General features: G+C 43.6%; 4 protein-coding genes across 7 annotated transcripts; all 4 read right to left on the bottom strand.

The window, feature by feature from the left end:
• Positions 1-26,359: 26,359 nt before the first annotated feature.
• Positions 26,360-34,107, bottom strand: LOC118686459 (3'-5' exoribonuclease 1-like). Its single transcript, XM_036382686.2, is given in 7 exon segments — positions 26,360-27,258; positions 28,453-28,567; positions 29,636-29,745; positions 30,408-30,467; positions 30,469-30,492; positions 31,935-31,958; positions 34,081-34,107. Coding segments are annotated over 7 exon segments (603 nt in total). The 3' UTR covers positions 26,360-27,015.
• A 438-nt stretch (positions 34,108-34,545) lies between these two features.
• On the bottom strand, positions 34,546-38,646 carry LOC118686087 (alcohol dehydrogenase 1-like). Its single transcript, XM_036382054.1, has 9 exons — positions 38,561-38,646; positions 37,542-37,640; positions 37,197-37,338; positions 36,793-36,880; positions 36,464-36,683; positions 36,073-36,333; positions 35,648-35,783; positions 35,191-35,329; positions 34,546-34,793 (listed from the first exon to the last, which is right to left on the bottom strand). The coding sequence occupies exons 1-9, from the start codon at positions 38,576-38,578 to the stop codon at positions 34,769-34,771; spliced, it is 1,128 nt and encodes a 375-aa protein (XP_036237947.1). The 5' UTR covers positions 38,579-38,646; the 3' UTR covers positions 34,546-34,768.
• A 3,316-nt stretch (positions 38,647-41,962) lies between these two features.
• LOC118686084 (alcohol dehydrogenase 1) lies at positions 41,963-52,503 on the bottom strand. Its single transcript, XM_036382049.2, has 8 exons — positions 51,142-52,503; positions 49,797-49,935; positions 47,651-47,738; positions 47,322-47,541; positions 46,360-46,620; positions 45,722-45,857; positions 44,320-44,458; positions 41,963-42,910 (listed from the first exon to the last, which is right to left on the bottom strand). The coding sequence occupies exons 1-8, from the start codon at positions 51,316-51,318 to the stop codon at positions 42,886-42,888; spliced, it is 1,185 nt and encodes a 394-aa protein (XP_036237942.1). The 5' UTR covers positions 51,319-52,503; the 3' UTR covers positions 41,963-42,885.
• A 4,973-nt stretch (positions 52,504-57,476) lies between these two features.
• On the bottom strand, positions 57,477-69,588 carry TRMT10A (tRNA methyltransferase 10A). 4 transcript variants are annotated; one of them, XM_036382051.1, is made up of 8 exons: positions 69,554-69,588; positions 68,129-68,428; positions 66,963-67,125; positions 66,460-66,531; positions 65,957-66,031; positions 64,833-64,982; positions 64,167-64,272; positions 57,477-62,841 (listed from the first exon to the last, which is right to left on the bottom strand). In XM_036382051.1, exons 2-8 carry the CDS (start codon positions 68,347-68,349, stop codon positions 62,675-62,677), a joined length of 954 nt encoding a protein of 317 aa, XP_036237944.1. In that variant the 5' UTR covers positions 68,350-68,428; positions 69,554-69,588; the 3' UTR covers positions 57,477-62,674. The 4 variants fall into 4 exon arrangements, with proteins under 4 accessions (XP_036237944.1, XP_036237945.1, XP_036237943.1 ...); XM_036382052.2 differs by lacking the exon at positions 69,554-69,588 and adding an exon at positions 69,390-69,480; XM_036382050.2 differs by lacking the exon at positions 69,554-69,588 and adding an exon at positions 69,022-69,336.
• Between the last annotated feature and the right edge of the window lie 891 nt (positions 69,589-70,479).

Below are 70,479 nucleotides of genomic sequence, written 5' to 3'. Positions count from 1 at the left end.
AATTTATGAGCACCCCACCTTCTTGCTTCAGATGTTTGCCAGGGGGACCCATGTGGGAATGCTCTGGGGAAAACTGCCCAGAATGAGATAATATGCAGAGGGACATGTCTCTTCCAAATCATGGGAGTGTAAATGTGTCCAGGTAGTACTTTGCTGCTGGACCAAACTTTTCCTTGGTTTTAAATGTAGCTCTTTAGAGGCACTTGCAGTGGAGAGTGATGTGTGGAAGATGTGTCTGCCTTGCAACTGGCGGGCAGCATAAAAGGGGAGAAAACTAGAGCAGGTCATTTCCCAACAGCAGTCAGCTGTTCTTCAGTTTTCTCTCCACAAAGCAGCAGCAAATGAGCCTCTCTAGAGACTGGGTCTTCGGGGGAAAGTCTCTTGACCACAAGGCAAGGGATAAACGGGATAAACATGTTTCAGCATGGCCCATGGACTTCCCTGCTGCTTTGTAGTATCTCCCTTGCTTGGGCACTGCCCTTTTCCCTCTTACACACCATGATGCTGTTTCCAGTGTAGCCATCACCAGACTGAAGCATCAGCTTGATTCCACAATGTCTTCCACAAGCTCGTGTGTGGTCACAGGGGGCAGGAAGGGCACTTGTGTGTAGTGGGAGGAGGCTGTGCTGAGGACACAGCTCTCAGCAGCACCAAGAGCACCCTGTACCCCTGGGAACAGCACAGAGCTTTGCCAAAAAGCCAGAAGCATGGGGCTGGGTTGTGATGCTCCCAAACTCCCCTGGTGTTTCCACAGACTTGTTCCTATTGGGCAGTTCAGCTGGCTCTAAATTATTACAATAAACCATATATATGTCCTTGGGGTTTTTTTGATGGAACTAAGCTCCAAACCAGCTGCTCTGGCCCAGCAAGATTCTGCTGCTCTGCAGCCAGAGAAGCTGCCCAGCCTGTCTTTATCCTCCCCCTTGGAGGGGTGCCCTGCCAAACAGTTAGCTGTTTCTAAAGACTGGTTATTGACATTTACACAAGGCTTAAAGAAAGAAAAAGGGTGTCTTTGTGGAAAAATAACTGCAGTTGGCCTGTTCCTTTGGCACAGATATGTCAGACCAGTCACCAGTTTAAGTACTTTGGCTCCTGGAATGGGATTTGGGCAAGCCCTTCCAGCTGATGCATTAGTCACGGATCTCTTCTCCCCTCTGATGCTGCTATGCAGTCTCAGGAGGAGGGAAGGCTCCACTCCATAACTCAGGAGAAAAATATTTAAAAGGCATAAGAAGAGGGTGAAACATGCATAAATACTTTTATAGCTTCCACTGTTTCTGATGTGGGAATCTTGTTGAGACCATGGTGATGCCTTCTACCTAGTGAATCCTTGAGAAGCTCAAGTGGGAGGAGGTCTCTGAGATGTCTGCTCAAGCAAAACCACTCTCACAGCTAACTGTGGTCACTCAAGACCTCATCCATGTGGATGAACTCAATGATGGAGATGCCACCACATCTCTGTGCCCTGTCCCGGGGCTGCACTGCCCTCCTAGGGGAAAAGACTTCTCCTAGGTCCTCAGGAATCAAAGGACTCTGCACAATGTTGTAGTCTTGACAAAACACCTGGTTTCTTCCAGCTCCTGGCCAGATTCAGGACATATAGATGTGAGGGTACAAGATAAGCAGCCACAGGACAAAAAAATTTCAGGGCTGGCAAGTCCTCATATGTGTAGGTTGGAGCAAGGGAGCAGCTGCTATGTGCATACAGCAAGGTACTTGCCATCCTCCAAGGCATCCTGCAGTAAAAGGTAGGGCCATATTCCCTGCACTGTTGCTGGAAAACCCCTCTGTCAAGAGTCAAAGGCCTAAACTGACCTACAACCCACCTTCCAATCTAAGCAAAACAGAGCCCAGTTTCCCTCCCAACACTCAATATTTAGCAACTGGGAACTCATGATCTCCTACACCTGCTTCCCATCATTATGGCTCCTGCCAGAACAGAACTGGAGCATTATCAGCAGGAATGTAACTCCTCAGTGTTTGTGTGGTGACACTCCAGTGCTATGGAGACAGCCACTTTCATAGGGAGAAATACAATAGCTCTCTCCAGCCCACTGAGGGTTTTATGACATTCCCCTTTCACATGATGTTCCCTTGGACATCTGGCAGGTGTTGCTTCTCCTGCATTTCCCTACTTGCTGTGAGTTATTGGTATCTGAGTGGCCATCAGAAATGCAGTGTTTCTTTATCCATGAGTTTGGCAGAATGTGTCCTTGATGGTGTTGCAGGCCAGGCTTCAGGGTAGCTATAGGTGATGTGGCACCTTCTGCCCCTCGTGCCACAGCACACTTGGTCACTGGGCTAGGAGACATTGGAACAGGTCTCCCTCTTGGGCTGAGGACTGTCACAGTCCAGCTTTATTTTCTCCAAGAAGCTGTCTCTGAGCAGATCAAGTCACAAAAGGAGGCAAGCTAAACCCAAATAAATCTACCAAACCCTCTGCTTCTCGGCAGTGGCTTCGGGAGGAGAAGAATTTCACTTCAGAGGCCACAACAATTATCTCTTGAATGCTTTATAGCCATGCAAGCAATCATAGCAGACACACACTAACTTTTAAGCTGGTGGTCAACAAGATCTCTTAGACAACCAATGAATCTACACACAAATCTTTCAATGCTTCTAAATGCCCTGCAATAGCAGCCCAGTGCTGATAAACTGAGCCATAAAGCCAGCAGGGATGCACTCCTGGGGGTTCATAGCAGCATGACTGAGCACTTTAGTAAATTTTCCCTTTTTTTACAGGATAGCAATGCTGCAGCAAGGCAAGTTACAACAAACACTCAGAAATAATGCCTGGTCTGGTGGACATGCACAGGTGAATGATCCAGGCTGCAGGCCTCTCCTGGAGTGGAGAAGATGGTCTCACAATGTAGGGCCAGGGACAAGCCCCTCATGCTGGGTTACACAACCTGGCATCAGAAACACTCACTGCTCTTGCTTTCTGTGGGCTGGAAGGGCGAAATCTATCAAAGCTGCAGCTGGATACAGCTTGGGAAAATCCTGCATCACATTTGAATGTCTGGGATGAAAAGGTGTCAGCATGCTTGTGCATCATGCCAAGCTGAGCCAGCAGAGGCTCTCAGGTTTCTTCTGTCTGTGTACAACTAAGATCACGCTCAGCATTAAAGCACTGCTCGGATCCCCAGACTTTGCAGCTGCACGGCCACACTGGAGAAGGCACAGCTTCTTGGAACACCTCTAAGCCACCTGTCACCTTGAGCCATGCTTTCCAAGGAGCTGGGAATTGGCTGCAGGTCACTCCTGACCGGTCCCCTCGGTCTTCTGTGCTTCAGTGGTCTCTTAGCTGAGTGGACTCATGCTGGCATTCCAGCACAGCACACGCAGTTACTCATCTCTTCTTGCCATCAGCCAGCTCCCTACAGCAAAGCCCCCCCAGTGATGACAAGCATCTTCCCCCATCCTGGGTAGAAAGAGCAAGGGAGAAAGACAATTAACAAAATGAGAGATCTGCCAGAGTCTGGAAAAAGCGCCCATCTGACAGGATCTCGCAGCTCCACCCTCAGGGAATCTGCGTTTCTGACACTCAATCTGCCTGCTTGAGGGAATACCCTCCTAGAATCAGCCACAAGCAGGGAGACTTGTGAGCCAGTTCTGTACAACTTGGTCTAAGTAAGGGTCCTCCCAGCTCTATCTTCAGCCAAACAAAAGCAAAGGCTCTTTTTTTTCTGAAATACACAGGAGGTCATGAGCTAAACTGCAGCTAATCTGTATTTTCAGCTCTGATGTTGCTTTTCAGCTCTGCTGCTTGTGTTTGTGCTTGGCTGCTTCCTCCTTTCCAAATTCCAGAGGTGGGTTTGTTTCCTTAAGAGAGAAAGAAAAAATTTGGATATGGTCCTACAGGAAAAGATCAGATGCAGTTTATAGCATCTTGCACCAAAGGAGCACTGAGAACAGCTAGAATCATCAAACTCATCTGAGCTTCAATCAGTAGCCAGATTTTTTGAAGGTGCAGGAGACCCAGCAAGAGGAATGGGTGAGCAGTCACCAAGGCAGGTTCCCAGTTGCAGTATAGACCCTGAGAACAGAAAATTTTGAATCCTGGAGGTATCTCCATAACTCAAACTTTTCCATTGATTGGAGAGAATGATTTCTTCTCTGTTTGGCATGGAGCAGCTCTGCAGCCCAGCAGACCAAGCTGTAAACAGAGCCCCAGGGACCCAGACCACTCCAAACTGGTGCAGTTTTTGAACTGTGGGGATGAATCATCCAAATAACTTCCTTCAGGCAATACAGGGAAGAAATGTCACTAACCATGTGAAAATTGAGACCATATGCTTCTAGGATGCTTTTTGAAAGGAGTATCCTTGAGAAAGCTATTTGAGTGATCTCAAGGCTGGTTCCCAGGTCAGACCCCAGCAGATCAGTCCCTCCTCCTCTGGTGCCAGGGACTCTCTCCTGACTCTGGTCATTATTTTCACTGCAGCCAGTATCTGTCTTTTTCTGCACCACCTAGTGAAAGCCTGCAAGTCCTTCAAGGCCAAGATATAGCTTGTGTTTTGTTTGTTTGGAAAAAAATTAATGCCAGAAACAACCAAATGCCTGAGAACTGCCTCTGGCATCTCCCATCTGTGCATGAAGGCAACTCCTCCACAGCAGCAGCAGCAGCCTCTCCTTCCACTTGGCAGGTGTTGTTGGACCAGAGCCATGGGTACAGGATCTATTTTCTGTTGAGCTTGCAAAGGAGATGCGGCTGCCTGGCACAGCCTTGTATTTCAGCAGCTGATCTGATAACACAGAGGTGCTGGCCTCTGTTCTCTGTGATCATTCCCTGAAGAAGCAGGGTGATCATTACTTTTTCTTTCCATGAGGAAGCTGTTGGATATAACCTGGCACCTCAAAGAGTTTTTTTCACTGTACAATTAGGAATTTGGGTTCTTTCTCATTCTGAAAGGTGGCATTTTGCCCCTCTTGGGAGGCCTGTCCCTCATCATGCAGCTCTATGTGTGCCATTGATGCAGCCACATGTGTGTGTGTGCCAGAGCCTCCCCAGTGCTTTGACTTGGTTACCCCACCCTGAACAACCTTGGCTACAGCGCCCACATTTCCAAAGGACATGCACCAATGGCTGGGAATCTGGGAGAAGTCAAAGTGAGCCCTAATAAGGCAAGGCAGCTAGTTATTACCAAGCTGCTATTTCTACTGCAAGAAGCCCTGGAGCAGCAAAACTGCTCAGTTCATGTATGTTCATTAGCAGCATGGATAAGAGCAGCATTGATTGCAGGCTATAATTAGATCTCTGGGACCTTTTTGGACCGGCTTTCTCTGGCATTGTGCTACTTTGAAAGGACTTCCAGTTTCTTTTCTGAATGGTTGGGATGGCATTTCCCTATTCAGCAGATTTGGGACTGTTTCTGTTTTCTCCGTTGTGGCTCACAGAGCGCTCCCAACTTGGTGCCACAAGCCCCATGCCACAGAATTAGCAAAAGCTCCATTGTTTGACCACTCCTGGTCCCTTGAGTTGTAGAGTTGGCCAGACTGCAGCTCTCTTCTTAGAACTGCATGGCCAACCTGCCAGGCAGCCCTCCCTGCTTCGCTTAGCTTGCCAAGATGTAGTTTTATGAGTACCTTCCTCTGGTGATGACTCTGATTCTCCTGGAATCACTTTCTTAGCGTGCTCTGTGCAGCCAGCCTAGAGCATTCCCAAAAGGAACAGATGCCCTAAGCCAGCACTGAGCACGTACTCAGGGAATGGTGGCCTACATGGAAATTCTTACTCCTCTCTTGGAATGCTGGAAAACAGCCCCAGCATCCACTCCGTGAAAAGCAGGGGAGGAAGAGCCAAGGGAAAGATGCATAGCATGAAGGGCTGGAGTTGAGATATCAACAGCTCATGTGGCAAACGAGACCCAAGGGTGTCTCTGCTCGTGGTTTCCCCTCCCAGCGCTGGTGTGCTGGAGACAACCATTAAGCACAGCCCTGTGGTGGGCATCTTTCTTTGCCATGTTCCCAGATCCTTCCTGTATCTTCCCGGTGCACTGCCCACTCAGCAGCTGGCAGGCAGGGGCAGAGGTGCTGGAAGCCCATCTGGGATTAGGAAGCCAGAGTCAAACATGCACACACCAGATCTTGGTTGACCTGTGTACTGAGGGAGGATATCTGAGGAAGGAAGATTTTATCTCTTTTGAACCCAATACATCTGGTCCAGGTAGCTCGGTTTGCAAACTGCCGACTGAGATGCAAATTGAGCTCTGGGTGGGAGCCCAGGGAGACAAGAGGCCAGGAACTGCCAACCTTTGGGATAACAAAAGGCGCAAAGAGAGGTGGGGCCAGCCAGGTGAATGGACACTTGAGAGAAACAGCGGAGCTGAGAATTGCTGCTGACCTTTTTGATAACAAAGGAGATGAAGAGGGGTGATGCCAGCAGAGAGGGGGCTAGGAACTGGGAGGAGGAGCGACACTTGCGATTTTTGAGGGTATAAAAGCACAGGTGTTCTATTGTTGGGGGTCCTCCTCGAAGCCACCAGCTCCAGATGTTTCTGTGTTACTGTGCCATGAGTAAATGGCTTTATGGAATGGGACATCTGAGACTGCTGTGGGAAACCTGGGGTCAGACTGGTAAGGAAACCTGGTCTGACTGTGTGTGAGTGGGGTGTGCAGGGAGTCACGGGGGCACCTGTTGGGTCACTGGAGCCACTCACCATGAAAGGGCTTCCGTCCCAGCAGTCTGGCCTTGGGAGTGTGACTCTTGAGAGTCTCCTGAATGGTCAGACTGAGAGTTTTCTTTAACACCCAAGGCCAAACCAACGAGATTAAAGCATATTTCTGAGTAGCACTCTCTTTGAGGACAGAAATGCACCCAGAACTAAAGCTTTTGGAGATGAGCCTCTTTAGTCTTCCTGCCTTGTCATCAGAGACTCATGCTGATGTGTGACCTGAACCAGAAATGAGTGCCTGCCTCTTTGCAATACCTTCACACAGCAGTACAAACTCTGACCCACCCAATGCGAGTTAACCGTGCTATTTTCTGCAATGTCAACATGAATTTTATCTATTGTTTATCCTTTAAAGCTATGCAAATCATTTGAAATAACTTTATCTTCATGCCATAGCCTCCCCTTCCCTTCTCTCTCTATTCCCTGATCTTAAACTGCTGTCCTACCAGTTTAAAGCTAAAGCAGTTTAATGTTAAAGCTCTGCTCTAACAAATGACTTTGTGAAACTATTTGCTTACGTTTTAAATTTGTTCTCTGTGTGAGATCTAAGCCTGATCTGCTGAGGTTAGTGGCTCTCACAGGGGTTTATTGCCTGTTACTCCTCTGAACCCAGGAAGAACCAGTCCAGCAAAGGGAGCAGGTGTTTTATTCTGGTGGTTTTTAAATTACTTGTATCAGCTGTTCACGTGCAAACCACAGTGTCTAGCCACAAGTTCATCATTGGTAGAACATGGCTTGGCTGGGCCTGAGAAACTTTATGCAAAGGGTGCAAGGGGTGAAAAAGAAATTCCAAGCCTGAGTTTCAGAGGCCAGCGCAGGTTCTGACCCAGCTCATGCTGATTAGCAGCCAATAATTTAACCAGCAGAGGCAGAGCCTCTCTCTGCCAAGACAACCATGGGTTGGAGGAAGGGATGGCCACAACCATTTTGTTCCAAGGCATTTGACAAGGCAATGCTTAGCTTGCACTGGAGCCAAAGTCCATTAGTTTAGCAACAAAAAAACCCAGACTTTCCAATGTAACCTGATACCACTATTTAATGTCTACCGTGTCAATTATTAACAGAGTTCCACCCAATGCCTTATCACTGGGACGCTGGAAGAATTTACTTCCAAGGGCAGGTTTGATATGCTTTGCCTAACCCAGATTTTATAATTACCCCCAATACCTTAGCCTTACTTACACTTAGAAATTCTCAAGCATGATGTGGCTTACTGCCCTTCCATGAAAAATAGAATGAGGGGAAGAAGGTCACTGCTCTGTGAACAGGCTGGAAGGGAGGCAGAGAGGACAGCTCCATTTTTTATTGGTATCGTTTGCACTGAAAATGCACACGCCTAAAAAGAAATGGAATATTTAAAGGACACTCAGGCAGGGACGTGTTTACAAGGTAAACACAAATCCTTTTCTGGCCAGACAGTAACTCAGGTTGCCTCTCTCATACCATAAGATGCTCCTGGTCTCCTCTCTCTGCCTTGGTTTCTCTCTGGCAACCTACTGTTGCTAAAGGAGCACATCATGCCCCCCTCACTTCTACTGGGGCAAGGTTGCTCCTGAGATGTCCACAGCACAGTGGTACCCAACATCTGGTGCTCCTGCTCCATGCAGGCTGAGCAGCCAGCCATGCCCTGACGTGAGAAACGTGACAGCCATGCTGCTCAAGGGCCTGGCTTCTCACCCAATAATTGGCTTGAAGAAGGAGAAAAAGTAGTTTGCAAGAGTATCATGGAGAGACATCAGGACGGGGTTATTAATAACAGGCAAGACAGAACCTGCAGGCCACGTGTCACAGGGCTGCGTGGTGAGGCCATCGTGTGGGATGTGCAGCTCAAAGTGCCTCCATGGAGAGGCAAACCCAACCCTCACCCCTGTGCACCTGCACCTACTCAGCCTTTACACTAAATATCCTGCTGCTTTGGGAGCTTGTTTTAGGCTGCCTGACCCCCATATCTGCTAACTGTCAGGGAAGTCCCTCTGTCCTCAGGACTGCAGATCCAGGTGCTTTTTCCCCAGAATATACTGCATTTATTTGTGGCACCTCAAGAATTTTCCTTTCCCTGTTTTCTGGCCAACTTCCTAATTTTTCCAGGGCAACTTGGGTTATTATTTCACACCATGTTCAAAACCCTAAAAAGTTACCTGAAGTGAGTGTGCTCACTTGCCATTGAGATATGCCATCTCAAACTCCCCTTTACAGAGCCCTTACCTTTGCACACAGACCAGAGCCTTCTTTCCATGGGATCTGCACCTCACATGTCTCTGGTTATATTACAGCATTCCTCACAAATCATTCCCCCACGGAGTTCAAGTGTCTCCCTTTACTGCCAGCACTATGCTGGCTCCCACTTTACAGGAGTGAAAACAGATTTCTTAATTTCATTGTGTTACTAAAAAGTGAATTTTTTTCGCAGTATTTGCAAACTACCCTTCTTCCCAGATTTCACCATGACCAGGAAGGGGAGGAAGATGCTACTCTAGTTTCATTTACTTGAAGAAGTGCTTGGCATGCAGCTAAAGAGCAGAACATGGCACAGTTAAACAAGAAGAGGGTATATCTGTGGCCAGAAAACAAATCTACCTAGATTTGTTTGACAGCCTCTTATTTTCCATGAGGTAGCTCCCAGGGAAGGCCCAGCTGCCCATGTGGAAATCATCTTCCAGGACAGCCTCAGGGGTGACTCCATCCACATACCCACCCTGCTGAGACAAGATACCCTGTGCAGGGGCCCAGCTAAACAAACATCTACTCCTTTATGGAGAGGACATGGAAAGGGCCAGGGATCTGGGAGGGACTGGCAGGCATCCTGAGGGACAGAAAAGAGAGCCTAGGAGAGGCTGGAGAAGGATGATAAGGAAAGGATTCTCCGTGGTGGCTTTGCTCTCTCCTTGTGCCACTTCCAATATACAGTCACCAGGAGGGCAGTGGTGGGTTGGTGAGGGGGTGTTCTCGTGGGCTGGTGGAGGAGGGAGGGACCTGGAGAAGGAGCCCAAGGCCAAGAAAGCAGGTAGAGATGCCCCAGCACCATGGAATGGGAGTTATGGGAGACTAAGGCTGTAGAGAATGGCCTTTTCTGTTTCCACTGTGCCTTCACAAGTCTGAGGAAGAACAGCAAAGTTCCCCAGGCTCACCAAGGCCATCCTCCTCCACCACAGTGCTCCCCACATCAGAGGAGAGTGAGGAACTAGTGAGAGGTCACTCCTCTCCCCAAGACACAGCAGCAGCCATAGACCCAAGGGTGCCTCAAGGTGAGGCAAGCTGCACATTTCTCACCTAACCAGCAAGCAGCACTGTCCATCAGATTCCCCCAAGGAAAGGAGGAGAAAAAATGTGTGTCACACCCTGACCAGAGGGCAGCCAGCAGCTCTCAGTCACAGCAGCTGTCACAGAACTGCAAAGTAGCCCTGGGGCTCAGCTGAGCCAAACCCTTTTGCACCAAAACTACTTTAGTAAGGCATATGCAACTCTAAGTCAGAAGGTCCATGGGAAACACCCAGTGAGAGATGTAAAGTTTCCCCGAAGTTGCTTGTAGGGTGGGTTAAGAAGCCTTTCCTCAGGTGTCCATGAATAGCCCTCTAAACACAGGGAAGCAGGATCAGCTGTGGTTTTGCTGGGGCCACCTTTTGCCTTTTTGGGGGGCAAAAATTCTCCTCATGAACTAATATTAAGTCACTTAGGAGCAGGGTTTTCACGAAAAAAGTCTGGGCCAAGGAATGGGTCGGTTAAGAAGAAAATGAAGATATTTAAAAGGCCAAACATCAAGTGTTTGAAAACTGTGATGAAACGTGTGGAGAGATCCAACCCAAAATATCCTCTGAGCCTTGATTCACATTCTCTTTGACCCTCCATCCTGGTTTGGGGTGAGGAAAGAATAAAAATATTGCCATTTTTGTGGCACAGGCAAACCCCTCCCCACAAGGGTGCTTGAATTCACCACGAGAGGCCTGAAGGCTTGTAGGGAGCAATGTCTGCCTATGGCACAGCTATGGCTTTCTTCCCACTGAAACAAACCCAGGCCCTGAACTTAGAACTTTCATTCATTCTTCAGGGAGTTTTTTAACCAAAAAGAAGGATTAGCATGAAAAAAAATATTTCTGTGGGTACTGCATTGGAGTCTGGGGCTTCCTTGACTCATAGTGTTGGCAGAGCAAACCCTGGACATCAAAATTGGACCCATGCCTTGGAGTCTTTAAAATCCCATTAGAACTCGGGCCCTGCTGTCTGGAAAGGCTCCGTGCCAGGCTCTGAGCCTGCTGCTTCTTACCCAGGGCAGGGTTATTACTGCCTGCTGGCTCCAAATCTTTTCCCTGGTGAGAACAGTCATATTTTCCCCAGCTGCTGCAAGTTTCCTTTCCTCAGTTAACCCTCACACCAGAGAGAGCTGTGGACTCACAGGATACCTGTCCTCTCCCTCGGTGTGAATCCCCCAGAGGGAGATGGGGAGGAGACAGCCCTACTTCTGACTCCTTCATGGCGCAGGGGAACGTGAGCATGTGCTGCTGTTCCTCTCTCTGTGAGATAAGATGGACAGAGCCCATTGCAGACACAGATATATAGCCAGCCATCCCAGCATTCTCCTGATCCAGCAGGGTCAGATCAGTGGTGCTGGTAAAGCACTGAAGCCACTGTCTTGCATGGAAGTAACCAACAGAGATTCCCAGCTCTTCACTACGAGAACTGATCCCGAGAATTCTGGCAGCGATCAGTGCTGAGGCACAGAGATGGGAGAAGCCTGGAAAGATAGGGGAGGTGATGTTTCCCAAGAGGCAAGTAAGAAATGGCATCTTTCTTCAGTGAGGTCGTGAGGCTGAGTTGGCAGCCTGCAAAGACAGGCAAGGACACGCAGTGCTGGGCCTTGGTGTGGAGGATCTGTTCCATGACCTTGCCAGGCACAGGGCTGAGGCTGACAGGTCAGTAATTCCCAGGGTCATCCTTTCTACCCTTTCTAAAGATGGGTGCAACGTTCCCCTTTTCCAGTCACCTTCAGCTGCCCGCCATGACTCGTGGCAGGTGGATCAGGGGCCAGTGTGGCTCCAGCAGCCTTTGCACAAATGGTTTAATGCAGACAGAACGAAGGTCAGACAGGAGACAGACAAGAGGGAAACCTGGACAACTGAGGAGCAGTCTGACTGGGAGAGATCAGCCCTACAAAGCTCTAAGGAAGGCCCAGCACTGCTTCTCTGGGTTTGCTCTTGCAGCAGGGCTGTGTGACAGCCTCCCAGCCCAGCTCACGCTGAATGTGACCTCAGAGGAATGCTGCCAAGCAAAGGCATTCATAATACATGAAGGCTGTAGTGGACATTCTGGTGATGATCACCACGTTTTAAGCCTGCTGGCAACGTTTTCAGATTTGGCATTGTCCCCATGAAGTCATCTAATGAGCCTGTGCTGGAGTGAGAATCTCACCATCTTCCATATAGGGAATCAAACCTCATGTCACTCCCTGCTCCCCTGCCGCTGTGTTTCTAAATCCTGTTTAAAAACAAGATGCTTCTGAGTTCAGACTCCCTTAGTGAAAGCCATATGAACTGTTGCTATCCAAAACAGTTTGTTTGAATTGTGTACACTGAAAGACTGTAAAACTGGAATCAGAAAGCCACTCAGAAGTGGTAAAAATGGCTGCAAAACTACTCCCTCTTAATTTCTGTTGCTTTCTTAACTAGTGCCTGCTAAAGAAGACAAATGATTTTTAATTATTAATTCTCAGAGCTGCTAAGTAGACTAATGCCAAGCTAGCTGAAGTCTGACATATCTGCTTTTTAAAATATGTTTTTAAATAACCACACTACATTTCCTTCAAAAAACATCTTTGCTGTGCAAAAGAGCAAAAGCCAGCAGTCTGTGTTTAATTGAGTCCCTCTATGTTTGGCTTGTGTGCACTTTAGAAGATTGACAGAAGTATGCAAACATGGGAACAGGGCCAGCTTTTGCAAAGTTAATGAGGAAAAGAACCCACAGTCACTGCTTCTGCAGAAGCGCTGCTTCCCATGAGCTGATCCTTACACAACCAACAAAGAGAAGAGAGAAGCACACAGCACAGTCACTTGTTCTGAGCTCTCCTTCCCTTCTCCCTGCAGCAGCACAGGAACATGGGGTCTGGGTCGTTTTTTAGCCCATGATGCTGTGAGATGGTTTGTTCAACTCTCCTGGAGCTGTCTGTAGTCTTTCTGTCAGTCAGCTCTGCCTTGGTCAAACATTGCTCCTGGGGAGGTCAGAAGTCTGCAGGAAGGTGAGAACTGCTGCAGTAGGCTGTCAGTCTGCTGTAGCAGAAAACACCCATGGAACTTCTCTTCCAAGCAAAAATCAAGGCTGAGCATACCAGTAGTGGGAATTCTCCTCCAGGGACATCACACTCCATGAGACTTGGTGCAAGACCACTGGTGGTGAGAGATTCCTGTTGCTCTGGCTCCTGAGAGCAGAAAAGCCAGACTGGAAGAGCAGAGATCAAGGATGTTTGTGTTGCTCCAAACACAAACACTTGACACTTGGCAAATCCCATGGCCCATTACAACAGTTTTCAGCCCTCTCCCAGGAGGAGGGCAGGGCAGGAAGTCTCAGTGCCAAACCTGAGGTGACATGTCCAAGTGCTAGAGCCCCATAGTGACCAGAAGTGAGAACAGGCCATCAACTCCACAGCAGGCATAGCAGTGTGGGACACAGCTGGGCTGCTCTGGTCAGGCCCTTGTGCGCCCCAAGGCACCAGGGCTGCACAGGAGACCCCCGAGAAGGAGTCACTGTGCAGCTGACACTATGTCCAGGCTGTAAAACCAATCACTTGCCTCTGGCAGAATAAATGTTCTCCACTCTCATCTCTGAGCCCTTGAGCAAGGAGACCTCGCTGTGTTTCTCCCCTCAGAGACCTTTTCTGTGTTCTCTGAGGGTGAGCTAAGGACACACCAACCACCTTGCAGTCAAACACATGGCTGTGATCTGGCCATGTAAAGCAGAATTCAGTATGAGCACAGCCTACCAGAAACTGGAAGGCCTTCTCAAGCAGAAAGGCTCTCAAAAGCATTCGAAAACATCCAGAGCCCTACAGCCTTGTGTGGCAACACCAAGAAAAGAAATTCCAAAGAGAAGATTTATTACTGGACAAACACAGACAAGGGACTGGCCCTGAATTTCTTAACAACTCTGAAACTCAAAGCTTCCTTCTCAGATGTTGTTTTCTCTTATGCACAATCCTTAAACAGAGAGTTTTCAGCAGTACCAGCAGAAATTATTGCAGCTGGCTTAAGCTATTGCCAGCACAGGTGAAAATGCCTACAGTGGCACAAGGATCCAGTGGGATCTATTTTCTGGAGGTTACTGACCTCAGATATATCAGTGCTTTTCATCTCCCACTGCTAGTTGTGCTTGCCTCTCCGTGAAAGATTGCCTGAACTCACTTGGCCAGCATTTTGCTCCAGTTAGATCTGGAAAAAAGAACAACTGAATAAGCAATGACCTTTCTCAAGGTGAGACCCTCATTGCCTCAGTGACATTTCCAGTTATTTGACATCTTGAGCAACACAAAATGCATGAATTTATCCTCAGCTGATTCTTACAAACTAAACAAACCAGAACACAATGCTGCTACAAAATTGCGACATCACTGGAGACTGCAAATATCTGGAAAATGGAAATAAAGTGTAAGGTAAACATGATTTCAATACTTTCTTATATTTTCTTTGGTAGAGAAAAGACTTTCTGTATATTAATGAAGAATTCTTGCAAGAATTCTTGCTTGTTGAATGTTTCAGTAATCCACAGACAAAGCAAGAACCGGTGGTATCAAACATTAACAAGTTTAAAAAAGAAGCTAGGGCTGGAAAAAAAAAAGAAGAAAAAGATCAGCAATTTGGAAAAAATTTCAGGAAAGGCTAAAACTTGAAATTGGCCTGAGCATTTTGAGTGATGCTTATGGCTACACAATGCACCTTCCTGTTCTTTCTGGAGAATTGGCTACTAGCACTTCCATGACTTGGAAGCCATTGGTCCTGCTCACCTCCAAGTCCTTGTTGGTTGACCTTGGAAATGTACTTGGATTCATCTTGGACACCTAGGAAAGGGCCAGATATAGGCAGTGAACAAAACTATGAAGTTCCATGTCCTGCCTTGACTCTTTCCTCAGTCCTGCCTCTCTCTGAGCACTGTCAGACCCTTCCTGCCTGACAGGACACTTCCCCCAGTGCCAAGAGCTCAGAAGTACATTGAGTAGAAGGTGAGAGCAGCATTATTTCCCCACACCCTGCCTCTCCCTGCAGCCATGGCTCAGAAGAAAGGCATGTCTCTCCATCACACATGAACCATTTATAACAGAAACCATCCTGTCCAAGGACTGTTCCTGCCTTACCAGTAAGGACTGTGGTTTTCTGCCAACTTGTATTTTTGGAGGCTGTTTACATATAATAACTGCTTAGATCACTCCAGTTTGTTGACATCTTTTTTTCTGGAGGTCCTCAAACTGGACACTGTTCTTCTGAAACAAAGCTACAAACACCAAGCAGATGGAAACCAACCATCTCCTTTGCTCCTGTCAAGTGGGTGGAGGCTCATCAGGAGAAATCACCTCTGAGGGCAAACAATGTGTAGCTGTAGCTCTAGAACATCAAGGATACTTTCTGTCCCGTCCAAAAACAAGAGTGAAGCTGGATAAGCAGCAGCAGGAATTGTCCTTAGAGGTGTGACAAGCTGTGCAGAAAACAGGACAACAGCTGGGAGAAAGGGTGTACTTGTGGACACCGAATCCATGGTAACATGGACTGCAGGAAAGGCTTAGTCACTGGCAAATATGCATCTGGGTTTAAGGTTTATGCTACAATTACATTTGCATACTATTTATTAATTTTCTTTTCAATATTGTGCAATTTTGTTTTCTTCTGAGTCCCTTAGCGTTCACTGAAGACTCCTTTTTATATTGAGCCTGCCAATTTTGGGGTTAAGATGAACTGGAATGAATCCTATAGTGTTATATACAGAGGGTGTCCTACAGCCATCAGAAAAAGGCAAAGAGAAAGGAGGTGCCACCTGGAGAAACCTTGAGATGGTTCAAGAAGTAGGTGCCAGCTAAGATCTCGGGGGACCCTGAGCGAATTCCACCGCCAGTGGCAAGATGGCATTGGGAAGAAAAATTGCTGAACTCCAGGAAGGTGTTTCAGATGCCCACCTGCAGCCAGCATCCATCCCCTCACCTCCAGTCTCCTCTAAAACAACATTGGCTGCTTTACTGCTTTGGTATTAGCACCCTGGTGAAAGAATTTGTGCCTGATTTGCCAGGTAAAAAAGGGAACCAGTTTGCAGTGATGCTGTCACACAAGGTGAAAGCCGCCTGTGAAATAGTGCAGGCCCCAGGCCAAACATAGAGACAAGTTCATAATGGCATTAGCTGCAAAATTTGCAAAGCCTTTGACTGCAGCACTATTATCTAAATTTAAGGGTATCAGGACTGGTTGAATTATTCATTGGCAAACCTTAGCCCTGCTACCTGTTCACAGATGTTTACAGATGTCTGTTACACAGAACAGTACAAACTGTTCATGCAAACACATTTCAGCCTGGGAGCTGTCTGCCAGTCTTCACTTCTGTAGCTCCCTGTCCCATGGGATGTGCCAAGGGTGGTATCTCTGCTCCCTCCAGTACCTGTAAATCCTACATATGGGCAGAAGAGAGACACAGCCCATAGAGAGGAGTAGGATTCTGCCTGTGAAGCACATGGCTAGGTTTCACCCCCATTTTTGCAGATGCATGTGTTTGCTTGTATCCACTTTGCATTCTTTCTTGTTCTCCTCTGTGCAACCATCCTCTTTCTCTGGTGAGGCATTTCTGCCTGTCTGAAGGACCAGGCTGTAGACAGTAGAAATTCCATTTTAGATTCACTTCTCTTACTGTCCCTCTATTTATAGCCAGCCCTCTGCCCCTTTCTGCCTTCAGCAGTCTCACAGTAATTTCCAGTTCTCCTGGCTAAATAATGAAAACAAAGCACTCCCATGCTTGTGCAAGAGGCTAGTGCTGTGCCACCAGTGTCACATGCACATCCCTTTGAGGCCTTGCACTACCTTTTCCAGAGGCAGGACTCTGTTACCAGAAACAGCCTCCAGTGCAGAAAAACTACTTTTTGAGAAGAAGGAGGGATGGAGCTGAAGGGAGCCCAGAAAGACTGGCTGCTCCAAAATTACAAAGGCGAAAATAAATAAATAATATCTTATAATGAAATAATAAAGAACTAATTTTTCCTTCCATTTTCTGGGGGCATTCATTTTGCAGGGGAGGGACAGTTCTCTTGGCAACCCTTCACCTGGAATCAGCCGTGTCTCAGTGTCCTGCAAGACTGGGTTCACTGCCCAGTGCTCTGGCTTGCTTCACTTGTTTTCACACAGTTGCACAGAAATTAGCTCTGTCCTGCCCATGCAGAATGTACCTTTTCATGTTCCACCAGGAGAGACAATAGTCTCAGCCTTTGTGGTTTGTGCAGACAACCACAGAGGTACTTTGGCAGGCATAAGTTGCCCTGAGAGGGAGTGACACCTAACCCAGAAAATATGAAGACCAGGCATCCCAAATGGGACTGAAGAAGAGCCTTCAATCAATCTAAGAATCTGAAAGGCTGGAATCACTTCATCCCAGCTTAAACAATAGCACCAAACCATTATCAAAAAATAAGCACCACACTTTTGTCACTTCAGATTGTCCCCAACTTTGAACCAGTTCAAGACTTTTTAAAGGCCAAAGGCTAAGCATCCCGACCTGCAGTTGAGGACTGTGGCAAGTAATTGACTTCCAGATCAGCTCCTCCACCACCTGTGCAAAGTGCAAAGTATAGCAGAACATGATCCCAACCTTCACAATCGAAGAGCAGTTGTCACTATTGATTTTCATTGAAGTGCAGAAACAAAACACCTAAATCCAGATCTAGCCGTCTTCCTCCCATGCTTTTTGGGAAGGCTGGTGAGTGAGCTGAAGAGAAACACATCCCCATTTCCCAAAGCCTTTGACGACTGGGAAATCATGTCTGGGCCTCACAAGTGCATTCCCTCTCCTGGCTCCCTGAAATCCCCATCTCTCTAGTGAAAGTTCTGTGGAAGCTTGGATGCTGCACAGCATCAGCAGCAGCAAGTTTCCACCTCCCAGCTAAGTCATATAAAGAGGCAGCAAAGACCAGGACAGTTCATCCTCTGACAGTACCTGCCTCTTCCTGTTAAGTTGACTGGGCCATGGGATTGCTCCAGGGACACCATTCCAGTGCCCACACACAGCTATGAGCAGCAGCGCTACTGGAAAGGTCTCAGGCCTCCAGGCTGCTGCTTCAGATGACAGGAGGTCCTGCAGGTCCCACATGCTTTGTGCAGACAGCTCAGATACCAGAGGGCACCAGACATCTATGTTTAGGTAGCTAAATCTTTCCCCTAGCAGGCCCTACAGGTGTAATTCAAACAGCTTAAGATAGAGGGACTTACGTGTTGTTTGTGCTAAGCTGTTCTGAGACAGGAAGAAATAAAGTGGAATTGGAACAGGACTAGTTTGAAAGCTATAACTCTATGGCAAATCCAGCAAGTGACAACCATTTCTAATCAACAGGCATACTTCTTTCTTCTTCAGAAAACAACTCCCTAGCTGGTCTCCATTTACCAATAAACTCTGCTGAAAATGCATGCTCCATCATACTTCTGTACACCATATCTGGAAAGACTCACAGACTCCTTTTTCATTTCAAAGCCTGTCATTTTAGGTTGTACCCTTCAGAGTGGATCAACAAAATTGTTTTGTAGCAGGCCACTACAGTTCCCTGCCATCTTTTGAGTTTTCTCTCGTGTCGGTAGATTCTGGAAGCATGGCTCCAAGCACAGCCACATTGCCCTCAGTATTTGTGTGGGATGTGTACAATTCTGTAAATCAGTGCCTTTACAGCATCTTAAATGGCCCACAGCCACCCTACAGCCTGAGGATTTGTCTGCGTATATACTCCTAAGACCAATTTCTATGCTCTCATGAAGCCAAAATAAATCAAACAACATGGATGGGTAGAGGATCCTGGCATAACTATAATCCTAGGATTGTCTTGTCCTAGCTCTGTGAATCATTAGGGTAAACTCACTGTCTTTTGTCTCTTTATCTCAACAACTAATAGTGCCAATACCATTCCTTTATTATCCAACCAGCATATTTTTATGCCTTGAGATTTCAGATTTGTCTTGTCAGGGTTTAGCCTGTCTGTTGTTCATTCCATGTAGGTATTCCTGGAAGTGTTCAAGGCCAGGTTGGATGGCCTTTGAACAACCTGATCTAGTGGAAAGTGTCCCTGCCCGTGGCAGAAGAGCTGAGACCAGATGATCTTTAAGGGCCCTTCCAATCCAGACCATTCTAGGATTCTATGAGCTGTAGGTGTGCTAATTTTGACGACCTGCTAACACATGTGCCATCAGCACCGTCATTCTCAGACATCTCTAATTATTTCTTTCTGGTGCTTCTAGACATTCCTTCTCCATTCATGTCAGTGTGTCTTCCACTAATCTTTGCAACTCCTGGCAGCATAAGAGAGCAGAAGAGCAATTGCTGATGTTCTTTGCAGTCATCACAAACGTAGTCCATAGGGTTTTATGCTGCCAGCTGAAGTGACTGCATGCACTCAGAGCTCTTGGAAGTCTCAGTGCTAGAGCCAGAGCAGACTGCAATGCCCCATTGCTCAGGAAAGCATTCCCAGAAGACACATCCTGCGAGTCCAGAGAGGACATGCAGAGCCAACTGCTTTGGAGACCAGAAGCTTGTGTGGAATTCCCCCAGGCAAGGGCCTGCCTTCAAAAGCTCAGCCAAAATTACAACAGCAGCAGCATGGCTTCTTCCTCTGGTGGCAGCCTACACTAAAATGTTGCCTACTGAAAAGAAACAGTAGAGGGCTTAGGGAAGACAGCAGCTGGGTACACAAGGCAGCTGGTTTCCATTTCTTGCACTTTCCTTAGTCATTGCTTAAACTTGAACATCAATTTAATTCTATGCCTGCATTTCCTCTTTAGAACAGGTCTAGTAACTTCCCTGTAAACCACGGTCGGTGTCAAAAAGTCACTACACTTGTCCATTTCCTTAAAGCAACCACAGGGCTGAGCACACGCTTTTGGAGGTTGTGTGTCTGACAGTGAGGAGCTGCTTAACTGTGGCAGGATGCCATGGTCAGGACCACAGCATAGGGAAGCAGAGGAAGAAAGAGGTAAAACAAAAGGGAAGCTGCATCCCAGATATGCAGAGAACAGCTGGTGCAGGACAGAGTGGAAAGCTTGAAAAGCAAAAGTGGGACAGAAAAACAAAAAGTGGGACAGAAAGGAGACAGTTGTACTTCAAGGTATGTATGTTATAGACACTCTGTCCTGCCAAAAAAAACATAAGTGAACAGAGCAGTGGTTGTCTGCCAGGTTGAAAGTTAGGTGGTGTGGATAGAGGAACAGAGGTCAGCTAGAGTGCATGAAGACAATTCAGTCCATTCTACACATGCTCCAAAACTCAGCGATTAGGGGTAGGGGGAGCACTTTAAAGATTACAACTGCTTATATGGCCCTAGAGCACAAGGAGCTGGCTGAACTGCAGGATTCAGTGCTCAAGGAGATTTTGCACAATTAAAAATTTTTCTGCAGATGGCAGAAGAGGAGGAACAGATGGAAAGCTCCCCACAGCAATGGCCATGTGGCTGCAGCCACCAGCTCAGTTGTTAAGATGTGAAGACATTTCATATCCAGTATGAACACGGTGGGATAAGTTTCCTTTATACCCAGCAGCACACAGCCAAGATCCATGCTCTTCATCTCTTGGACACAAAAGCTGATGTTTCCACCTCAGAGCATTTTGCTCACTAGCACAGCTACCGAGAGTGTCAGTGGCCTCTTGAGTCAGAAAAGCAGCTCTACAATCTTGAGCATGACCACCTTGGTTCAAGACAGAAGTTTCATCCAGTATGACACATCTGCTACACCACCTACAGAAATATTTCACGCACAGACTGAGCCAAGCACAGAGGAGCTCATTCACTCTCTGCCAAACCAAGTCACTAAAAAACAAAAACTCCCGTGTCTATGTCAGTCAGTATCCACCAGGGTGGGGCAGGTTCTCTTGGCAGGAGGACAGCATGGCAGCATTTCTTTTTTCTGCCTGAAAGGGAGCTAAATCAAAGGCTTTTACAATGATTATGTTCTCATAGTGAAAGAGGACTGTCTGGAGATCACTCATTTTGGAAGCCTTGATCCAACACTTGCAGGGACAATACCATCTCCCAGACTAGAGTGGAAGAAAACTACCTCCTGCAATGTTAAAATCATACATAGACCTCTTCATCCTCCCAATCCCTCAAATAGAAAATTTTGAAGATTTTTCTAAGTTTAAAAATGTTATTTTCCTTTTTCAAGGCCAACACAAAGTTTGCAATGCTTGAAGACTAATGACAATCTATCAGAAAAATCAAAGGCGTTTGAACAGGTTTGCTTGCAGAATCTAGTAAAGTGTCATGCTATTTCCTGCACATGATGCTACATTTACCAATGCAGCTGTAGTGTGGAAACAAATACCAATCACACAAATACCCATCACACATCTAATTTAATTGTCATTTAGTTTCCAAATGTCCTTCCCATGGTTTTTAATCTCTAATGGTGGCAGCCCCTCCAGTGATGTGCATGCGGTAGCATATTTGAATGAAAATGCCATTAAACCATGAGAATTTGCCACAAGCTGTTTGCCATGACATGTGAAGGAAGCCAACAGAATCTCCATTTACTTATACTGTCTTCCCTACTGTTGGTGTCTGCTAAATGGCTGTGGCAGCATTCAGGAACCCCAGCACCACACTCCACAAGGCAGCAGTCCCTGATCTGATAAGGTTTCTGTAAGACCTGTGCATAACAGCGAGGCCAGCAGTGCAGACAGGATTGCAGCAGAGAGTACAGCTGCTTCCAGACATGGCTTGTTAGAAAATCAGTACAGGCAGGGTCAGAGAAGGACTATTTCATATTTGCAAAACAAGCAAGAAAAAGGAGCAAAACAGCAAATTTCAGAGAAGCCAGCCCCCAAAACCAGCAAATGTGAAGTTTTTGAGAAGGGTCCAAAGAAGAAACATGCCCACGTGACCTGCAGGGAAAGAACCAAGCATCAGCATAGCTGAAGAAATCAGCTCGCAGAGATCGCAGCACACCAGCAGATAGGCTTTGCAGGCAGCACCACAATTCCCTCCAATGCAGGAAGCCTAATTTCTGTTTCAGCTATGCCCCTCCCAGGCTTCTCAGCTCAAATAAATGCTCCTTATCTTCAGGTCTGCCTGTTTACTGAAGTCTGCCTAGAGTGGTGTGACCCAGATTGTGGTTAAATACAGCCAAGCTCAGCACAGTATCATGTCACCTCTCTGGACATGGTGCTTGGCATCCCAAAGAGCCTGTTGTCATAGTTCAGCTGCATCAAATGCTCAGACTATATGGACAGGTAATATCTGGCCTAGACTGCCTAGATCAACTAGTAAAATATCGCTTCTCCCTTCTTTTTAGTCCTCTGTCATCTCAGTCCCTATATGCACAAATGGAAATGAATCACAAACATAGGAGTGTTTTCAAGCGAGCAAAGGAGGGCACACTGAGTCTCACAGCAGGCTGCTACACCTGTCTCTAAATTATATATAAAACACTTTAATGCTGCACAGAGCATAAGTATTCAACTACTTACCTAGCTTGAATTCAAGCTAGGAATAAAATAATTTTTGCTCAGCATGAGACTCTCTGAGAAGGTGTGTCATGCTCCACAGCCCAGGTCCTGCATACCACTCTAAACCTGAACACAACCACAATGAAGCAATTCCTGCTTATTGGGACATCTCTGGCTCATAGAGATCCATCTGGCTACATGGGCTCTTTAAAAATTAACATTGATGAAACAGGGCAAATAAACAAAGGAGGTCAGAATCACCTGCAAATACTTTACCAATGCAAGATCACTACGACCATTCACTTCAAACAGCAAAACCTCATAGTTAGCACTAATTTAGCCAGCAAAGTAGGCAAAAACTCCACCATGATATATCTGCAAATAGCACCACAAGCTTTACAATTAAGATGTGCAGTCATGACCACACCAAGTTAAGATCACAGGAGCAGGACATGGTGCTCCCCATGGGCACTCCTGAACTGAGTGGCCACAGAGGAGACAGATGCCTGACCCATGGAATCACATCCCTAATCAGAACACACCCAGAGGTCACCCCTGCCATAAAGAGGTGTTCAAGGCTCCTGCCATTTACTCGAAAAAGACTTTTTTCCATATGGAGCCACTTTAGTGCAAAGCAATCACAATCTTTTTGTTTAAAGAGCACATCCTTTAAGCTGTTTCAGGTTTTCCTCCTACAACACTAAGTCCTCCAATTAAAAAAGGGCAAAAGCCAGTCAGCATTGGAGACTGTAAATGTGAAAGGACTGAACTAGAAAGAACCCAAGAGAGAAGCAACTGCTCAACCTCCAAAGCCTTGTCAGCATCCATACTTGCAGATCAGCACCCCGTTTTCTGTTGGAGGAAGGTGTTCTGGAACAAAGTGTTAGCCTGCTCCCAACCATGGCTCTGCAGCTGAGGCCATAGCTCAGTACAAGGCAGAGCAGCAGTGTGTACTGACCACACCTGGTGACCAACTCATGGATGGATCTCCACCTGGAGAGTCCTCCTGGTGAGATGTCACTGCCACCCCATGGGGCTGCCAAACATGAAGTCCTTGAAAAGAGGCTGGAATGCTCTTGGGTGCAGCAGGAATGATGTTCTATACATTTGGCCCATCTCAAAAGCCTGCAGTCAGTAACTGGGTCTCCTCTACCCTCCATACTTCCATACAGACTTCCAATTTCTTTATAAAGGGCCTGTCAGTTGTTATTAGAAAGAACATACACAGATCTTACCTGGCACAAGCTTCTCTCCAGAAGAGACAAATGTTTATTAGTGGAAGAAAAAGGGAAAAGGAGGAATTAAAAACAGCCATGGGAAGTGTGAGAGGGTGAGAGAAATGAGTGAAAAAACACTGCTTTCTCAAGGTCACCGAAGAGCAGTCAAGGCCTGCAGTGAAATGCCAAGAGCTCTCCAAGGGCATGACAATGGTGAACTGAGCTTTTTACTTATTTCCACTGCTGAGAACAGCCCCCTCCTCATTGCAATGTTCATTTCCAACAAAATATGGAAACAAATACCCTGTTAGACCAAATTATTAAATTACCTTACTATCAGACAAGCTCAGGCAAAAGCAGTTTCTGTGGACAGCTGAGCTGCTGTGAGTGGCCCCTGTAGCCACACCTCCAACAAGGAGTTAATGGGAAGCTATGAACAGTTGTAACCTCTCTTTCCCATTTGCTCAGGCATTTGCTCACTGAAACAGAGGCTACTGCTCTTTAACCTGTCTGAGAAACCTTTTCCCCTAACATAACCCCAAGATTCTGTGAAGCCCTCTCACATTCATATAAATATATATTAAGAAATCTACTTGAAAGCACTCATGTTGAAATTAGTCTGCAATCCCTTTGTTTAAAGTTGCTACTGTTCCACAAACGCTGTCTGCAGTAGTAGTAGAATTGCTCAAGTACAGCTCCTGAAATGTGAAATAAAAAGCAACAATAGAACAAAGCCTCTAACTTGAACAAGGCAATCAATGTCTGCATGGGTTTTTTTCTGCATAAACAGGAGATTGGATTGTTTTTTAACATAGTTGTCAATTATTTTTTCCAGCATGGGAAGACTCCTCTGATAAATTAAAATATTCATTAAAGCAGATGCTCTCAGCAAGCTTCTTTGGATGAACAAATGAGATCAACCAGAAAAAACACTCTTTGGCTGAATATGAGCATCACTAATAAAATCCCCAAACCATTTTTTGGTGGTATGAAGTATCCAGGAAAATTTATTTCAATACTGAGTGTTGTGAACTCAGTGCATGGGATTTAAGCCATCCAGCCATGGCAATGTTGCTGGTCCACTAGAGAAGACAAATCATAAGCTGAGCTGATGCCAAGACCCCAAGACTGTTGAAATCATCTCATGTTTTACAGACCAAATTCAGTACCTGACATGTTTAAAAATACACAATTATTTTAATAAGTTTGTTTACATTTTAAACAAATCAGCAAACGTTAAAATTCACTTCATCTCAAAATTACAGAATCAAATATTCTGTGAAAATACTTACACCTTACAGTTTGACATTAATCAAACAGATAAAATAGTATCTGGAATGATTCTACTGATTTCTGCAGCTCACTGATAGAAAACATCCCAACCTACTCAAACAGTAAACAGAAAACAGTTATGATTTAACCCTTATCTCAAAATATCTTTTTGAAGTTACTTAGCAAAAATAAACAAGTCTATACTTAAAATAAATGATGTACAATTACAACAGCTCTTATGCAACCTGTAGTATAATCTGTAAAAAAAAAAAGTTTCTCATTTGACTGTGAGCCTGGTTCCAGACCTGTAAATAAAGACTAGTGATAAAGACTCTGGCTGCCACCATGCCCAGGGGAGATCTGCTGAACTAGACTCAATTTTGTCACAGAAACTTGCACAACCATAACTCAGACACACAAAAAAAGTAAATTACCATGGTACTTCAGAAAAAGAGGATACTACAGTCACTACAGTAAAAAGCGTGTATATAAGAATTTGTACAAAATATGGGCTGACAGATAAATGGCATTTTAGGAGAAAGCATATCAGAGATTTCTATTTTACCTTGTGAAAATCAATCAAGTAGGGCTACAAAAGGAAAAACAACTATAGAGTTCAACAAAGTTCTCTACAAGATAGCAACTATCCGCTTTCAGGAAAAAAGACAAAAAAATCCCCAAAAAAACCAAACTTTCAGGGGAAAAAAAAAAACAACACCAAAAACCATAACTCTGAAGCAGTTATGACTGTCCAAATCTGTGACTCAAGAAAGAAATCATATGAAGCAACTGAGAATTCACTAATACTTCTCCCTCCTGCATGAATTTAAAATGGAAGTTTTCACAGTTCCATTGATGCAGTTTAGCAGTCAGAAGAGCAAAGCAGGGCTGGGAGGAGTTGGATTAGTCAAACAGTCAGTATTTTTAACAAAGTTCATTAATTGGTTATTTTGTGTCCTGAATGTAGGTGGTAAAAGGGTGAATTGTAATACAGAGATAGCAAATTTCTTTTTTTTTTTTCAAACCAAGAACAACCAAAATACATTATTTCACTTTTCAGAACAACCATTCTAATGCAAAGTTGATGACATTAATGGTGCACTTTGTAACAGCCCATGGAGACAAAGCAAATTAGTACTTTGGCCTCTTTTGAATATCATCTTATCTGAGGCCTGGGGAGTAAGCAGAAGTTGCTAGTAATTAACTGTGGCCTTTAACAATAAAATTATAATAATCTTCCAATGCTAGATTTTGTAATAAAGGCATAGCTCCACGGTGGCAGAAGCACAAGAAGATACCAAAAATAGCTGAACGTGTCTTTAGCCATGAATGAGAAGCTTCTTGTTTTATGTAATAATCACAGAGCATGAAATTTTGACAACTTGGCATGTTTTGAACTTATTTTTACTTCACTCATTTTTAAGAGCAAATGGCTGATGGTGTCTAAAAACAACATTAAATGAAGGGCAGCTTTGCAGGAATAGGAGATGGGATCCTTAAAGTGAGAATCTAAAGAACCTTCTTGTTTGAAACAATAGAAAAATACCATCATTCTACATTAATGAAATTTTTATTCAACACCCAGCTCTTCCATTTGATGGGGAAGCAGACAAACATATCCCTTAAAGAAGAACCTCAAACAACAGAGTACTCCTCTACTGCTTTAGAACTGATGAATGTACACCCATTTCTCCTAGACTTTGTAAAAAATCAAAAAACTGGTAGGAACCCTTAGCAGAGTGCCTCATCAGGAAGGGCCAGCCCAACCACTGCTCCTTCAGTTCTTCCAGGAATGGCTGATTTGTGTGCAATGAATAAGCAGATGCTAGATATCATTGGAGTACATCACAGTGAACAAATACTGCCCACAGGCTGGGGTAGTACAGCAGCACACAGGCCAATCCCTCTTAGCAGGTGTTCCAATTACACCTTCTTAAAAGCTTAACACTTTGTCTGGATTCCAGATATCAACCTCACTGCTAAGCAAAGTTGGAAACAACAACAGAAGTCATCAGTACAAAAAGAAATTGCTGTAATAGGCTTCAAAGAACAAACAGCTTCCGTGCTCCTCTTTATTCAACAGAGATGATTCGTTAAGGTGCTTTAGGGTTCTGCACGGCAGACAAGCTGGCAGAGGTGGCCATTCAATAAGCTGTGGAGCCTTTAGCGGGTATGCGAGGGCAGCCCCCGGGCAGAGCCCTGACCTGCTAGTTTCTGTAGCGGGGCATCTGTGGAGCAGGGGCTCCCTCTAAGGGGCCTGAGGAGGAGACTGTCATCAGCTGCCCACCGTGAATTCTCTCATTCACCCGCAGGGCACAGCCATCCTGCAGCATCCTGATAGCGATCCTTGCAATGTTTTTGGAGTCATCAAGTCCACTGTGAGGTCTCCCATCATAACTCATGCCCAGATTTTCAAGCGTGATTGTCAGCTTGATCAGATTCCTAGGAACCTGATGGAGAAAGTGAGTAACATTCAAGGATTAGGTTGGATACCAAGTCTTTTTAATCTAACACGGGGCAGTAGAAACACATGCAGATTTTAAGCCTCCTTAAGTCACAAATTACTTTCATGTTGCCTTCTGTCAGATCACTTACCATTTAACTTCAAAGCACCTTGGTGAGACAGAGACTCTCATTTTTACAGAGCAGAAATACTCAACAGGAGTTTGTCTAGACCTGGGACCTGGGTCAAGAGCCTCTGACCAGCACCAGCTCAAGATACACTTGTGCTGGCAAGGGTGGAAGCTGTGACCTAGATAAGTTTAACCATCTTTATAAAAAACAAAACCCAGTGACATTGCAGAGGGAATCTGAGTTTGGTTTTCCTTTTAAATTCCTTCCTAATTTCCTTTTAAATGAAAGTGATTAAAGAAGCACCAAGCTCCTGAATGCCTTCAACCTTCACAGGATCTGATCAGCAACACCTACAGCAGCCCTGTAATATTTGTCCAGCACAAAGTAAAGCTCTTCCCTAATTAAATGTCAATCTCTCTTTTATCTAGAGGTTACATTTAGTATGAAAAAGCCCTTCAAATAAAGACCATTAGCTAGGCTGAAATCCCTTTCAAAAAAAGTACTTTAGTGTAGGCTGATTGGGAATTTGCTAGAATCTCCAATAACTCATTTTATGGTAGTCTGACAGAAAGCAGCAATAAGGTCCAGCGCTGAATTCAGTATTAAAAGTCAGTATTACTTTTCTCTTGACAATTTGATTCCACTGTAGATACATCCTAATCTTTTTCTGCCTCCATTACGCTGTCAAAAGTCAAGATTCTATGAGGGGAAAGGTAGAAATTAGTTTTATAGTGTATTGCATGAAAACAGGAAAAAATAATCAAAAAATCAAAACAGTCTTTTCAGCTGAACTATTTGATCTAAGAGGACCGGTGTAACATTTTTAGACAATCCTTCAAGGAGCACAACCTGATTCTTAAAAACAAGATTAAAATCAAAATGCAGTAATTATATGACCTTCAATTAGTGAAGTGAGATCTGCACATGAAACACATTTGAAAATCAGGCACCAGGCAAGTAGTTCAAGTACTATAATTTTATACTACACAAGTAGAGATGACAAGCACAACAAGTCATTCTAGACTTTTAAACCAAAACTTCCCGTAAGAGAAACAGGAATTTGTACAGACCTTGTAGAAGTTCCCATATGATTTGCGAATATTGATCCACTTTTTGGCAAAAGAAGGGTATTTGATACGGCTAATACAGCACTGGATGTTCAAAAATTTACTCATATTCCAAGATCTTAGAAAGTCAAAAGAGGAAAATATTAGTCATATATAATCCTGTGTTCTATATATTGCACTGGTGTGGAACTAAAAGCTGTCTTGTCTCTGGTGATCAGTAGAATGAAAACAGTTTAGGAGAAGCTCATTTGCTGTAATCCTGGTAAAGAATTTTTTGATACGAATTTGTTAATCATGGGGGAAAAAATAATGACAGGAGCAAGACTTTCACCAGGATGGTTTCAGGTCCACAACGGTTAGGACAAAAAATAGCACACCAACTACCACATCAGTACTGAAAACTGCCAATAAATTAGATGCTCACACAGCCCTCGGGGAAACAAGCGACACCTTAAATCTTCCTGATTATTTGGGTATGCATTTATCTCTCTACTTCAGGTAGCTTATTGAAACTAGACTGCACCAAGTTTTATGAGAAACCAGATTTCTAAGAAAATATGAAGAAATTATACTCCTGTTTATTTAGAAGCCTGCCTTCCTGAAGGGAACCACCCCAACAAGTTTGTAAGCTGCAAGCTAAAGTAAAGCTTTTTTTCCCCCCATCTCTTCCAGTTGTCTATGCAATCTCACCTATACAACAGATATTTCAATGCACCTGTTTTCCTTAAGGAATTTTACTGAGGGGATTCCTCTGGAGGGTAATTCCAGAGACATTTAGGCCCAGTAACATAACCAGTCTTGTATCAGCTTTTCTTTAGCATTTTCTTTTTTTAATTCACTGTTGCTTCCAAAGATAGCAATGTAATTATAGGTTAAAAACTAAAAATTGCAGAGTGTTATTTTCAGGTATTATGTGCTAGATATAAATAGAGAATTACAGCAGCAACAAAGCATAAAGTCTTCAGCAGCACTCTGTTGCATACAGACCACTAGGAAAGAAATGGCGCCATCTGATGGATTTAAGCTTCATTTTGAACAGTTCAGCTTTACCAATTTTAACAAAAGCTTCAATTAAAATAAAACCAGCAAAATGGCAGTGTCCTGATCCATCTTTAGCAATGCTCTCACAAATATTAAACGTGGTTTTGCAGTTTTAGATTGTGCTGAAGGCTGTATAAGGACATACCCATCAGACAACATGGAATAGCTGTACTTTGTTCCCAGGTCTCGTTGTCTCATCCACTCTACAACATTCTGCAGAACTTGAGGAAAAATATCAGCTTTGTCAACAATGTCCTAAGGGAACAAAAAAAAACCCCAAAAACCAAAAAACAACCAACAAAACCAACAAAGTAAGGAACACTTTTTCAGAAAAAAATCCCTCAGCATTAGGTGTATAAACTGTATTGGTATATGGGCAATTAAAAACTTGGCTTCATCAAAACCTTTACAAAACCAGATAACACGTTAACAGTTGACTGGGCAGATTTTTCTAAACTGAAAAGATAGCACCACAAAAACACTGCTAGAAGAGCCCACCTCCTAATAGCCTCTGTAAAGGTAACAAGGTTAGTCTGTAGTTGAACCTGGATTAAAACCTTTGAGGTTGTTTCCCAGGCTTCTTAAGTCACTTATCACAAGCCATTGCCATCCCAAGACTCTAAACTCTTCAGAGCAAAAATATTAGGAGAGGAACTGATACAATTCAAAAGGTCCTTTGCCCTACTAAAGATTACATTTCTCCACATGAATTTTAAAGAGGCTATTTTTCCCCACAAAATGACCAACTTAGTGAAATCAGCTCTATGATAATTGGGAGAGGGAAAAAACCAAGATAATAGGCCTTACAGAAAAATAACCATGAAAGACTACCATTTAAAGTTACCAGTCTGAACACATCAACAACACATCCCTTTTTGTTTCCTATTTCTTCCTGAAGAAATGAAAGTGCAAATTACCTGGGTTATTCCTGTCAGACTGATGCAGAAGTCTGAAAGCTTGGGATTAATCTCTGGCTTCTACGTATTGCTGAAAGGTATCCTCCTGTAACAGGAGAATCAATCTCTCAGCTGCAGCACACTCTGCAGCCTGCAAGGCAACTTCTCTGGCTCGCCTGCAGCCCAGAGGCAAGAGCAGCTACTTGTCCTGCTGCAGGCAAAAAGGAATGTGCACCTCCTGAGCCAGCAGGAGCCTCCTGACGTGGCCATCATCAGATTCCTAAGAGGACAGGTGGCTTTCCAACCAGAACATGGCCCTCCTCTCAGCCAGTAGGTACCAAAGAGTGGGAATGTGGGAATGTATTTTCTATAAAACTTATTTTGATTCTTAAATGATAATGATTTATCATATTTGGGATCAATTTTCTACTAATAGCATAATACTACATCTTTTTTCTAACTGTTGCAAAAAAAAGCAATAGCAAATCCTCCAGGTTTATGAATTCCAAAAGGGTCAAGACCAAGACATTTGTTTAACTAAGACAGGACAGTAACTTGATGTCCTCCCATAAATTTTTCTTAAAGATTACATCAAAAGAAATAGAAGACTGTATTAAAAAACACATAGGTTTAACCTGAGACCAAAAAGAAGAATTAGAAATGAAGTTTTGGTTCCATCAGCACATTATTCCCTCATTTGGTCATTTCTGAAGGGACTGCCAGGGTGGATGACTACCCCCCAACCCCTCACAGTCCTGGCATTGCTAACTACTTCTTTACAGTGATATATTCCACTATAATTTAAAATAACATATTTTCTGTTATACTTCCATCATGAAGGAAAAGATGTCACTAAAAGTGGTGTAATAGCTTGCAAATACACAGAGAGATCTGCTGAACCTTTGGCAAATGTTACCTTAAGAAACACAACCCTGAAGACGTATGTTGGGGAGCATTGCTGTGAGAAATGAAGAAGCATCCTTTCACTCCTTCTCCCTGACATCAAGCAGAAATGAGAAAGGGAAGTGTGACAGAGGTCACACACAAAAGTGAAGAGCTCTGTAGAAACATTTTTGGATTCTAATCTGGATTGACAGCTATCCTATTTGTTACTAGTGCTATGTATAATGGACACATAACTCCTGCTTTAAAGTCAGAATAACCCTCTGTTTGAATGTTTTAAGGACAAAATTAGTAGGCCTCATTCCAGCCTCCTGAATCAAAGTACACAAGAATCAACAATCTACTTGGGCAAGTAGTGGTTCAAGATAACATGCTAAAAAATGCAGCAAAATTTCCACAAAGTAAATTGAATTATTCATGCAATTCTAAGAGAATTATCACATCTATTACATCAATGCCCTTAGGGAAATTATTAATATTAATATTAATGTATACATTTATACTGTTGAGACATTGTAATATGTGGATCACAAAGAAAACTAAGGCAACCCTTCACCAAATGCAGAAATTGTTTTCTATACATGCTTCATTGGGCTTGGATGTATAATTTAAGTGTAATTGATATAATCACACTTTAACTTTCACAACATCAATTAGATGTGTATTTATCTATTTCTAAAGCTGATTTTTTTCATGCCTCTTCAGTTGTAAAACTGCCCAGATATTAATTCTTTTATCCATATCCTCCCCAGAAAAGCATACATGTCAGACTTCAAGGTTAATTTTTGCACCAGAAATTTAGACATCATTTATTATCTGGTATGTTTTTTCTCTATTAGCTCCTGGAGAAGAACACTGCCACTAATCCAGTAAGAGGTAAGATTTCTAAAACAGCATCTAGGTAATGCTGCAGAACCCTTAAAATGGATAAAAAAGTACTGTGTTTTCTTGGGTCTCAGATCAAGATAGGTCTCCAGCCCTTTGCCACTGGAGATGGAGAAAGAAATGGCAAAAATGGTCTTCCTAGAGAAAGAAGAAAGGCATCATTGCAAGAATAATATTTATAGGGACTTCTAAATTCTCTTTTGGTGGTGTCCTATAATGGTATAAATCTTGTGCAAAGGGGAGAGAAATAATGGGTAATAGATGAAACAAGGGAAAATATAAATTAGAGGAATATTTAGAATTCCCATGGAGTTTCTTTTCAATGGGTACTGAATATTTGCAGCACAATGCACCATAACACAATCCTGCTCCAGCAAACAGTCTGTTGCTAATACAGACCAAGATATCCGGAGGGAAACGGAATCTTGCGAACCCGAAAAGGAAGGGCTTACAAACACTCTGGAAAGGAGATAGGATCAAATGAAATGCAACAGAAAAAAACCCAAAAAACCAGAAAATTGGGAAATTTAGTGACAACCAGAAAATGGCCTCTGATGAAATGAGCTGCAGTGCAAAGGAGCAAAACACGCCAAAACAAAGCTCACAGATGTTGCCAAAGCAGGGGAAAAGGTCAAGGAGGAAGACACAACTTGGAGGGGAAGATATGAGGGACATGGCATGGATACTAGAAAAAAAAAATAAAGAAAAATATCTCTCCCAAAATCAAAGCCATCAAAAGGCAGGCCATATGCCATCAAGAGCAGGTACATGCAGCAAAGCTTGCCAAAATTGATCCCCGCTGAAGGCCAAAACAGAAAAGAAGGACTTACAAACACGCTGGAATGGAGATACCATCAAAGGAATCACAGTTGGAGGAGAAAAAAAGAAATTTGGGAAATTTAGTGACTATAAAAAATGGACTGGGATTATATCGGGAGCATTGCAAAGGACCAAAAGATGCCAAAACTAAGCTCGCAGATGTTGCCAAAGCAGGAGAAAAAGGCAAGGAGGAAGACACAACTTGGAGGGGAAGATATGAGGGACATGGCCTGGATACTTAAAAAAAAAAAAAAAAAAAATCTCTCCCAAAGTCAAAGCCATCAAAAGGCATGGCATGCCACCAAGTGCAGGGACATGTACCAAAGATTCCTCTATTGGTCCCCATTGAAATTTCATTTCCTTTCAGGAAGGGAAAGGGAATCTTGCGAACCCAAAAAGAAAGGCTTATAAACACTCTGGAAAGGAGATAGGATCATATGAAAGGCAATTGAAAAAAACCCCAAAAAACCCAGAAAATCGTGAGTTTTAGCCTCTTCAAAAAATAGCCTATTTTTAGTGTCTTCAAAAAATGCCTGCATCAAGTGCAGGCACATGCAGCAAAGCTTGCCAAAATTGATCCCCACTGAAGTCCAAAACAGAAAAGAAGGACCTAGGAACACTCTGGAATGGTGATACCACCAAGGGATATAATATGGAAGGAAAAATAAAAGAAATTTGGGAAATTTTGTGACTACAAGAAAATGGACAACAATTATATCAGGTGCAGTGCGAAGGACCAAACGAGGCCCAAACTCAGCTCACAGATGTTGCAAAAGCATGGGAAAAATCAAGGAGGAAGACACAATTTGGAGGGGAAGATATGAGGGACATGGCATGGATGCTTAAAAAAAAAATCTTTCCCAAAGTCAAAGCCCTCAAAAGTCACGGCATTATGTACTAAAAATTGGTGGACAGGATGGAATTTGTTTACCTTTCATAACTCATTTGTGTGTTCATGATATTCTGTGTAATTGCTGATTGTGCTGAGGGGTTTCCTGAAGTTCAAAGGGCTGTGGGATGTGATATGTGTTGCACAAAAGAGGTCAAAAGGCACAGTAGTGTTATGGGTCCAATGTTCAGCACTCACAGAAGATCTGTTTAGCGGAATGACCATTTGAAGTGATAAGCCTGTTCTTTGGAGAATATTTTTCAGAGTTGTACTGTAATATACCGTGGGACTTGGTGTGGAAAGTATATTAAAAGTACAATAACATTTGCCAAAAATGAAAAAGTACCCATGGAAGCTCTAAGAGTGTTACATCATTATAAGAAAGCTATCTACTGCTTTATATAATATGCTTCAGAGCAGCAGCAGCAGGACTGGTTTCCCTGCTGGGCTTTGCTGGAAGGTGCAGCATTCACCCAGCTGGGACAGGGGCAGAGAGGAGAGGGCCCAGCTCACTGAGGGAGATGAAGGTGGGAGGCAGCAGCAGAGGAGGGGCAAAGGCCGTTGCTCACTGCTGACAACAAGGGTGTGGTGGAAGGGATGTGATGTGAGGGGGAGTTCCCCCTGTCCTCTGGAAACACTTTTGATTGAGTGCACTGCATGGGACGAGTTTGACAGAAAACCTTTATTAGTAAAAGCATTTTCCTGGGAGAGACATCCTTTTATGTCCTGTCTGGGCACAGCAGGACCAGCAGTGACAGCAGCACAGGTGAGTTCCTCATTCTCTTCTCCTGGTGCTCCACAAGGAGAGGTGCTGGGTGAGAAGGGCCCGGGCCAGGAAAGCATCAGCTGTGCTGGTCCATCCGCTCGGCTTCCTTGGCCATGTCCCTCAGAAGAGCAGGACAGTGCGGATACTGAAAAGTGGAAGGGAAGGGAGGGTTGGCTGCAGCTCAGGAGCAGGCAGTGTGGCAGGCAGGTGTGCCTGGGGACCGGCCACCTTCTCTGTCATCCAGCCTCTTCCTGACTGAGCTGCATGAGGCATGCAGCAGCGGGGCAGCCTTCAAATCCCTGCTGAGGGGATTTGGCCACAGGATCTGTGCTGAGCTGAACCATGAGCAGGAGGGTTCCCTGTGCTGAACATGGGCTCTTCCCTGTGGGCTATGGCAGATCTTGCCAGCACTCAGCTGGGAGGCCCTGCTTCCTCAGAAGGCTCAGGTGCTCTTTGGGAAGCCAGTGTTGCGTGCTCTGCCTGTTGGAATTTTAGGAGAAGGTGCTGAGCTTTGCTGAACCTCCTGCTGGTCAGGGTCTCACCTTTTTCCTGCATGTAACAACTCAAATCCCTCGTTCACTTTAGCGAATGGCAGCGTGTGCGTGATCAGCAAGTCCGAATTGAATTTCTTCTCCAAATAGCCGGAAACTAATTTGGGGATACATTCTCTCGTCTTCCAGCCTAGAAACAGGAGAGAGCAGCTGCATGAATAATGGGAGAAAGGCTCTTTTGGTAAGGTAGTGTTACTGTCAGGGTCAGGACCCATTGACCAGTGCTGGTGCCACACCCTTGTGAGATGTTTTCTGCTCTTTAGGATGAGTGGGTTACTGTGTGAAACAGGTGGAGGATTATTTGCATGTCTAATACTAATGTTCAATACAGGCGATGCAGTGCTTCTCTTTAGTTGTCTTTTACTTGAAAACCCTCTTTTACTATGGATTGTCAACTACCAAGAAAGGAAATACTGAATTGTTTAGACTGCCTTCTTAAATACAATACCTCCGAGTGCAGTTCCCTTCCATGTACGCCCAATCAGCAGAAGTGTGGGATCGATGGAAATCTTTGAACCAGAATCCAGTACCCCAACCATCACACAGACACCAGTGCTCATATTGCAGGAAGCCAAGGCAGCAATCTGATGGGACAGGCAGGAGAATGAGAGAAAGCCATGATGAGTTGGTCATGGGAGTGCACTTTTTGTGCAATCTCCTGCTCCTCCCTGGTAATCTGAAAACATGCATCTCCCCTTGTGGAGCAGACCTGGAGAGGGTGGGGCTTCTTTTAAGATTCATGGTGTTTTCTCTCACAAAGATATGCCCAACAGTGCAAGCAGCCTGTGAGGAACTTCCCATGGGGGTGATTTTAGTCCTGAGAGGAGCCTATCATGATCTGGGAGGGAGGACAGGTGCTGAAGTACCACCTACCATGGTGTCCGCGTGCCCGATGGCCTCAAAGGAGTAGTCCACGCCCTGCCCAGTCATCTCAGTGAGCACCTCCTGGATGGGCTTCTGGAAGTCTCGAGGGTTGATGCAGTCAGTGGCTCCCAGCTCCTTGGCCTTGGCAAACTTGTCACTATTGATGTCCACGGCAATGATGCGGGAAGCTCCAGCTGCCTTGCAGCCCATAACAACAGAGAGGCCAACTCCTCCCAGGCCAAAAACGGCACAGGTGGAGCCTGGTTTTACCTGCACAGATGGGAGCCTGTGAATCTCCAGCAGCAAGAGGAGGAGGAGGAGGAGGAGTAGGTTTCTTTTGTACAGGATTGATGAGGTTGTGAGGGTGACCCTGGGGTGCTAAACACGCCTGACTACTAACCTTGGCTGTGTTGATGGCAGCCCCATAGCCTGTGGAAAACCCACAGCCAAACAAGCAGACTTTGTCCAGAGGTGCTGCAGCATCTATCTTGGCAACGGCGTACTCTGGGACCACGGTGTATTCTGCAAAGGTGCTGACCCACAGGAAATGATGGATCTGCTTCCCTTTGCACGAGAAGCGGCTGGTCTTGTCCGGCAGCAGGTTTTGTGGTTCAGAAAAACTGTGGAGAAGATGCAAGTATTTGTATTTGAGTGAAGCTCTGATGGGGGTGTCAGATTTGTCATAAAGTCCATCCCATGTAGGTGTAGGGGAAGGCAAAGTAAACTTACTGGGACTTCTGGCAGAAGTTCGATTCAGGATTCTGGCAGAAGATGCATTCCCCACACTGAGGGAGGCAAAGGGGGATCACTTTGTCTCCTACAACAAAGTGGATCTCTGTTAGGTGCCTTTAGCTCCACAGTCCCTGAGGGCATTGCCTGTTGAATCACCTCTCCTGAACTTTATGATGGTAGAAACCTACAATAAACCCTCTGCTTTCCCTTTGAGGATGAATGCTCCAGGCCTCATTTGTCTACATGGGGAACAGATTGGAAAATTGGACATGAGAGTCCAGTGCATTAAGTCTGCACTTAGTTTTTTAACCAGTGACTCAGGAGAAGGGAGAAGTTTCTGAGCTCTTGGCAGAGCTTTGAGGCCTGAATCCTGGGCATGCATTTGAGAGTGTGTTGGTTACCTGGTTTCACAGTGGTCACTCCTTCTCCAATGCTTTCCACAATCCCAGCTCCTTCATGGCCAGGAATAACTGGGAATTCCACATTAGGCAAGGAACCTTTCAAACCATGATCATCTGTGTGACAGATGCCTGTGGCCACAATCTGTTCGGAGAGGAAAGAGTAAATGGTGATTTCTAGAAATAGTCCAGCCACTGTTTATTTCAGTTTGTGGAAGGATTTTCCACAGAACTTCTCTGGGCAGTTAAGGTGATGGGTGGACACTGATCACTTGATTATACCCAAGCTACAGCCACAAGAAGAGCAGCTACCTCAAGGGAGAAAAAATTATTGAAAAGTATTTTTACCTTGATCCGGACTTCCCCTGCCTTTGGGGGTGCAACTTCCACCTCCTCAACAGAGAGTTTGCCCGGGGCCCAGGCAACAGCAGCCCTGCACCTGATAACCTGGAAACAACCGAGAGGAATACATTGCAGGGAAAGGTTCACCTTTGACAACAGCCCAGGACAGTTGTCCTACAATCACCAAAGCCAAGGCTGCACAACACATATCTGTGCACACTGCAGCACTCACTTCTAGAGCTACGCAACTGCCCTGTGCTGTTTTCTGAGGGTTGCTGGTTGGGTGGGATTTGGTGGGAGGGCAGAAACATTGGAATGCTCAGCTGTATGCAAAGTGTTCAGTAAACACTGGCTTTGTGTGAAGTGTGAAATACAAAATGAAGTGACTGGTTCATCTGGGGTACGGGCAAATGTGACAGCAACATGAGTGCTTCTGCAGGTTAAGGCAAGCAAGACAGAACTTTTCCTTTCAGTGAGCTGAAGGTATCTAAAAAGAGGCTACAAAACAGTCCCAGCCCAGCTGGTAACTGGATAATATCTCTCCTTGCCAAAAGGATGATTTATGTGTGATATGGCACAAACCCTTCCCCAATCAACTCAAAGCAGTTTGGCATCAGCAAGATGGGGCTTGCAGCCTGAAAAGGGTATTGCCATGGACAAGGCTGAGTGCAGGAGGTGAGCGGCTGAGGAGGGCACCACTGAAGAGCTGCGTTTGCTGCCAGAGCAGGAGCACAGGGTGGGATTGAGCAGGAGGGTGTTTTTCAGGGCAGCACAATTGCATATTTTGTCTCCTGAGCAGCTGGGCAGGACAGAGGGGGAATGCACTACCGAATGCAGGTCTGGACACGTGCAGTTGCCTGAGAGCAGAGTCTGGTGAAATTCTCAGGGGTTTGGGAGAGGTGGGGGAGTAAGGGAAAGGGAGGAAAGAGGGCACGCGGAGTGATGTGCAGGCTGAGCCTTCTGCAGCGGATTTGGCCGAGAGCAGGGCACCTCGGAAAGGAGGATGGGAAATGCCTTGTCCTTACTTTTCCCGCGGTGGCCATGTGGTCTTAGCAGAGCTGTGTCTGTCGCTGTCGCAGGCTGGAGGGAAGCTGCTGTCTGGGCGTGTTGCAGGATCCGCAACACTGCGGGAGCAGTCCCGGTGCGGCACCGTCTCTGGAGAGCGCTGGGTGATGTGTGCCGGGTGCTGGATGCTGGGCGGCACAGGGAGTGCTGAGGGGAGGAGCTGGATAGCGTCAGGGAGATGGATGGGAGCAGAAGTCCTCCTGCCCTTGGGTCATTGCCTGCCCTCCGTGCCTGAAAGGCTCAGAGAGCTCAGAAAGATTTGGTTTATTTGTTCCAGATGCTTCTGGCAGGTGTGGAGGGAGGAGATCTGCATGACTGCTGGGGCTTCCTTGGCATCTCCTTTTTGCCAGGTTAGAGCATTTGACCTGGTGGCCATCCACACCACAATATTTGCAAAGAAGTTAAAAATTAAAAAAACCCACAAAATCCAAATAAAGGCAGTGAAGATGTGGCATGGATGACAAACACACGTCGCTGTCTGGGTTGAAGCTTTTTACTGTCTGTGGTATTGGAGCTATTTTCACCACAGCACTAAGAGCAGAATGTCTGTCAAGAAAGAAATTTTTTTTTTCCAAGGACACATTTGCTTCACTCCTGTGTAGCCAGGTTTGTTGGTTCACACCCCCTGGGCTCTTCAGGTTCCCCCAGAGCTGTTTTCTGCTGAGGCATTGGAAAAGGTGATGTGTAGGAGAGACAGGATGAGTGAAAGCTTATTGGAGGACCAGGCTAAGATGAGCACCATGCATGTTTGGGAACTGTTTCTGTGTTTGGGAAGAGGTCAGCCCCATGTTCATGTGTTCAGTGCCCGCAGAGGTTTGTGTTGGTGCTTGTTCTTGAATGTCCCAGCCCTATCTCATGGGCTGAGGGGGAGGTTCATAGCAGCTGCAGGACCCAGAGTTGGCTGGCCAAGCCCCCAGCTCTCAAGTATCCTGAACATATCTCCAGCTCCAGGGATGCAGCCCAGCTGCTCTATCCTGCCCCAGCAGCTGTCTGAGCTCTTGCACAGAGCATGGCAGCCCTGTGGTGGGACAGTGGTCCCAGCCACATGGATGTGCTGCTTGGCATTCAGTTCTCCAGCCCTGCTGGTCAACCCGACCTGTAGGTGAAGTCATGCTCCTGTCTTGGAGGTGAGCAGCTGGCTCTAGAGCAGACATGCACTTGTGGATCACTTTTATCTGTATTTTAGGTAAACAGGGATGTTTAACAGTTTTTCCCAAGAAATTTCTACTTTTTCATACATTTGTTTGCAAACCTCTGGTAGCCTCAATCAGACCATGAACAATGACGATTTCCCAGGAATAAGGAGTTTTAGAATGAAGATTTAAAGATTTTCAGTATTCAGCCTGGTCAACCTGTTGCATTTAAAAAGAAAAAAATCTATCATGACTTCTAGTATGCTTTGTGTATCTTGTTAGAGAAAAAAAATGTCACTTGTCCAGAGCAATTATTTTCACTGTCAAAAATGTGATAACCTCTGAACAAAATATGGGCTTCTTGTCTCCCAGGTATCTTTGTAGCACAGCTGTTCTTATTACTGTGATCTGTGGTCTCCATCTGATAATCTGGATGCATTGGAGGGAATTATGTTGTGTGGGAATGATCATTTGGCTTTGATGCACTGTCAGGGAGCGTGATCTTAAAAGCATGTGAAAATAGAGCTGCACACTGGAGCATGTGCCATTTCCTGGGGGAGTGTCTGGGTGGATGTGGTGTGGTGGGAGAGCAGAAACATGGGAGCTCTCAGCTGTAAGCAAAGCCAAGTGATGTTCAGTTAAACTCTGTTGTAGTTCAAGGTCTGAGGAAACACCATTTGTGCTTTGTCTGGTAGTTAGATTGCTTCTTGGGAAATTACTGGATTTTTCATGTGTTTGGTGGATTTTTCGTGGTGTCATCATGTGCTAGTGGACAGTTGGTGCTCTGATGGGGCATGTGGTCTCTATTTGCTGCCAGGAAAGCTCCTAAAGAGAGGCTTACACAGGGATGTGCAAGAGCTGTCCAGAGCTGTCCTGGCCCTCCAGGAGTACCTCAGAGCCAGAGAGTCATCAGGAAGGGCTGTCAGAAACCTTCTGTCCAAGCTATACAATCACACAAACAAATTCATCTTCAGCCTAGTGTTGATGAGGGTCTGCAGGGCAAAATACTCTAGGAAAGTATGAACTTTTTGTTGTTTCTCAGTCAGAATACACTTCATTCCTCCATGTGAAGACAGATCTAGATGGCTGCCTTATAAAATATCCCTAATAAAAATTATATAATGGGTTTATTGTTTTGGACTCCAGCAGCTATTGTACTAAAGATACTAACAGCTGGAATTTACTATGCTTGGCAGACGACAACCACAAAAATGGGCTTTGCATCATCCTGAGGAGGACAGAAGTGAGGTTTGTTGTACTTCAGCTCTTTTTCACTGACGACTGAAGTTCAGCTCTCAATTGTTGTGTAAATTTAGTTTATAGACATGTTTAAGGTTAAACTGTAATCTGTTGATTCTCAAATCATTAAACTGTGATCTCTTGTCCTCAAATCATGAAACTAGCTGTGCCACTCAAAGACTCTTTCTGCTGACACAAACAGGTGAGTCATCCGTAGCACAGTCCCCTTGCTTCACATGGCACCTCTTCTACCCAGCTGCCATGTGTGTGAGTGCCTGCAAGCTCTGATTAGTCCATGCTAAAGATATGTCAATGTTGACCATATTTGCCAAGATAGAAATAGCCTTGTTTCTGTTTCCACATTGCAAATTCAGAAAACTGTAAGATGCTTTATGTTTGGGTTGTTGCAAACTGTTACCACTCACCTGTCTCTTCCCATTTATTCTGTATTCATACTTAAGAAATTAAGGAGCCTCCCCTTTGTATAATGGAAACAAAAAACTTGATGCACCTTCGTATTTCTTCACTCTGCTTCCCAAACTTCAGAGGCATTTGTATAAATTGGCCAAAGGTGTTAAACCACACTGATCAACAACTAAAACAGCCTCAAGAAAGAGGCATAAAGGTAAAAAAATGCCAAACCACCAAATACAAACCATGACACAGAACAACAATATGCCAGTTTTACATAAAATATTTGGGAGTGTTAATCTGGTAAAATACTGAGTGGTGAGACATTTGCCAGTACCTAAATCTGTGGAGATTCTCAGTTCAGTCGAAGAATAGAGATAATTTCTCCCAGGCTGAGCCTGGGAATCTTAGAGGAAAGAATTAAAACAATTATTATCTCTCTTTCTGTAACTATTGTTAATAGTTATGGTTCTTCACAGTGTGTGTTGCCACCGCTTGGGGCGTGGCGTCCCGGGTCAAGGACAGCTCGGGGGCAGTGCCTTTGCCACACGGGCCAAGCACACGCACACACCAATGTGGTGGATGGTGAAATGGTGTTTATTAATGGTTAGGCAGGGTCATTTATAACAGGGGTTAATGGTCAACAAAACGGGGGGCTAAGTAACGGTAAAGGGGAGCGGTTCTGTCTGCCCGTAACAAGGCGAGATCTTGTGGCTGGTCCCTAATCTCCCACACAGTGTGCTATTCGTAGTCACCAGTAGTGTGAGTTGTTTCTACTTTGAGACCAATCAAGTATCACTTTATTGAGTTACATTATAAGAGACCATTTCTTTCATTAAAGTTAGTCTTCTGATCCACCTGGAGACTGGACTCTTTCTTTCCATCCCTGACTCGACAGCGTCATAAGTCTATGATTTACTTAAATTATTAATTCAAACACATGGTCACCATAAATTTTAATTTCTGCTATATCATTCCTTGCTTATAAGGCACTGGAATGATACAGTCCTCCAGGATGGATACACAGCTCTAATCTAGCATTTCACTATGTTGAACTGCATGTACAAATTTCTTTAGCTTGCAGTGTTATGGAAGCCTAAACAAACAGGAAAGTGTCTTTCCTTTTTATTTTATCAAAAGATTGCATATTATAAGTAATTTGTAAAAATCCAAACTTTATAGAACATCTGTGACAGGAGCCTGTAATTCATAACTGGCTATTAAATTAATTCTGTCCTGTAATTCATAACTGGCTATTAAAAAAAATTGCAGCACAATATAAAGAATATTAAACAAGAATGAGGAGAAAGAGGTAGAAGGAAAAAGATGGTTTCATTTATAAATTCTGTGCTTGACATGTGGGGTTTGAGCTTGATTCTTTTATTCAAGGGTAGTGGTAGATCTTTCAGGAAAGCCTTGGTTTGCATTTCATGTAAATTGTATTGGAGGACGGTGAAGTTCGTACTGGTGCTGAGCCATCCGCTGCTTAATGTCTGGGAATCCTAAAATGTCAGGACACTGCGGATGCTGCAATATAAAATGACAAGTTAGTAACTGGAAAATCGCCTGGGCTGGCATCAGCAGAACACTGCTGTTTTCTCTGATAATCAGTGCTATTGCTGTCAAACAGGTACTCCCTCCCTGCCTGCCCCCGCCCCAGCTTGCAGCAAAATGACAGAACAGATGGGCAAACTTTGCTGCAGATGTAGAGAACAAAATTCACAGAAGACTGCCAAGCCTTCACTGATGAAGCCCAGGGCTCCTGGTAATTAATTACCAGCTACAGCCAGAGAAGTTCCTCAGAGAGTGGCTTAGACACATCTTTCCAATTACAGAGTAACTGGTACAGCTTATTCTGCTCTGAAACACTGAAGTATTATACTCTGTAAAATGATCAGCTGAAATGTGCCTCCATCTTCAGGATGGCTATCAGTATTTTAGCAAAGCTGCTGGCATCTCTGTCCTCACCACTTTCCCATTTGTTATACTAAAGACTAAAACTAACATTTACAGCCTATGTAAAATAAGGACAGTCAAAAAATGAAGTGTGTGCTGCATCGTTAGAACCTGAGAACAAACCTCAGGGGCTGAAATTCTGCTGTTACTTGCTTTTTATATTCAGAGCGAGGAACATCTAAAATAACTGCTAGCAAATGACAATGAAAAGAAAACATGAATGTAATTCTTCAGAAAGTTATAAACATCTAGAACTTTCAAAGAGGGTAGTCCCCACACATACTAAGATATACAAATGTATTTCCTACTTCTGCTAAGGACAATTTTCAATTCTCATGGTGAGTCTTGTTAGATGTCTCTCTCAAAAAATATTTCCAATTTCATTACCCTGTGAAAACAGTCTGAAGTGAAATTTCATAATATTTGAGGAATGCCCAAGAGCTAAATTCTGAGTTTGCAATGTATATATATCCCAAGTACTTTAATTTTTTAAAAGCTCTGATGCTCAAGGTAAAGTACCCAGTGACTTTAGGACCAGTTGGACTAGGATTCTGTTCCCTAACTCACAAGAGAAATAGGCTATTTCTGTGTTCCTGCTCCTCATCCTGAAATGTTTCTTGGAATATGATGTAGTTAACCTATGGCATTCTACAGCTTGGCACTCCCATGCTCCCTTGGTTGTGTGCTTTTTTCCAATGAGTACTGGGACTTCCTCAATTGTGCAGTCTTTTCTCCCTCTGCCCCCCAGTGTCTCTGCTCAAACTAGAATCTGAAAGTTCCTCTGTAAGGGCCCGCTGCATTTCAAAAGCTGAAGGTTTGCTGACTTTATGACTTCAGCTGCAACCCATGGGAACACACTGGGGCATTAAGGGGCATGCTGGGCTGCCTTCCCCATTCTCTGCCATGAAGTCAGACTTTGTCTTACCATAGATCTCCTTTAAGTTATTTATACAGAACCTTTCCAGTGAAATGATGCTTACCTCTTCCCTGTCCTTAGAAGATCAAATCCTTCATTGATCTTTGTGAAAGGTAGTGTGTGGGTTATTAGTGGATCCAGAACAAACTTTTTCTTCATGTAGTCAGCAACCAGTTTGGGAACTACATCTTTACTCTTCCAGCCTGAAAAAAACCCCACAGAAAATGCATGATGAAATTAAATGCTTCTGAAAATTCATAAAACCCAGGGCAGCTTAAATTTTTAGATAAACTTTCTATGGCAGAGTAATGGGATGAAATGTGGCAGCATGGCTTTACCTTTGTAACACAGGCTGCTGGCAGAAAACATGGGACAAAGGGCAGCTATTGCACATATGGCAAACCCAGCAGACCAGTACAAATGTCAGTCTTTACAGAATCCAAACTTCCCCCCACATCAAACACTGTTCCAACTTAATCATGTCATACAAAAGCCAGAGTGCTGACATCCATGTTGGTAAGTTGAAACTTGACTGTCTGCTCAAAACTGGGGAGTGGGTGGTGGATGTGTCTCTCTTTTCTTACAAGCACCACTAGATAAAGTTTCATAAATAGCGTAAATAGTAGAATGCCCTTCCAGAGGAACCTGATTTGTCTCTGCTTTTATTCAGGTGTCTTTTTGAATACATAAGAGGAACAGATCATGAGTGAGAAAACCTGTTGTTGGAAACAAGTTTTCTGTGGCCTTTGAGTTCAGTGATCCAGGACTTGCTGAGTGTGGGACTGCTGAGAGAGCGCCAAAAAGAGAAAGAATGGGAAGGGACTGTTGGCAGCTGGCCAAGGGCTAAGCAAGGGTCTGACCCCTGTGGAAATCAGCTGAGTATAAGCCCTGATGTCCTTTACAGTCCTGACTCTCCATCTATCCTGCTATCTCTCCCTCTCTTTCTGTTCCTCTATTGCACTTGCTCTTTTCCTCTCCTCCCTCTGTCCTCTCTCCCTCTTTATGATTTTCTCTTTTTTTTTTGCTTTATCTTCTACTCTTTATCTCCTCTTATCTCTCTCCTTCTATTTTTCCTCCTCTTTATTTTTATCCATCCTCCTCCCTCCCTTCCCCCTCATTTTCCTTTTCTCTTTTGCTTCTCTCCCTTTTCTCTCATTTTCCCTCTTTCTTCTTTCTTCTTCCTCCCTCTTTTGCTCTATTTTCTGTCTTCTTATATCTCTCTTTGTCTCTTCTTCTCTTCCCTTTCTTCCCCCTCCCTCCCTCCCTCCCCTTCTGTTTTTTTCCTTCCTTCACTTGACATTATAGTTCCCATAATTAATTCCATTTCAACTTCTTTATCAGCAAAACAACCATCAATACTGCTTCCAATAACACAGCCTAAGCAATTAACATCATGTGTCCTGTTTCATTCAAGATGATTGACAAGTTTCTCAAGCCAGGTAAATCACATCTTTTCAAGTCCTTACCTCCAAAGACGGAGCCTTTCCAGCTGCGACCGGTGAAGAGGAGCATGGGATCAAAGGTGATCTTTTGTGCTGCAGGGGGCACTCCCACAATCACACTGACTCCGTAGTTATACTGACAACAGGCCAAGGCTGCAGTCTGCATTAGAAACAGAGGGACACCCAGGGTCAGGCAAGATTTGTCCTTGGGGCACAGAAGTTTGAAGTCCATCTCCTCCTCTCATGGCTCTGCTTGCAATTAATTTTTTGTAACTGAAACCACATAAAAATTGTCCATTTTATCTGCTCACACCATTGTATCTGCTCTCACTGGTTAAGTATATCCTAGCTTTGCTCTTCTTGCCCATTTTGTCTCAATTATTAGTGATAAGTCACTTTTGGAGAGCATGAGAAATATGTGACATGTAGCCACCCTGATGTGGCCAGGGCACTACAGTGAAGTTCCCTTTCCTAAATTTCTGAGTATGCTTCTGTCCCTGCATCTCAGTGGCCGACAGCTGGACTTAACAGGTTTGAAGTGAGCTTGGTATTCTGCCAGCTCCTTGGTATTCTGCCAGCTCCCAGCTCCTCTTCATCCTCGGTGCTTGGTGGCTTGGTGAAGGGAGTGCTAAGGAGTGTCACCTCCTCCTTTGGTGGCATACCATGGTATCCGTACGGCCGATGACCTCGAAGGAGTAGTCCACACCCCCGCCGGTCATTTCCGTCAACACTTCGTGGATGGGCTTATTGAAATCTTTGGGGTTGATGCAGTCAGTGGCTCCCAGCTCCTTGGCCTTGGCAAACTTGTCACTATTGATGTCCACGGCAATGATGCGGGAAGCTCCGGCCACCTTGCAACCTATGATAACGGAGAGGCCAACTCCTCCAAGGCCAAAAACGGCACAGGTGGAGCCTGGTTCCACCTGTAATAACAGCCATGTAAACATGGTATATCGTTACAGGCTAGGGAAAGTACCATGCATTTCCTCATTCTCAGCAGGATTTCACTTAAGCCACTTCTTGCAATTTAGAGATTACCTGCTGAGAAGGAATTTGCACATGGGTACCTGCTAGTGCAGTTGCCAGCTGTACTGTTATAATGCTACATGTGACTAAGAGAAACTCTCCCTAAAATACACTTCTGAGACCAGGTTTTCATTATATGTCTCAGCTTTGGGTTTAGACACACCTTTTTTTATGATGCTTTATATTCCAGTGGTGTTAAGATCTGTAGTGCCACTCAACTCCTGACAGTGCCAGCTCTAAAACTCACAGTCATATATTGCTGCAATTGTGAGTGTTGCCTATATATGTTGCTTCTATCTATTCCTAGACTTCAGGTACAATAAAAAAATGAACTCTGTTGTAACATTTTTCTAGGGGTGATAAAGCTATGAGGGAAAACACTATAGATGGTAATACATAATTTTACTGGATTTTGAATTGAAGACTTCTGAGTACTCTAGAGACGGAATCTGAAGTAGGCAAAGAGCTAGTATCTTCTTTCCACACTGGACTACACAGAGTCTTTACCTTCTGGCTGCCATGCTGACAACCCACTTGCAGGCTACGCAATCTTGAATAGACACCATAAAATATCAGAAACACCCAGCGCAATATTTACCTTGGCAGTCTGCAGAGCAGCCCCGTAACCAGTTGAAAATCCACAGCCAATTAGACAAACTTTTTCCAGAGGAGCAGCAGAATCGATTTTTGCCACAGCAGATTCATGCAGTACTGTGTATTCAGTGAAGGTACTTGTACCAAGAAAGTGGTGAATTGCTTTTCCTTTACAGGTGAATCTGGTGGTGCCATCAGCCATTAATCCACCACTTGTACCAAGACTGTTTGAAAGATGACCAGAAATAATGGCAAGTGAAACTTGTTGATTGTAATCAATTTTGGGTAAAGTCAAATCAAATTACGGGTTGTAAATAATCCAGGAAAACTCACTCAGTTTTACTGCACAGATTACCCTTGGTGTTTAAGCAGTTCTGGCACTCCCCACACTGTGGAACAAAGAGTGGAATAACCTTGTCTCCTAGAAATAAAACAGTAATGACTGAGGATTAAAAAAGGCAAACAAGAAGCATGCAGGTAAAAACATGAAGTAATGTATTTCATCGCCAGGCAAATATGCACTAGGAACGCAGCCATGCTTTTATTTCCTTCTGCTACATTTTTAAGATGAACCATCTCTCTGGGTTTTATATAAAAGACATAATTAGGGCAAAAATATGACAACTAATTTTGATATGCAAAATTTCTGGTCCCCTTCCACAGAACTGAGTGAGACCTATGTCATAAAACCATGTTATCTACTGACATATCTTAAGTACTTTTTGAGCAGTTTATTGCATCTCCTGCGTAAAAATAAAGTAGTAATACACCTTCTTTCAGTAAAGAAACTGAGATAAAAATTGACATCCACCAGGACAGCAGATTGGAGTGCCAAGATAACAGGGCTGTAAACTGTGCATACAAAGAATGGGGGATTAAACATTAGTTTGTCAGTCCTTTTGAGCATCTTTACTATATAGCAGTCCTATTAATGTTGTGTTGAGTACAAGTAGGTAAAATACTTGTCTGAGAAGCAGTGGCACACACAATCTAAGCCAGCATCTCTAATTCTCTAGCACAATTCTGTGATTAACAAAGTAGCACATAGCTTCCCAGTGCAATTTTTTACTCCTATGCAATTTCCACAGCAATGATATATGGTAAATGCCTAATAATCTCTAAACAGGTATTTCCTAATACATATCAGTTTATGATTTGTCAGTTTTAAAATGTGGCTAATCCTTGACACATTAAAAGTCAAGGGAAATTTTTGATTTCCACCAAAAAATGAAAAATACTTACAGAACATTAAATGCTCCCACTACCTCAATTCTGAGTTAACTTAGAACTGTGTTATGGTCTTAGTAATCATATTGCTAAAGAAAGGTTGTACAAGTGGAAGCCCTTTTTCAGAACTCGGATGTGTAATTTAAGCAACATCTGAGAAATGCGATTTTGTGCATGTATGTGTTCAGGCCTGCTATTTCAGCTCACCTGGAAACACAGGGCAGCTAGAATTAGACAACACAGAGATTTATGAACCCAGACATAACAGAAAAAGCAGCTAGAGCTGTCACTGAAATTTGCAATATACATATTTGTTTGGAGGTAAAGCAGAAATCTCTAATAAATTTTTTTGTTATACATACCAACCTGCTTTGGAAAGACTTCATACTTGTCAGTATGGACAAAGACACTGGAAGTACAGAGGTGTTAAAAGTGGGCTACTCAAAGGGCCTGGAAATTCAGTGATTCTGTGTAGATTTTTTTCACTGCATGTTTTCTCTTAATAATTTAGCCCTTGTTAGAATTTTTTTGGTCCAATAAAAGTGTAGAGGAATGCCATCTCATCTTGCAGCACTTGGCTGAAAATTGTCATCCCTCCCTCACTATATGCACTGTGGTTCAAAGGGAACATAAGGAGAGGAGCAGCTGGTCCAGATGAGTGTCCTCAGAGCAATCCAGCCCTCAGGGAGCAGTGCTGCCTCGCCTGCACTGGTGCTGCCTACATGCAAAGCCTGCAGCAGGGTGGGCACCCCAGCTGTGCCCTGGTGCTTTTAAAGTGAGGTAAGACCTAAGTTCTGGTCAACTTAAGTCAATGGATTCTTAGCTGTTAAGAGAATTAAAAGGTGCTTTGACTTGTTTGTCATCTAGTGCTTTGCTTTGCCTTATCCTTGAGAAAGGTGAGCCACAAAAACTGTTCAGAGAACCTGCAGCTAGCACCTGATTTCATATGAACAACAGCAAAGACTCTATGTTCTTAGTCCCACAACAGGAAAAGCACTATGTAGGTGGAAGGCAAGCTGCAAATGTTTTTTGCCAAAACCAAAAGAAGTTGAGTAGAAAATCTGAAAGTATACTGGGGACACAGAAAGGCGTAAACAGGAGGTTTATATCCTTTGAGGTATCCTTGAAAAAATTGAAATTGGAATATTTTCCTGTGCAGTAAAAATACTCACTTTGTGAGTAAAAGAAATAATCTTTGACTTGAGGAGTCTGGAAACTTAGCACAGGATTTATTTTCAGCGCTGTTTCATACCTGGCTTGACTGCAGTCACTCCCTGCCCAACACTCTCCACAACACCAGCTGCTTCATGCCCAAGAATTATTGGAAAAGGCATAACCAGTGCACCAGTTGTCACATGGTCATCAGAGCGGCAGATCCCAGTGGCCACGATCTGATTCACAGGAAAGACAAGAATATTTCTGCTTTTAACTGTGTCATGTCATATGTGGAAGTGAAATGATGTTCTACACTTGGAGAAGCCACTTGCTTCTCCCCAAAATCCAATCTGCACACAATAAATCTACAGGTAAAACAAATTTAGTTGTCTGATTTAAGATTTTCATGGTGTTTATTAGTCTTTAATCTACAGGGCAAAGCCCCTTTGTGAATCTTTGCTATGCAGTACTGAGCTCTCTAGGGAGTCCGATGGTTTTTCTGCAGAACTAATGTTCTAGCAATACAATTGTATAGGGAGAACAGAGTAAATTAAATTATTCCTAATATTTATATATAAATACTTAAAAAGAAAAGTGTGAAATATTAAAAAGAAAATTGTGAAACATTATATAAATATTATAAAATTATGTAAATACAAATTAACCATCACATATTATTTATAAACATATAAATATTCTGCATATTTTGTATTTATTACATTTAGATTATATGACAATGTGTAATAGATATTTTATATAAATTATGTATTGTAGAATGATTTTATATTATAGATAATTGCACAATAATTACATTACTGTGCTGTGTATATATTTAAAATATTTGTATATATTACATTAAAAAATTTAGGCTACATAGTGTTTTATATGACATTTTGCCTTTTCTTCCAGCTAGAACAGCACTATTTCTTTTGAAATATTCAGGTATGTGTTTACAACTTTTATTCTGACAAATGGATTTGTCAACCCCATGACAGGGTTTTCCTCACGTATGTAACACTTGAAACTGCTCAAAAATTAAGGCAGCTGCTAAATTCCACTGAGGCCAATATCCAGGTAAAAAAGGAAGCTCCCAGGCCTAATGAGCTATTTCCTAGCACAGATTCAAACAAAGTAAAATAAATTTTCTTGCTCCACACTACAGGAAATTCTGATTTTTGCCTTGTACTGTAATTTTTTTCAGCCTATTAAAAAAATAGATGTCAGTAAACAAAAAATACAACCCTGAAAATATATATATTTTTTAAAAGAACCTCATTATCAAATTAAGGACTTTAAACATGTTTCATTGGAGCTCACTGATTAGTAACTACTTTCTAGTAGAATGTTTTCTGACTGGGTCTTAAAAATTTATAGAGCTAATTCTGATTAAAAGCAAGATAGAATGCAGTCATAGGAGTTGTTTTAAATTTTATTTTCAGTACTTTTACGCGCACTTCATGTTCTTTTGGTGGGGCAACTTCCACTTCCTCAATACTGAATGGTTTGTTGGCTTCCCACAGCACTGCTGCCTTGCATTTAATAACCTGCAAACAGAGCAAAGAAAATGGAAACAGCACTCGCATTTTCAAGTCACCACACACATTCTTCCCTTTCTGCATACGAAACTCCTGCTCATATTTGTGTAGACAAGAGGGAAACTACAGGGAAGAAAGCCAAACCAAACAACAAAAAAGTCAACACCAAAGGTCAGTGTAAGCCTGTTTTCCCCCCACCAAGATCATATCTGACTTTGCTCATCATTCTGTCACTTCTGTCAGGTTCTCAGCTGTATGTGTAATAGTCTCCTAGGTAAGGGGATACCCTACCCATTCTCATTGCTCCTTTGCTAACTTCCTTGGTCAATTTCTTTTGCTGTGTTGGATTACTTGTCTGTGTTTCTGTCTTCCTGATGATGGCACACTAAATGATGTCACTTATCAGGCTGTGATGAAGTCTGTATTGCCTAGAACTGTCTGTGTTGGGAACAGACAAAATTGCTAAAAATGGAATTCAGAGCCTAGTACAGCTTTATAAACATTCTAGTAGAGCTCAAGTTCAGCCATGAGGTGGTGGCTGAAAGAACACCTGTGCAAACTGATGTAGCACTACACAGAGGTAATCTTGAACAGTCGCTTTAAGTGCAGTATTATCCATGCTAAGGTACCCCCCTTCTCAGAAGGGATATTTGACTCAGGTAGATTTACTACCCAACTATCCAAGACAGGTTTTATTCCATCTCTTAGACTGAAGTTTGTCCATTAACTCTTCAGGCTTTGTCCTGGTAATGACAGGCCTTAGGGCTCCTCTGACCATCTGCCACTGAGAGAAAAATCCCCTCAAAAAAGAGAAGAGCTCTGTTCACACCTCATCCCAGGCCCTCAAACAGCTTTCCTCCCTGCAAGCTCAATCCTAGTGTATTCAAAAGCAGTGGGACCTCTCTGTCCCCATAATTGCTCTTCCTCCTTGGAGGTATTTAAAGATATCATCCCAGGTCTTTAAACAACTCCAGTCCCTGAAATATGATTTTCCTGGGTGACACCCTACAAAATCCTCAGTCCTTCTGTTAAGTCTACTGACTGCAAGTGTTCAGGTAGCATGATCTTGAAAAGGAAACAGAGGGGAATCAAATCCAGGATGCAAGAAGTTTAGCACATGCATATTTATCCTGTGTGACCAGGACAACTTAACACCAGTGTGCTGCAAAAGTCACAGGGGAAAACAAGAAACAAAGATGTTTTTAGTATCAAAGCTTTAGAAGTAGATAATGTCTGATTATCCACAAACTGAAAACTGGTAACAAAGAAAATAATAACTAGGAAATTCTAAACAAATAAAATAGCAGACTTCCAGCAGCTAGACACAGAATTGGGGTGGGCACAATGCTTTGAAAAAAAATGCATCAAGAGATATTTGCACTAAATTTAAATTTAATGTTTAGATGCAAGTGTGATTAGTGAAAAATTCACAAGTGTGGTCAAAGATCACATTTCAAATGGCACCAACTTACTTAAAAAAAATGGCAGTATATATATTTGTATTGTATCCCACATAACACAGTGATGATCCCATGACTTGCACATGCAAAGCACATGTAGTGCTTTTAAGAACGAAGGTCAAGAAGTGTGGATTGCCGAGAACAAACAAATCTCTCCTATAATGAGACATTATTAATTATGTATTTTTCGGACTGCTTAGTCCCTGTGAGCTTTTATGGATTGCAACAGGATCCCACAGATGCAGCAACAGCACGCTATAACCCACTTCATCTGCTAAGACAAGAGCTGCCTTAACAGTTTTTTCTCTGCTCGTGTGTTCTACCAGCCCTGTGAGTTACTGCAGTGGGGGAGGGCAGGTGTAGAAACACACCCTTCTACAGGACACACATTATGCTGCTTGGTTACATAAATTGCGATGTAACTCCTGTGTTATTCCAAGATAAACATAGTGAAATCAAAGCAGTTAAGCTACATCACAACCCTTCATTTACTGAGCTCCATCCAATGCTGAGTAGGGGACTGAACTTGGTGAATTTACCTACAGTTAGCTACAATTAATTTTGCACTTGCAGTAACTCAAAGTTTGTTTTTTTTTTTCCTTTCTCTTTTGGTTTTAGAATAGTGAAGACAGCTGGCAGTAACAGCAAATGATCTTAGAACTAACTTAAGGCACATTCTAGCAAGGTGCATGCTTTCAATTGTTTTCCATTTCTAGTTGCTTGTCCCTTAATCCCTCTTGCAGGTCCCTGGATGCCTGTTAGCACCTTGCCAGCAGTGCAAGAAGGAACATGTATTGGTATCAACCTCCACCTCTCTTGTTATCTAATTTCTAGCAAAGATATAACTTCAGTCACAGCTCAGTATTGCATTGCATGTGAAATTTACTTCTGGTGTTCATTAACTAAAGTCTGAGACTTGTTATAAGCATATTCAAATTTAATGACTGTCCTAATGGCAGCACAATTCACCCTGAAATTTAACACAATATTAGCTATATCTTCTTTTTAGAAAACAAGCTGATAGAATTATAAATAAACTAAAAAGAGTTTAAACTTCTGTAGGATCTCAGAATGGAAACTGGTAGATAAATACATTGATCTAAACACTTAGTACATTCTACAATATTTTAAATTATCCAATCAGAGATTAAAAAGTTTGCTAACCCAGACAGGATGTTATACTTATTCTGGTGCTGTTACCTTATGTTGCCTCAAATAAACTATTGCCTTGAAGAGTTAACAACCATTTCCTAAGAAATTACAGTAGCCTGCAAATAAAAGCAACTCTTCTGTACCAGCTTCATCCTTAACTTTAATCTGTGCTATACCACCAGGACTTACAGTGTCCCTGAAAAGAATTCACATTTAAAAACGCATTACTCAGCTGCAGCAAAGAAATTTTCCTAATACAAATTGTTGCTTACTTTGCCTGCCGTGCTCATGTTGACCGCTGTGTCTGTTTCAAAGCTTGCCACTGCAGATTTCTTGCGCCAGGAACGCAGTCACCCCCAGAGCAGCTGGGTTGCTGGTACCACAAGTCCTCCCCAGCACACGGGAACCTGGCTGTGTGAAGCACTCCCACGAGTGGACTGCTCTGACCTTTTAGCCAAGCCTCCCAGCTCAGAGTCCCACCCCTTAATCAGAAGAAGTGCTGGAATGAGAGTGAAGCACTCCTCTGATTCAACCGCAGTCTTTCAGTGCTTCCCTCTTCCTGACTCCATTGTCATGCTCTTCCTACCCTTTTTTGCAGCTCACCTGTGGTTGCCCTCAATGTCATGGAACAAGAGCAACAGCCCTGGCTGGAAGCTATTTCCCTTTTTCCACCTCCCTGGAAGCTGATCTCCCAACCCACTACTCTCAGGGGCACAGTAGGCGCAAAGAGAAACAGAGAGAGTGGCTCTTGAATTCACAGCAGCCGGGACACAGTGAGAACATGAAGGCTTTGCTGATGAACTTTGGTGACACTTACAAGAGCCCAGTTCATCCATTAAGACATGGGGTTGTGAAGCTGCTTAAGAAGCATACACTGACTGGGTGGCTGTGGCTGCATGTGCTCCTGAATTCTAGTGTTACAGTCTGGCTACTCATTAATCTGTTGGAATGGCTTTCACTTCACTGTGTCCAAGGACAATGTGCCAATCATGACGAGGGCCGAACAAAAATCAGTAAGTCAGAAGTGATGTGACAGAATGTTTCTTACCACATGCAACACCCTGCTTGTTTTGTGCCTGACCTGTTGGTTCTGCCAATACCCACAAGCACAGCCCCCATCACTGCTCACATGCCCACACACTTGCCCTCCTGGCACTACATGTTGGTGCAAGGGATTGGGTGGAAGTCAGCGCTGCATGCCTTTCCTGGGGACTTCAAGCTTCATCTATATTTAAATTATGCCCAGCATCCTGAAAACAAGATTTTTTCTTTCATAAACAAATAAAATAGAGATAAAATGTTGCATATAACCTGACTAGTAATTACTAAGTATAGCACTCTCTCATGTTTACCTGTATGACTTTAACTAATTCAAGAAGAGATTCTTCTCTTCCCTAGTCATGCTGGCTGCTCTATTTCTGATCCAGGCCAGGATGCCACTAGCCCTCTTGGCCACCAGAGCACATGCTGAGTCATGTTCAGCTGCTGTCAACCAGCACCTCAGGTCCTTTTCCTCCAGGCAGCTTTTCCTGTAGTGCTGCCTGGGGTTGTTGTTACTGAGGGTTGGACTTGGCACTTGGCCTAGTTGAACCTCTGTGCTGGTTTGGGCTGGTGCAGAGTTATTCTTCACTGTGGCTGGTTTGGGACTGGGTTTTGGATTTGTACTGAGCATAGGGCTGATAATGTAGGGATTTTTTGGTATTGCTAAACATGGTTTATAGAGCCAACACCTTTTCTGTGTTTCATATGGCCACACTGGTGAGAAAATTGGGGGTGTGTGGGAGGCTGGGAGGAGACAAAGCCCGGAGAGGTGACCCAAACTGACCAAAGGGCTGCACCAGACCACATGACATCATGCTCAGTATATAAAGTGGGGGAAGAAGGAGGAAGGCATGGACATTTGGAGTGATGGCATTTGTCTTCCCAAGTCACTGTTACACATGATGTGGCCCTGCTCCTGTTAATGTATTTATAGAAACATTTTTTCTTGTCTTTAATGGTAGTGACCAGATTAAGTTCTACTTGGGCTTTGGCCCTTCTAATTTTCTCCCTGCAAAAACTCATAACGTCCTTGTAATCCTCCTGAGCTCTCAGCCCTTTTTTCCAATGGACATAAACTCTCCTTTTTTGTTCAGAGTTCCAGCCAAAGCTCTCCAGTCCTCTCAGAAGGTACAACCTAGTGATTTGCACTTCCTAAAATAACTTATATCAGAATGAAGTATTTTTAGTCCACTCTATTCCTTGATGTTTATCTTTCTCCTTTCCTCCCTTCTTTTGTACTTGATGATTTTAGAGGTCTTTTCCAACTATTCCCATCCCTTTTCCTTATTGGTTTATTTCTCATATTCCTTTATGTTTACTTTCCCCTGAAAACTTTCCCCATATCTTTAGCTATATGCATATTAAGGCCATGACTTTTTTTTTCTCCAACTGAGAACATTGGATCAGACAGTGGATCCTGTCTGCAGCCTGTGCAGGAGTAGGTATCATGGTCTTTAGGCAAAAGGTGACAAGAAAAGAGACTGCACAGGGTTCCAGTGAAGCATGAGCAGACTTGTATAACCATGTTGCAGAAGTTGCTTTATTTGCCTTGCTCTGCCCAGTTCCTAAAGAAAACTGAGGGTGAGGCTCCAGCTCAGGGCATACAGTGGCCCTGGAATGCAGGGAAACCACAGTGCTACTACCCCTTTACAACTTGCTTGTACAGGCCCTCAGCTGAGCCCTTTGCCAGAAAATACTTAGCTGATCCCTAGATCTCTCCACATTTAGGGCTGTTCACTATGAAGAGAATTTTGCTCTGTGTTTATCTACATGTTGTGCAATTAAAATATCTTCTTTCTGGTGAGCAGTGACATGACCCAATGGGATGGCATGAAGTTATGTCAGGGGAAGTTTTAAGTTGAATATTAGGAAAAGGTTTTTCACTTATAGGGTGGTTGGGCACCTGAACAGGCTCCCCAAGGCGGTGGTCACAGCACCAGACTGACAGAATTCAAGAAGGATTTGGACAATGCTCTCAGGCACAGGGTGTGACTCTTGGGGCTGCCCTGCACAGGGCCAGGAGTTGGACTTGGATGCAGGTCCCTTCCAACTCAGGATAGCCTGTAATTCTATGGAAATATGGTGCATAATTCCTTTATCATTTTTTTATCTCACTTTATCCAACTAAACATGATGCAGTAATATCCCCTCTCTAGTGATTTATTAACCTCAGCAGATTCCAGTGAAATGTGTGTCAGAGGCTGAAGACAAAGAGCATACTTGAGGTGTTCAAGGTTGGTGAGCCTGCACACAGAAGCAGTGGGCAAAGGCCTGTTCTTGCAACTCCAGGTTATCTTCATTTGGGGACTGTAACTTGGGCAAATGTTATGAAACACTGACCATGCTCAGCAGATTGTAGCCATAGCTACAGTTTCTGCCTACAAGGCACTTGTAGGGGAAAGTAGTTCTTTGCTGCCACTTCTCAGGCAGCACAGCTTGCTTCCCACTCCTTACTCCTGCCAGGGCTGAGCAACCTTGCATTGCTTGCTTGCCTGAAGCAGTGCATGATGTTGACTCCAGGTGAAGAGAGCTAGTGCTTTCTGAAACAGCTTTCTTGTAATGAAAAATTAGTTCTGCACTGAACCCGGCTCTATTTAACAGGAGACTATTTTAACCACAGCTCAAGTGACATAGCTCTTTAGAGAACAACAACAGCAAAAAAAGCTTTTAAGAGCAGTTATGCATCACAGATTTAACTGACAAATAATAAAATGCATACTAGCTTTAGCTAAAACTTTAGCATTTTAAAAATAGGTTACTTCTTCCTTATTTACCATGTTGATTTTTAAGCTTACCAAGGTACCTTTCTTTCTTTCAGACAGTGAACTTGGCTGTTAAGAAACATAAACCTTCTGGAGGGTGTTTATATTGAAAATCCAGCATTTCTTCCTACTGTGTGACAGCACTTTCCAAATTACCCTCTTATGAATCAGTTCTGAAGAACTTGGTAACACAAAAGCTCTAGGACACGCATATTGGTAGAAGATAGGAAAAAAAAGAGCAACATTTCTGAAGTCCCACCCTACATAGTATAGAAGCTGTGAGTGCTCCAACCCCTTTATATTTTCCCACCTGCACATTTAAGAATATCCAAAAGATTAGGTATACAAAATACTAAACCCTGCAACTGCTCATTATTATTGAAGCACAGAGACTGAGCAGAACTAGCTGGCTGGGCAGGTTATGCCCTTCAAAAAGTTTAGGGATCGTGTCTGAAGATTATACAAATGTGCATGACAAGGCAATGGAGCTGAATTAAGCATGTACAGGATGACATCCAGTTTTGTGAGAACATGAACAAAGACATCCAGAAATAAACACCTTTCCAAACACACACAGGAAATAAATCAACTGCTCACAGGACAATGCCTTATTCATTTCAATAAGCTGAAGAAATGCTAAAGGTGAAAGGTGTAAATTGGCTTGTGGGTTTAGAGCAAGTACTAGAAGAATTTGAAGGGGAAAATAATATCCAAGGAGAGTACTCAAGCATCAACCCCCCTTTTTTAAATAATGCCTTTTCTTCCTTTTAGGTCTCTTACCACAGCCAAACAAGGCAAACAAGAAATTAAAAAGTACATCTTACAGTACTTGATGTAAAAATGCAGCAAAAGGGAATAAATATGAATCAAACATTTGATTATTTGGCTTTAGGATTGTCAGTAGTAGATGCTGTTGTTCCAGCTAACAAAGCCACCTTCTTGGAAGAGAGACAATTAAGGTACACATTTCAAAGATGGGCCAAAGTTTATTTAGCTTTAGATTTGGAAGTCACACTGAAGTCCACCTCTGCTTTTCAATAATTTATGATAAGAAGAATGTGTGCTTAATGATAGCTTATTTTAAAGCCCTCCTGCAGAATAAATGGATACTTTACAATAATATGAGCCAATAATGGTGCAGTGAAGCTGTGATCTTCAGGGTGATCTACAGCACAGCCTGAGCAATAAAAAGTTCTGTTTAAATCAGAGAAACACTGAACTCTTCAAACTTCCCTGACCTTATCCTCAAGCTCTAAGGATTTTAGGAATACCACATCCTGCACTCCTGCAGCTGGCAGTCACATTGCCTCAAGACTGCCCTGAGCACATGTGCCTTGTCATGCACACAGGATTTTGGAATAACCATGAGTGTGGATCCCCTTGGACAGCTACACCCCTGAGCAGCACGCGAAACCCACCATCATTGTCAACTTTGTGACCAAAAGCCTCTGAGATGGGGTAGTTCAGAGAGGCTCTTTTCTACTCAGGTGCTCTTCTGCAGAGTCATGTCTAGAATCAAACACTACTGCTCCATAAGCAAACATGGAGCAGAATGGGACATGTGGGACAATGGGACAATGAGGATATGGGACATGTGGAAGCCAAAGCAAAGGCAAATTGACCTGAATCCAGGAAATGGACAAGAAGGGGGAAAAGTACAGTAACCTGCAGCAGTACAGTGTTTGGGAAATTGTCACAACATGGATGCAGATAAACACTGCTGAGGTTCCTGACTTCAGAAATTTGAACCAAGGAGATTGAGGCTCAGTGGGAAGGGAACAAACCAACAGGATTATTTATGGCACCTTGCTGTGACCTCCCCACTGCATGAAACTAAAAGAAAGTTTGCCCATTTCAGTGAGGTTTGACTTTCTGCCATATCCCCTTCCTATTTTCTGTTTCTTTCTTTTCAGGTTCCTTAAGCCATACCTCTTTATTGCCTTTTTAATGCTTTCCTACACAGGTTTAAAGATCTCGGGATGTTTTCTGCTGCCCAGCATTGCTGAGCAATAGTTCTGGGAGTACCTGAAACTTTACAAAGCTTAGTGATGAAAGTTTCATCAGTCAGAACTTTCCTAAGCTCAGCAATGACGCCTGGTGGTGAAACACAGGGATCCTGTTCTTCTAGAGCTTCTGTGTAGATTGTTTTTTTAATGTTCTGTTCTTCAACATCGTGGCCCAGGAACAAATCACACTGGAGGTCTCTAAGTCTTGGTTAGACAAGCTTGTCAGAGCTGATCTTCTCTGAGGACAGCAGGGTGAAGCAGACAACTTCCCAGTGTGTTTTCCTACAGTTGCATTAACTTCATACAGCTAAAGGTGGTTCAAAGAAAGATCTTTCTGTAAGAAGTGCCCTAAAGCACTACATGTAAATATTTATTTCTGTTATCAGAAACAAATTCCTTGTCATTTCTTATCATAAAACAGTACAGTGATTTATCTCTGCTTCCAGTGTAATGCATTTGTAGGCCATGCCTGAAATATGCAAGTGGCCATCTTGAAAATATTGAGAGCAGCCAGGTCTGTAGATTGAAAATGAAGAATAAATGTGCTTTCTTAAGTAGCATGCCACAAACTAGAGCACCAGAGTGCCAAACAGTGCTATAACTTGTACACAATATGTAAATCCAAAATGAAAAACAATTAAAAGTCCTCATCCTCACAGTGAAGAATTTCTTCCTAATATCTAACCTAAACCCACCCTCTGTCAATTAAAAGCCACTCCCTTGTCCTATCACTACCTGTCCCTGTAAAAAGTCCCTCTACAGCTTTCCTGTAGGCTCCCTTTCAGATACTGGAAGGTGCTGTAAGGTCTCCCCAGCCTTCTCTTCTCCAGGCTGAACAGCCCCAGCTCTTGCAGCCTGTCTGCAGGAGAGGTGCTCCAGCACTCTGAGCATCTTCATGGCCTCTTCTGGACTTGCTCAAACAGGTCCATGGGCTTCATATGCTGTGAGTCCCAGCTCTAGCCACAGCAATCCAGGTGGGGTCTCATTAGAGCAGAGCAGGAGGATCACCTTCCTTGGCTGCTGGCCATGCTTCTTATGATGGGGGACAGGAAGGCCCCACTGTGTGGGCCAGACAAGCAACGTGTATGAACAGGCAGCAGCCACTGAGCTGTTGTGACACAGTTGGCATGAGCTGCCTTTGAACAGCAACATACCCCAGACCATGTTTTCCTTCTATTTCTCCATAGACAGGTAAGCTTCAGATCTAAACAGCTGGACTTTAAAACACCTGCATGTGTGTAGGTGTGTGTATCTTATTTCACTGATAATGTTGTAAGGCTGTTTAAGGTTGCACAACAGTTCTGTAAGATGCTTTGGAACCCTTTCAGCATGTCTCTAAAAGTCCCCAGTTTGTCTGAGCTACTATACTCTCAAGCCTGAGTAAATGAGGCACATGTATGAAATGGTCTTAAGGAAACCTTGGACAGACCGAGGAGTCTTAGATCAGGTTTAGTAGGTGCTACTTGCATTAACATAAGGTTCTCTCAGCTGTAAAGGTGTAATTCCTTGAAATTTTACACATATCAGTTAGAAAAACAGTGTTATGCATGCTGGGTATACTCATGTTACCTTTTTTGTTACAGAAATAAAACCAGCAATGAAAAGGCTGATCTAGTTTCTGCAACAAAGCAATCACACTTTTTTAAAGCCTAAGAAAAGCCCTGTGGACCTTCAGCAACCAACCACAATCCATCCTTTTAACAGAAGAAACTTTTCTATTGACCTTTTAGAAAATGTAGAGAGAAGTGCACTAAGAGTGTAAGTCATAACCAGCTGGGTGCCAAGCCTTTACAGACCATAGGGAGCCACAGGGATCCCACCTGCAGTCTCCACTTGAAAGCAATAACAACGAAGGGAAGAAGAAAAACGAGCACAAGGCAAATCATAGTTGAATCAGCCCTCTGAGTGCAGCTCAGCAGAGAGGAACACTTAAGATGCCATGACCTCAAGCTCTTCAGGCATGAGAAACCTGTGTGAGAGGTGCACTTATTCAGGCACTGCAGCTACCTGGCTACTCCCTGGAGAAGAGAGGGATAGGCAGGCTCACAGGGCTGAAGCAAAGCCTCACTTCCAAGATGTCCACTTCACTACTCTGCCACAGCACTGAAGTCAGGTAAAGAATCAGAATCAGAACATGCATCCAAGACTAAGATTATGACTTTTTTTTAAAGGAAAAATATTTGATAGACAATACAATACATACAGGATCCTGTGATTACACAGTAATACTGAATCTGAGTGACCTGTAAGGAAGAGTTCCTCTCTCCTGGTGTTGTTCTGAGGCTGTGTGATAAATTTTGCTGAGAATATGAAGGAATAATCAAAAGTGATTGAGTCACCTCGGTGTGCACCATGTGCCTACCAAGGCACAGGATTTGCACCTGTGCTAACACCCATCCCTCTCAGGCTCACATATAAAGCACTGGCTTAACCCCACATTCATACTTCACCTACTGACCCCAGCTAACTAAACACAATATATAAATCAGGAAGTTCAGTTGCCTGTGATTCTCTGTTGAGATGCTCAGGAAAATCAGAATTTTTGTTTTGAGTGTTCATGCACACTTTGCAGCAGGCACTAGTGGTACAGGTTTTGGAACCAAAGGAGCACTTGTCATTCACTGCTTTTAAGAAAACTTTTGAACAGAAATAGAGACAAGAATGCATACATTAAAATATTAACTACTAATGCTCTTGGAATTTACATCCAACTTGGTATGTATAAAAAAAATAATATTAAAAAATTAAATTAAACAGCTTCCCTGGGAAAAAATGCAGCATTTTCCATTAATTTCTTTTTTTCCCCCTCTCTTTTAAAAAGCTATTATATTGAAGTTTCAGGGTAAAACCTGCATTTAACTTAACCCTTCATGCACAGAAACAGCTCTGGGACTACCGAGCACTGAGATAATTCAGCTTTACAAGGGCTGCAGATCGTCTTTGAAGTAAAACTCCTTCCTGTCTCAGTTTTATTCCACAAACTGCATGTCTCGTCTTTCCCATCATCAAATTCTGAAGCCTAGCTGCTGTCTGAGTCATTGTCTTCATCTTCTTTTCCAGACAGAGCATGTTTGGATGAATCATTGGCTTCTCCCAAAGGAACAGCCCCCTTCCTCTGTGGCAGGACACTGAAAAAGGCCTCTTTCCAATCTCTCTTCTCCAGGTATGCAAGGATGATCTCAAACACTGCAACATTAGAAAAGCCCATCAGCTCTTTTACAGGGAGGTAAGTGAATTGCTGATAGCAACACACCCCCAAATCCATCTTTACAGAGGTTTAGGTGCATTCTCTTGTGGCTTCTTCAGAGCAGAACTGATGAAATGCAGGCAGGAACAGACACCGCAATTCTGCTACTACTGCAGCCTGAAGCCAAGCAGGACCCCAAGTCTCCAGCTGCATGACAGTATTTTTCTCAGGGACTGAGACAAATACTTCAGTCTCACCAGTGCCTTCTGTACAGGCACCAGTGCTTTCACATGTTTGACAGGAATCCTGCTGTGGATGCACTTTAATAAAGATTTTGACCCCTCCTATAATTAGCTCTAATTGGCTCTTCCTTTCTATATAAAGCAACAGTAAAAGATCCAACTTTAGAAACATGTCAAATCTTACAAATGCATAAGTTTTTTTGATAATTTTTGGATAATTTTTAAGTCCCGTGGCATACTATATCCTCCTCCATGCTTAAATAATCGTTATTATCATGCAAATGCCAGCCTCATTAATACGGCACTTTCAGAAAATAAAGTTACTATTGAGCACTGTGTTACATAAAAAAATAAACTTGAAATAAAGCAAGGTAAAATAAGCCAAAGAATGTGCAGTGGGGCACAATAAGGACTGTGACACCATGTCAAAAATTTCCATGAAGGTCTGAGTAGGCTGCATTTTGCATGTACTTTTGTTTAATGACACTGAAAGACAATCTAATAATAAAGCTGGAAGTTTAAAAGGAGCAGGATTCAAGGCTTGGTTAAGCCATTAATACTTCAATCAGAACCAGGAAATCAGGTAAAAATACAGTTATGAAAGTTCAGTAGCTGGAGTACTGCTGATACCAACTGAGGAAAGTCTACAAGTACTGAGGCAGTTACTGCTGAACAAAGCTGTTGAAAGAGGTGAAAACATCACAAACATTCATCCTCCCTTGGCATGAAATGTGTACCCTACAAAAAAATACAATGTTGGATAGTTTCCAGCATTTTACCCACTTATAGAGTAAACCTGGAAACAAGACCAGGATGGTAAGAAAGCCACAAGTAATCCTCAGACAAGCCAACAGGATACAATGTTCACTTCTAAATGGCTAAGCACCATCATTTACATTTAACCATATCCATAATATTTAAAGGTCACGGCAATTAGTGTATTCTGAAGGCAACTAAATTCAAGAAACATCAACATAATAAAACAAGGTTTAGGCATCTGCACTACAGTGCAGTAGGTTTGAACTGTGACTATTACAGGTATATTCTAAAATAATGTAATTATTTTGTGATTTAGAACTTACCATGATTGACAGCTAACACTTTCCGACTGTTCATTTTGACAAAGTTTCCAAGTGGGAGCTGTGCATGACCAATTCCCTGCTCTATAGCTTTTCTGTAAGTAATTCCCTGGGGAAAAGACACCAAAACAAGTGGATTGAGAATAACTGTTTCAGATCAGCCCACACAGATTCACTGCAAGTATCATTTCCTGGCAAGAGTTTTGCCTGCGTTGCCATGCTGTTGCTTCAGAAGGTGGTTACAAAAGAAACTTAACCGGATTGGACAGCACCTTCCAGTGGGCTACTACCACTGGAAAACTCACTACTTTCTATACATGTCACACTGTGACCTGTGGTCAAAAGGATTGTAAATGAAACCTGTTCATGCAGCTGCAGCTCTAGAACCATCAGCTGTTGCCTGTTTTAAAGGTGAGCTTATGTAAAGTACAAAGCTATTCAGGTTGTAGTCACTCAGTATTTTTTCAGAGGAAGAGTAAAGAATAAGAAAACTCTGGAACACAAGCCACTGCTACCACTACAAGTGTTTTTCACATTTCTTCAATATTTTTTGGAATTCCTTTTTGAAGAAGATTTCTCATTATTAATTATGTTAGTTTACATATGAACAGCAATAATATCAAATAAGGTGCCAAAAAAAAGCTTCAAAGAAACAGACCCACAGCTTACCTTGTGGTGATTGTGATCCACCAGTCCTCCAATCACATAGGCTTTCTTCTCATCAAGCTCTCTGAGAACGTCTGGGGAATCTGAGGTAAGATATACTAGGTCTTCTTTCTTTATTAGCTCACTATAGTGCTCTGTTCTAATTTGGATATCCTCAAAAAAAGGTAGTTAAAAGAAGTTACATTCAACTGATGAAGTGCTGGCCAAGCTTTACAGACCCAAGATGGGACTGGCAAAATAAATCCAACAGTTTGTGGTCATTCCACATTCCTCATTCACGTTCAAATACGTAGCACAGTGCAAAATGATTTTCTGTGTAAACAATCCAGTCCCTAGAGCACTGATTTGTAAAAATCAACAGGAAATTTCCTGAAACCCAAAAGAACTTTACAAGTCCTTAAGTTCTTGTGATTCCCTTCAAATGTTGTCATATTTCTCCTATGGATCCAAGTAGTTTTCAAGTCCATTAAGAAAAGTGAACCCAGAAGCAAATGCTTAGTTAACATTAATTGTTCAGTAAAAGAAGTTTATGCTAAGCTCTCATGGAGCAGCTATTGCACAAGAACTGCTGGAAACAGGACTGCTTTTATTTGTTCTATGTGCTGTCCCATTGCAGTTGTTGGAATAGTGGCTTAACAGGGAGTCACAATGAAAACCAACATGAGCTTGACCATAGGAGAAGCTACTACTCTCCAGAACGCTTCAGCACTGAGAGGAACGTGATGAAAGTGAAAGTGCACACCAGAGAATCACATCCCAACTGGCAAGTCTTGTTTTGGACGTGGATAAAAGAGCACTGCCAAGACAGACAACTGCTGGAACTGCCTAAATCAAGGAGTCCAGCTTAGACTATCAAGAATGGAATTTGCTAAAAAAAAATAAGTGAAAATGGATTTGTGTGTAGTTTTTCAAGCAAAAATCAAATCTAGATTCAAGAGAAGCAGTCTTTGGCTTATTAAAGTTAAATCAATTAAAAGGACAAAAAAGCTACACTTTTTCAAATATGGTATTGCTCACATGTATTACAAAAACCCATGTGGAAAAAAATCATGTTCTTCACAACTAACGATATAGTTAACAACTACAATCAAGACTTCAACTTTTTAGAGAAATACTCAATTATTCACCTTCCAATTCACCCATCCTTTGTCATTTTCATTCATATTGGTCTTCAGCTGTCCCCCATGGCTGGTCAAGTAAAACTTCAAACAGAACAAACAAGAGGTACAAAATACAGAAACGTCAATTTGCCACAATCTGTTTCCTCTCTTTCTACCCTTAACTGTTAGCTAAAACTCTTAATATTTTTTAGATGGAAGTGGTACTAGGACCATATTCATACAGTTAGTGATACGTTTAAAAGACAAATTCAGACTTATAGTGACTTTTTAAAAAATCTGCCACAGCTAAAACCCAGAGTATCAACAGCCTCTTACTGGCACACCTGGATCTGGCACTTTTCATCTGTATGCACATACTGTTCCATATATAGGTGTATCCTTATAACATGTGGGTGTTACAACAGAAGTAATTTTCTTATGAAAGAGGCAGCTTAAATATTTTCTCTTCCTACTATAGTTCTCATGTTTGGTACTTGGCAACAGTCAGCGTTCAGTTTGTTCAAACTTACCTGCACAGGATGAAATGCCTTGCGGTTTTCTGCGTAACATCTCTGAATCTGCTTGTGAAGCTTCTTAACATCCTGTACACAACACAGTTTGTTTTTATTTAGTCCTTCATACAGACCATCACAAAATGCTTTATCATGAGCCAGTCAGAAGCTAAAGAGAGAAAAAGGAAGTTTTTAACTGGCTAAAGTGACTACTCAGAGAGTATGGGCATCAGATTCTGAGAGAAAAAGCACCCATTGTGAGGGGATTATGCTGACAAGGAGACACACACATATTCCGCACAGGTGTACTTAGACACCTCTATGCATGTGCTTGATTTACATTATTCTAGGGGAAAAAAAAAATCACTGGGATTTAATGAACATACAGAATTAATCTGAGGAATCAAACAGGTTTATCACTGTGACAACACTCAATCTGTAACCCATGGGAAAATCCTGAGAACATACAGTCTATATTTAAGAGAATTAAATATACCTAGTTCATCTGAAGTTCCATTTACCTTTAACACCATCAGGTCATCAAAGCTGCAGTCCACGATGAGGCGAAGCGTGCTGGGAACAACTTCCCTGCGCATGCACTTTCTGTCATTCCCCTCACTACTGGAATCCAATTTTGACTGACGTTCTAGTTTTCTCTTCTGGCGTTTTTCTTTTCGTTTCTGCCTAAGTAAACAAACAAATCAATCCTCAAAAAGTGCTGCCAGCTCTGCTGAGGTACTGTGTTGTGCACACAAATGCAGACTTCTAGGACCAAAGTGGTTGTCCTGTGACGGTGATAGTTTAAACTCAGCCTGTTGCCTGCATTTGTGCCACACTGAGACCAGCACAAAACACACCCCCTCCCGCCTTTGTGAAGTTCTGTAAATACCTACAAAGACAGACATCAGACACAAATTCAATTTGCTCAATTAACCCAATGCTGGGAATCTCATGGATCTGAAGGTGCTCGAGTCAAGTCTCGTAACAGAACTAGCCAAAAAGTGGTTAGTTTACACATGAACAGCGATCACAGTATCAGGATCAGAATAAGGAAGACAATTTACATCCTGTTTCACTGAACAGTTTTTCAAAAGGCTTCTGAAGAAATTGTTCCATCCTGCTGTCCTCCTGACAGGAGCAGGCAGTTGGGAGGTCAAATTTCAGAGACAGCAACAACCACTGTCTTGGGAAGGAGGACCTGGCAGTCAGTGGGATAAGAATAAACCACCATCAGCGCATTTGCAGATACACTTTCTCTCAACACAACAAAACAGAAGCTCTGTATGTCAGTGTAACTTATAGCACAGCACTTCATGTGTCAAATGTGGCTGCTGTTATTCAGCATCTTTGTAAGAATCTCAAGTCTGACAGCACCAGGAAAAGAAGAACAAGACCACATGTTCTGTCTCCCTTCTGACAAATAACAACATGCACGTTTGAATCCCTCCTGACATCCTCCTGAAGCCGAGGAACAATTCTAGGATGAGGAGGGGACGCTTACCTCTACAGCCTCTTCGAGTGCAGACCAAGTAGCCTGGGGCTACTGCTTTAAACCTGGTATGGGAGAAAACTGGTTCAACTGCCTTGATTTGATGAAGCAATTCACAAGCACATTCTGCTGACATGTCGTTATTATTAGCACTAAATATTACACGGGAACCATGGAAAGCTGCTTTGCAAACCATACCTCCGTAGATCTTTCTGTTCTTCCCACTGCTTCTGCTTCAACAGCTTCTTCCTTTGCCTCTTGGACATGGACTCAAGGCATTCTTCCTTGCCTGAGCCTGCCTCCAGTCTCTCTACTGGATTGTCATTAGACTTCACCTTTCCTTCCACATCAGGAACTTCAGGGAATGGGGTATTTTCCATTGGGACCTCTGGACTGTCTGTGGGTGACTCAGATGACATTAGCTTTTGGCTGGGTTTTCTGACTTGTCAGCACATGCTGGATATTTCATTAAAAACAATTCTTCTGCTCACCAGTTCTCTAGGAAACAAAGTGATATTAAGTGTCATTAATAAGATGCTCAACTAGAATAAACACCACTCAATACCTACTATAAGCCTGAATAAAGGATAAGAGAAGGCCTTTTTTGTTTGTTTAAAGCCTCTGCAAATAATAACATAGAACATTCTAGAAAGATTATAACCTATATTCTGAGAGTCTAAAATTCTGCCTGCTAGATCTGAAGGTAGTGAATAGCTTCTGATTAAAAACTTCGCAAAAGAACAACAGCATAAAATTAGGGAATCGTACTGAATCAAATGTAATAGAAAAAAAAAAGCATTAGCAGGATGTGTACACAAAGAATTAAAGATGTGTCTTGCAATATAACTACAGCAGCATATTAGAGAAAGATGTAATACAGAAGTATGTAATTTTAAAGTGACTAAAGCCATTTGGGGGGGAAAAAAAGAAGTGTGAACGAGCTGTACTCCTTCAAAATTAATTTTTATTTCTCCCGAAAACAGAAGACACTGGACAGTAACAGTCACCGGCCACTGTCAGAAGACAAACACAGTAAGTAAAAGGATGAACAAATGTTATTCAGCAAAACACTCTCGGTTCAAACCAATTACAATTATAACCACTCCTTTCCCATGGCGAGCACGATTTTTCCGCACTAGCAGCTCCTCTGTGGAGAACGCTGCATCTCCACCAGGCAGGAAACAGCAACCCCCTGCTTCCTGCAGCGGCAGCAGAGACAGGAAACGCACAGCACAGCAGAAACCCAGCGGAGGTTTTGCTGGCACATCCCGATTTCCCTGTCCGAGGGCGTTCGCACACCTGAGCCCTACGCGCACGCCTGCGTGCGTGCATACAGGCGCACAGACACACACATATATACACACACATGTACACACACACACACACACACACACACACACGCACGCACACACGCTCACACACGCAAGCGCACGTGTATCTATACACGGACACGCCATACACCCTTCATGACTGCAGAGGGCCGGCCGCAGGCCCGCGGAGGGCTGTGTCCCGCCCCGGCGGTCGGGCCGGGCCGGACCGGGCGCGGTGCGGGGCAGCGCTGAGGGCGCTGAGGGCCCTGGGGGCCGCCATGTTCCCCCCCGCCCCCCAGGGGCCTCAACGTACCCGCGAGCCGCCCCGCGCGCGCCCGGCGTGGGAAGGGGCGGAGCCGCGCAGGCGCAGGCGCGCGCGAGGGGGAAGCAGAGCGGCGGTCGCGCGAGGCCGCCGGGCAGCGCGCCCCCCAGCGGCGGGCGGTGTCAGGGCTCGCGCCACCCCCCTCACACCCCGAGCCGTGGCTTTGGGGGCTCCGTGGGGGTAAAGGGCAGCCAAAAGGAAGAGAAAAGCTTATTTTTATCCGATGGTTTGATGGCCCCGCTGAGTTCAGGCAGGGGCCAGCGACGTATTTTTGGCTCGTGGCATTCCTCAGCGCAGATCTGTAGATGCAGAGGTCCCCGGCAGTGCCGCGCTCCCTCCGCCCCCGCCGGAGAGGGCCGCGCCTTCGCGCTTCCTATTTTTAAAGGCCGCCGACAATTAGCTGTTTGAACTCCGGTGTCAATGCCCAGCGAAGGCAGCGTTCTTTCGCCGCCAGATAACTTCACGAAAGAATGCTGCCCTGTTACAGGAGTCGGTTCTGGAGACTGGGATGATATTCTATGGGAACAATGTATCTTGGGCAGCCTGAGTATGTAGATGTCTGTTTGCCCCGGGTTAACGAGGCGCACAAAGTTAGCAAACACACGAGCGTGCGCTGCCATAATCCCCTTTCCGTGTGCATCAGTGTTTAGCTCAGGTTTCATTGGTGCCACATATACACACTCGGACAGTTTTAGTGCTGGTTTCGGGTTCGCCACAGCTGTGTTGCACTCACAAAACTGTGTGGTGTCACTATAGTGAGACACTGACCTTTCAACTGCTGCTGGAATTTAATATTTGCTGTAGTATTTGATCTAATTTGTGATTCCCGTTCAGTGCATTGCTTTAAAAATAGCTAGATTTGCATTTGCCGGGGTCTATTTAAAACCTCGCTGACGTTACTATTAATATCTAAGCTT

The sequence above is a fragment of the Molothrus ater genome, chromosome 4 (assembly GCF_012460135.2).
Source record: "Molothrus ater isolate BHLD 08-10-18 breed brown headed cowbird chromosome 4, BPBGC_Mater_1.1, whole genome shotgun sequence".
NCBI lineage: Eukaryota > Metazoa > Chordata > Aves > Passeriformes > Icteridae > Molothrus > Molothrus ater.
The sequence above is the reverse complement of the archived record's forward strand: the minus strand, read 5'-3'. Positions and strand labels throughout refer to the sequence as shown.

Bases quoted from the DNA above. Each gene is read 5' to 3' on its own strand.
- LOC118686087 (XM_036382054.1), bottom strand. The intron at 36,684-36,792 runs GTAAGTTTACTT...TCTTCTCCACAG, and splicing joins AACTTCTGCCAGAAGTCCCA to TTTTTCTGAACCACAAAACC. The intron at 35,784-36,072 runs GTAGGTGGTACT...CTGTCCCATCAG, and splicing joins TCGGGCACGCGGACACCATG to ATTGCTGCCTTGGCTTCCTG.
- LOC118686084 (XM_036382049.2), bottom strand. From the start codon at position 51,318: ATGCAGAAAGGGAAGAATGTGTGTGGTGACTTGAAAATGCGAGTGCTG. The intron at 46,621-47,321 runs GTAAATATTGCG...CTGTTATTACAG, and splicing joins CTGCTCTGCAGACTGCCAAG to GTGGAACCAGGCTCCACCTG. The intron at 42,911-44,319 runs GTAAGCATCATT...TTTATATTGCAG, and splicing joins CTTCTAAGGACAGGGAAGAG to CATCCGCAGTGTCCTGACAT.
- TRMT10A (XM_036382051.1), bottom strand. From the start codon at position 68,349: ATGTCATCTGAGTCACCCACAGACAGTCCAGAGGTCCCAATGGAAAAT. The intron at 67,126-68,128 runs GTATGGTTTGCA...TTGTTTACTTAG, and splicing joins GAACAGAAAGATCTACGGAG to GCAGAAACGAAAAGAAAAAC. The intron at 66,532-66,962 runs GTAAATGGAACT...TGTTGTGTACAG, and splicing joins ATGACCTGATGGTGTTAAAG to GATGTTAAGAAGCTTCACAA.